General features: G+C 35.6%; 5 protein-coding genes across 8 annotated transcripts; 1 reads left to right on the plus strand and 4 right to left on the minus strand.

The window, feature by feature from the left end:
- Nucleotides 1-6,667: 6,667 nt before the first annotated feature.
- LOC141659296 (dephospho-CoA kinase-like) lies at nt 6,668-11,094 on the minus strand. 3 transcript variants are annotated; one of them, XM_074466100.1, is made up of 4 exons: nt 10,968-11,094; nt 8,600-8,762; nt 7,899-8,044; nt 6,668-7,215 (listed from the first exon to the last, which is right to left on the minus strand). In XM_074466100.1, the coding sequence occupies exons 2-4, from the start codon at nt 8,705-8,707 to the stop codon at nt 6,780-6,782; spliced, it is 690 nt and encodes a 229-aa protein (XP_074322201.1). In that variant the 5' UTR covers nt 8,708-8,762; nt 10,968-11,094; the 3' UTR covers nt 6,668-6,779. The 3 variants fall into 3 exon arrangements, with proteins under 3 accessions (XP_074322201.1, XP_074322203.1, XP_074322202.1); XM_074466102.1 differs by having other exon boundaries at nt 8,600-8,753; nt 10,968-11,089; XM_074466101.1 differs by lacking the exon at nt 10,968-11,094 and adding an exon at nt 10,671-10,899.
- A 9,293-nt stretch (nt 11,095-20,387) lies between these two features.
- Nucleotides 20,388-21,197, minus strand: LOC141661142 (protein FAR1-RELATED SEQUENCE 5-like). Its single transcript, XM_074468127.1, has one exon. The coding sequence runs from the start codon at nt 21,195-21,197 to the stop codon at nt 20,388-20,390; it is 810 nt and encodes a 269-aa protein (XP_074324228.1).
- Nucleotides 21,198-40,698: 19,501 nt separating this feature from the next.
- On the minus strand, nt 40,699-41,217 carry LOC141661143 (PRA1 family protein D-like). The gene has a single exon (XM_074468128.1). It carries the CDS (start codon nt 41,215-41,217, stop codon nt 40,699-40,701), a length of 519 nt encoding a protein of 172 aa, XP_074324229.1.
- Nucleotides 41,218-42,818: 1,601 nt separating this feature from the next.
- On the plus strand, nt 42,819-44,832 carry LOC141659297 (protein ACCELERATED CELL DEATH 6-like). Its single transcript, XM_074466103.1, has 3 exons — nt 42,819-43,485; nt 43,636-44,186; nt 44,296-44,832. The coding sequence occupies exons 1-3, from the start codon at nt 42,885-42,887 to the stop codon at nt 44,539-44,541; spliced, it is 1,398 nt and encodes a 465-aa protein (XP_074322204.1). The 5' UTR covers nt 42,819-42,884; the 3' UTR covers nt 44,542-44,832.
- A 129-nt stretch (nt 44,833-44,961) lies between these two features.
- Nucleotides 44,962-47,879, minus strand: LOC141659299 (DNA-directed RNA polymerase V subunit 7-like). Of its 2 annotated transcripts, none has more exons than XM_074466105.1 (2): nt 47,717-47,879; nt 44,962-45,696 (listed from the first exon to the last, which is right to left on the minus strand). In XM_074466105.1, exon 2 carries the CDS (start codon nt 45,681-45,683, stop codon nt 45,153-45,155), a length of 531 nt encoding a protein of 176 aa, XP_074322206.1. In that variant the 5' UTR covers nt 45,684-45,696; nt 47,717-47,879; the 3' UTR covers nt 44,962-45,152. The 2 variants fall into 2 exon arrangements, with proteins under 2 accessions (XP_074322206.1, XP_074322205.1); XM_074466104.1 differs by lacking the exon at nt 47,717-47,879 and adding an exon at nt 46,063-46,262.
- Between the last annotated feature and the right edge of the window lie 24,210 nt (nt 47,880-72,089).

Consider the following 72,089-nt stretch of genomic DNA (forward strand, 5'->3'; position numbering starts at 1 on the left):
GAGCTAATTGGGAAGGACCGTACAGAATAAAGTCTATCCTGTGGAAGGGGACTTATCACCTTGAAGACATGGACGGGAAGCTGATTCCGCGAGCTTGGAATGCGGAACATCTCCGAAAGTATTACCAGTAAGGCGTGGCTTTGGCCCCTTGCATATTTCTTTTATTATTTTGGTTTATGCCCAGTTTATAGGCTAGAATTAAATAAATTCCTCCTAGCCTAGGGGGGTAGTGCATGTACTACTTACCTTGGGACTAGTTGAAGGGTCAATTTTTAGAAATAATTTTCCCACAAAGCATAGTAGCCGTGGGACTGGTGCACTTTTGACACCAGAGCGTATTATAAATAAAATTTTGAAACTTTCCCAAAAGATATTTGCTCAATTTGTTTGATCTCATGACGCGTCCTAAGTATAGGGCGCGCCCTAAGCTAGGGTTTTGTATAAAGGAAACTCAAGAAAAATACTGTTTTAAAGGACGCGCCCAAGTTATTTTGGTTGATGCTCCTTTAGACTAGATGTTACTATGAAAAAGAAAAAGTACTTGTCAAAGACGCGTCCAGCGGGAAGGGTGATGTATTTTGTATTTCCAAGGACGCGCCCAAGTAATATTGGTTGATGCTCATAATTTAAAAGCAAAAGCAAGTCCCTACCAAGGACGCGTCCTCCCTGAGAGGAAATATTTCTAAGAGAACATTAAGGCATGTCAAACAGTTAGGACGCGCCCCGTCGTGCCTTGTGCATTGGTTAAACACACAAGTACAGTGTAGTGCCGTGCTCATGCACTTTCCAAAACAAACAAAGACGCGTCCAACTAGAGAGGACGCGCCCATAATGGATATTTGCTTATTGGGAGAAAATAATAACAAATTAATCAAAGGCGACGCGCCCTAAACACAAGGCGCGCCCATGTGAATGATTGAGGAAAAAAAAGAGAGTGCAAGTGAATGAAGTTCAAAAATAGTCTTTACAATTTGCAAGGCTTCAAAGGGCCTGCGCCTTTAAAGATAGTTTAGGAAAAATATATAGAAAACATAGGACGCGTCCTAGGCAGGAGGCGCGTCCAGGGTTTTGTCTTGATCATTTGCGGGAGGAGGTTGAGTTTGGAGAGGAGCAGGGGACGCGTCCTCCTCCTCTAAGCCCAGGAAAATCCTCTTGTTTTTGATGGAGTCTGCGGCCCTTACCCTGAAGTCGTTTACCCATATCTGGGTATCTGCATCAAACTTTGAGAATGTATACTCTGGGTCGTTGGCAATAAACCCAGAGCACCATTCTTCAAACCCAGCCTGGAAACCATGCTGGTAAACTAGCTTTTTCTCCTCTGTCCACCCATGCAGCCTATCATCATTCAGGATGTCGAGCTCCAGCTGCATGGTGGAGTTCAGGGCGATGACGCTGTCCACTTGCTTTTCCATTGCAGAGACATTGCCTTCCAAAACAGCTTTCTCTGTTTCTAGACGCGTCCTCTCCCCCTCCAGGCGTCTGATTTCAGCATCTTTTTCTTGGGTGAGCAGGGCAATGTGTTTTTCCAGAGATTTGACTTTGTCTTCGGCCTGGCACTTTGCAGTATCAGTAACTGCAAGACGCGCCCTGAGCCTTGCCGCCATGTTGGCACTCTGTCTGGCATGAAGGTGAAGCTCGGCTGCGGCCTTCACCATGGCTTTTTCTGTTTGTTGCTCTGTTCTGAAAGTCCAGCCTCTGACTTCATCCTCTGAAAAATCCCCAACAGAGGACGCGCCCAGGTATCTAAGAACGAAGGACTGATCGTCAGGAATGATCTTTTGGCGTTTGGAGGGCGCGTCCTCCCCCTCAGGAATTTCAAACGCGGGAGTCTCTATTATCTTTGGAGGAGGAGAAGGAGTTGCAGCAGGAGGTGGGGTTTTTGCCTTTGAATCAACCTTTATGGGAGCCTGCTTCCTTGCCCTTAGTTTTTTGGAAGCCCCAATTGCAAACCCTTTGGGGAGTGAGGCCATATCTGCAATATAAATATTGAAAGGAATTAGTTAGGTACAAGGAGACGCGTCCTAAAAGTAGGATGCGCCCATTTAATGATATAAAGGTCTATGTGCATGTCAGATATAAATGAACATAAAGATGAATAAATGTGTGGTAATGGCGCGTCCTAACGGTATGACGTTTTCTATAATGAGACATGCCCGGGGGGTAGGGCGCGTCCAAAGTGATAGTGCATATATGAAGTAACTCTTATAAATTACGCTAAAATTAAAGAAAAAAAAAGTGAGCATAAATACGACGCGTCCTAACGCCGTGACGCGTCGTACGTACAATGATTTCTTACCCTGCTTTAAATCCACCTTCTTGGTGATGTCTGGCTGAATAATTTCTGTGGCTTGGAGCCCTTTGGACTTTTCAGAAGCGGTAAGGATAGGTTTCCCATTGTGGAAATCTCGAAATTTGCAGAGAGAACCCACTCGTGGGGACAAAGCTCCTATTTTCTTCAAGTTCTCCTCGGTGATCATGTCCTTGAGGTTGAAATGTTTTTCAGCATACTGTAACACCTTTTCTGCCCTCTTCTTCTTCTTTCCTGCAAGCTCTTTCTGGGTCCTTTTATCTAAGAGAAGGGAGGATAGGTTACAACAAAGAAGACAAAGAAAGGGGTATAAAAGAAAAGGCGCGCCCTGATAAAGGGGACGCGTCCTGAATGTTGGACTCACTTGGTTCCAGGTTGAAGCGAACGCGTGTCCTTTTGACATCATAAATATAGAAGAATGGCTCCTTCCAGTCTCTTTCGTGGCTAATTTTACCTTCATTGAATCCCTTGTTGTTCAACCATTTGTTGACTACCAGGAAGTGGTACCCGGGAATTGATTTCCTGATGCTGTAAAAGAAGCTGAATTCTTTCATTGAGGGCGCGCCCAGCCTTAAGTTATGGTACATGATGAACAGAGCCCAAGCTAGTTTGTATGAATTTGGTGATAGTTGGACTGGAGCTACGTCGTACCATTTTAAGATTTTCTTAATGTATGGATGCAAAGGCGCGCCCACACCCAAGGAAATTAACTTTAGAGTAAGCACCATTCTGGGGATCCTTTGGTTCCCGACATTGAAAATGTGTGGCCTCATGGTTCGAAGAGGGCGCGCCCAGATTCCCTCCATGTCATAGTACTTCATGTGCCATTGAATTTCCCAATCGGTTGCCGTCGAGTCAAGAGCTACGCATGCCAGCTTGCCCTCTCTTTTTCTTCTAGCATTCTTCTCTGCCTCAGTTAGAGTGTCAAGCTTGGTCCAGTCACAGTCCACTTCAACATCTGAAGGATTCCAATGTTCCAGAGGGGAGTCTGATTTCTGAGGGGATACTGGATATGTTTCGGGGTCAGGAATCCTCCTTTCAAATTCATTCACGCTGAGAGGTGACGCGTCCTGAGAGGGAGCCGAGCCTTGGGAATTTGACGCGTCCTGGGAATAGGACGCGTCCTCTCCTGAAATGGCTATTTTTTGGGGTTTTTGGCTTGTGGTTAAAACAATTTCGTCGTCTGTCCAATCTTCAATGGCAGCCCTAGTATTGAGAACCGGAGTTCTTTGCCTTTTGACTCCCTTCTTCTCCATTCTTGAAAGTATGGGAACATGATCCATGGAGTCAGAACTGGAATTGGACATTATTGAGGGTTTTGATTTAAGGGAACAGAAGGCGCGTCTTTCTGCTCTTAGGAAGGAATTCGTCCTGTGGATGTTGGGAAAGTCGGGTTTAAAAGAGATCAGGTGTGGGGAGTAGGTTCCGATACGCTTGTTGAATGCTTTAAACGGGTGAAATGGTGAAGAAGAAGACGCGTCCTCCAGCTGCAAAAGAATAAATAACAATTTGAGGACGCGTCCATTTTAAAAAAAAAAAAAGGGAGAGAAGAAAAGGAAAAGAAAGATGGAAGGAGGATATTGGGGGGGCGCGTCCTGAGAATCTACCGCAGGGGGGTGTGCTACAATGATGCGTCCTAATAAACCTTTGGTCCTATATTACCTTTGTTTGGGACAACTTGAACATGTCTTAAATTAGGAGGTACAGGACGCGCCCTAACAGGAAGACGCGTCCTACATAATTATAATAGCGGAATGTTAATCGACCGTTAACTATTTGGGGGAAATATGATGAAATCCTGGAAACATGTAATTGGGAGATCAGGGAAGCAAAATATGTTATAGCTACAGATATATACGCATATACATACAAGGAGAGCAAGGAATGGTGTATGGAACTCGAAGTATATGAACGGGTTTTTTGTTTATTAAACTCAATTTGCTTAATTAAATAGGAAAGTAATGGAAGATTTGCATACCTTGTGAGTTGGCGGTTGGATTCAGCTAAAGAAATAGGGAAATGGCTGGATAGATCACCGGAATTTGGACCTCGAAACTCCTGTTTGAAAAGGTGGCAATGGCGGTTGTATGAGAGAGAAAAAGAGATGGTAGTGGTGGTGTGGTACAACTAGGGTATTTATAGAAGAAGGACGACCCTAAGGATGACAGCTGCACCCTAAGACGCGTCTTCCTGTCATGACGCGTCTACATATTTTGAGCCAAATTTCGCTTGAAGAGAAATTCCAATTTTGTTTTTAAACTGCAAATGGAATTTGGGGGGTAGTTGTTATAGCCAAAATTTGGTACTGGATCGTCTCGGGTCAAGTACGGGTTAATTGGAATTGAATTGGGACAAAAGGATGAAGGATTAGGTTTTAGGCCGCAACACATGAGGGGAGGACGCGTCCTAGTCTTAAGACGCGTCCATGATTGTGTAGATTGTATCTTGGGTTGTGTTAAGAGATGGGGAGGAAGATATTGAAAGGAGAAGCCGCGCCCATGAGCTTGGGACGCGCCCACTTGTTGTGGAAATGTTTTTAAAGACTAATTTTTGTGGAAAGGAGGTTTAGAGGTACCTACCTAGTGTAGAGCGCGTCAAAGGATGCAGGACGCGTCCATATTTGGCAATTGTAGTCGCTAGGCTAATAAAGGTTGGAGCGCGTGCCTAGAGGGTGAGGACGCGCCCAATGTCTTAGGACGCGTCCTCTGTGTGGTAAATGTATTCTCAAGGATGAGCTCAGGACAAAGCACGCATGGAAAGGAGCAATGAAGAGGTATTTTTACTAACATATTTGTTGCAGGTATTCTTTGAAGAATTCCCTCCTTGAGACGGTCAAGGAGGGGGATGTCCGTGAAAAGCTTGAAGGCCTCCAGGGGTGTACCTGATGATTGAAGGCCTCCTCCTGTATTCAACGGGTGTCCTCGTTGGGGATGTGGGGTTTACTTTGGTGTGTGCTTTGGGAGCTCTGTTCTTGTATTCAACGGGTGTCCTCGTTGGAGAACTTTGGAGTCATCCTGCACTTTGCACCCAAGAGCTTGGGATCACCTGTCCTGTTATCTGGTGGGTTATCCTCATTCGGGGGACAGGGACGCGTCTGGCACTTGGGGTGAACCGCGGCTATACCTGCGTTCGTAAATCAAGGGAGATAGCTGTAGCGGAGTGTTATCCTTGCGCAGGGAGATGCACTATCCGTGAAGTCCTACGATTACGGACGAGCCTTGGGCCTTTGCGGTTGGGCCTCATAGTTGGACATTCCTAAAGCTAGCGGAAGATGGATATCGGATGGGCTTCTACTGGGCTTAGGAGTAAGAAGTCTCAACGCGTTAGACTTCTTGTTCTACGAGAACTACGTCAGGCTTGATCCCTATATAAAGGGTACGTAGGCACATTGAGAGGGTAAGAAGTTGAGAGCTGATAAGAGAGCCACCACTTACTCTGATCAATCTCAGCCTAAAACAACCACAATCAACCATACACCGCTTAAGTTTCCGGCAAAGAACCACCGTCACAGATCTTAATTCCGGCGAGAAACCTCAATCTTTGTTGATACCAAATTCCTCCGTCAACAGTAAGCAAAGCCTAGAGGCCTCTTTAATCAGAGTGAATTTTTGAACTATATGTAGTCTTATACTGGGTTGGTATAATACAACAGAGAACTTTTAGCCAATTTCCCTTACAGTTCTGGCATGTGTACAACACAGTAGTACTACATGTCTTAAAAATTACCTTTGACTGATCCACATTTTTTTAAAAAAAAAATTATTTTATTTTTTGTGACAACAAGTTAAATTCGTGCCAGATTGTGCACGTGTGGTAACAGACCTTAAATTTCTCCGCACCTTTGTGAAAGCGTGCACAGCTAAGAGGTAGTGAACATCCTTAGTGAGAGCCAACTAGCACATTAATTTATCCTTAGCTATTCATTCCATGCCTTTGTAACAGCGTTTGTGACTAAGAGGAATTGAGCCTCCACCTCAGCTAGAGCCAACCCATTCCCTTTCCTCTTTTGTGTTTGTTCTTAAAAGAAACTACTGTCCTAGGTGCCCAAAAAAAGATCAATAAATAGTTATGAAACATATTCTGTCACTGAATCATATACTGAAACTTCTATGGTTAGCGTAGAAAAAATCAACACACTCAGCACTATATAGTTGGCTACATTTGGCTAGATATAATTTTATTACCTGAAACTATGACTTTAAATTGAATGGTTTTTTCTGTTAAGGTTTGTTAGTTTCCATGGCAATTTTTTGTTTCAATAGCAATAGTTTCTGTGTTCAGGTTTCATAACAAATTTATTAATCAACTTCATAAATGAAGATGGTGTATGCTACCAAAATATAGTGTAAAAACTAGAAATAATTTGTCAACATTTTCATTATACAATATAGGAAATAAGCTTCCGAGTTCCAAGTGCAGCACAATAATCACAACCACTATGAATTTCAGCTTTTGTAATAAGCCATTTCCTTTATAAAACTTTCCTACATACTACTACCCCAACAAAAATCAATCCAAAAGCTAGAAAAGCTCCTTGTCTAGAAAGCCAAAATTCAGTCCATGTCAAGGGCTTTGTGACCTGTTTCAGTACCTTCAGAAACTTCTCATTCAGCTCTTCAAAAGATCCAGTGTTGTCGATCACGATATCTGCCTTGGCCCTTTTTAAATCCAACGGCATCTGGGCATCTATCCTGTTTTTTGCATCTTCCATCGACGTACCATCTCTTTCCATAAGCCGTGTAAGCTGTGTTTCCGAATCAACCCATACAACAATGGTGGGACTTGTCCATTTGTCCATCTTAACCTCGAACAACAATGGGATATCAAGAACAATAACCTTGTAGCCTTTTAACCACAATTTCATAACTTCTTGAAAGATACCCTGTGATATATAAGGTGCAAGTAACCTACAAATATGTACTAAAATCCATTAGAAACATAGATCCATACTGAAAACCAGTGGCGGAGCCACGTTAAGACCCCTGAGTTCACGTGGCCCCACTGCTTTTATAAAAAAAATCATGTAGGACCCGTTAATGAAACAATATCAGCATGTAAATATTTGCACTTGTGCCCCCAGTTTACACCTCTTAAGTCTTTAAAATCGACAGGAGAAGTACCAGCATCTGTCCCTTTTACTTGGTAAGGAATGAATACATCCCACCAAACAAGTGTTAAAAAATATAATTTCTTAAACTAAATATGTGCTGCTTGTTACAAATATGACAAGGTATTACCATATTTTTAAAAATTGTTACATTAATTATATTATTGATCTAAAATTTATAACCCGATGCTTGTACGGTGCCCCCCGGGAGGTAAACCTCCTGGCCCCACCACTTCTGAAAACATGTTATTTTAAGCACCTCTTCATCAAGAAAAGCATAGAAGCTCATGCTATGCTATATTCAACGTTATTAAAAAAGGTAAATAGCAACAGTCCAGAAATTAAATTAATTTTTAAAATTCATCTTTAATCATTTTAAGTTTGCTCAAGGCTTACAGAAACCCAAAGAGAATCAATGAAATATGTTCCCAGGAAGAAGGCAAATCATTTGTTGACAATTAATTTGGCATATTTACAACTTACCTATTAAGAACCTGTCGTTTCCCGTTATCAGAAAACACAATTTGGCCTAGCTTTGGCCTATCAACCTCCCCAGTGGCCTGAAGTATGTCCTCGCCAAATGCTTCCACAACCTTTTTCCAACCACCAGTTCCCTTCTTCAAAACATCCTGTGAATTAAAATATGAAGCATGCTAACCATAAATCAAGTGAATGAGCAAATAATTGCTCATTTAGCTTTGCTAACTAGATTTCAAGAACATGAAGATGCATGGTATATTTGTACACTTAAAAAAATTGAGTACCTTTTAATATACAAGCTTGATAGGTATTGAAACGTATTTGCCAAAAAAAAAAAACCGACCATAAAATTTCTTTTTTATGTTGTTGTTGCTTTAGTTGTAAACCAAAATATGAAATCTATAACAAAAATATAAATAAAGAACACAAAATGCTTCACGAACAGACATGAAAAGAACTTTCTAATTCTAAACTTCTACCCAATGAAGAAACTGATTTAGGGCTTCAAAATTTCAACACAGAGTAATAGCATAAAAAATACACTAATACAGCTAAAGAGCAGAAGATCAAGTTATCAGATGTTAAGTAATTCCTTCATCAGTTGTACACATATTCACATAAAGCAGTAGCTGAAACAATAAAACTGAAGAGTGCATGCGTGCACAGAAACACACACACACACACACACGAGCATTAAAGCATACACGAGCTACAAGGTCTGCATCAACCACTGGGATGTCATGAGACTTGAAAAGATTAGAAACAGTACTCTTCCCCGATGCGATTCCTCCTGTCAATCCGACAATCCTCATAATTCTCTCTTTTCTTCTTGATCTCTAATTCTTCAGCCAATGAGTTCTGGAATCACTGATTATTACATAAATAAGATAACATTATAAGACCTTAAAACGGTAGGAAGAAAATTTGAATTATGGCCGACAAGAGTACAAACTAAGAACTTACTATGGAAATCAACAAATAACTTGATCAAATATGTACAGTGGAATTGTACACATATTCATACTAGGAATTTTAGTAAAGATTGAACTTATAATTCTGATGTAAAAAAAGAGTATATAGGAAAGGGCGCATTTAAGCTATGTTTGTTAGAAAGGACCAGAATTCCTGCTAATTTATACTCAAAACACTGTAATAATTCAAGTTTTGATTACTTTCTAGCTAATTGGGGGGGGGGGGGGGATTAAATATCACACTTTCTTTAAGCACTATAATACCACAAGGATGGACTAATAATTCAGTGAAACAAACATGGCCTATAAACCTACTGATGCACATATAAATATATTCGGAAAGTAAACAACTAACTTAAACCTGATTAGCATGATCAAAAGCAATCCAGTCAAAACAATATAAATTTCTTTGACACATTATGATGCAAAAAGCCAAAAATAAGAGTTAACCTCAAAATACATAAATAGGCTATATGCACAGGGTAAATTATGTTCATGTGCTCCAGTTCATTCAAGCTCATATATTGTAGGTGGATATCGAAAATACAAAAGACATCCTCGAAAACAAAAATTCAAAGTTTAGACTTAAAACCAAGATATTGATTGATTCACTACTACAATATCGAAATATGTCAATGTCAAGCTCCTTTTAAAAAAAACAGCTATTGCCAAAACATATGTACCTCAGTGATGCATTTCATCAAACACCTTGCTTACAATACAAACATTTACACAATTGCATAAGTATTGTCATTAAAGACGTGTCTACACTACATACACATATACAGAGACACGCAACTCACGTCGCACAAGAATGCACACTTACACAAAAAACGATCACCTTATATTCAAGAAAGCTACCAAAAGAAAGATGCTAAGGTGGGCTAAAAGAGAACCAAGTATTTTGGTTTACAATTATGCTGGTGTTAACAGGCCCATATTTTGAACCCAATAGGAATATTTTTGGGAGCCCATGTGTTAGGTGATAAAAAATATGCTCGTGATTTTAATTTTTTAATTAAAATTTCGCAAATAAATTTTACCATCTTATCTAAATGCCATGGTTATAGACGTCGGTCGATTTTCAAAAATCGCCGTTAAATTTGTCAAAAATATTTGGCATATTCAATAACCGCCGATAAATCACCCATAAATCATTTGGTTTTTCAAAAATTGTTGATAAATCACAAATCAATAACTCGACCGATTGGTTTCGATTTCAATGCTAAATACTACAACTAAATTTCTTGTTTTTATTTTTTTTTAAAACGGTACCCTTCCCCGATCCCATTCCTACTACTAATCCAACAATCCTCATAATTGTCTCTTTACTTCTTGACCTCTTATTTCTTCAGCCAACATTATAAGACCTCAAACCAGTTGGAAGAAAATTAGAATTCTGGCCGACATGAGTACAAACTAAGAACTTATTATGGAAATCATACAAGTAACATGATCAAATGTGCACAAATAATCATAATAGTAAGTTTAATAAGGGTTGAAATTATGACACCGATATAAAAAAGAGTCTATAGGAAAGCACGCATTCAAGCTAAGCTATGTTTGTTAGCAAGGACAATAATTCCTGCTAATGTATACTTAAAACAATGTAAATAATGCAAGTTTTGACTACCTTTCTAATTAATTTGGGGGGATAATTCAATATCAAACTTTGTTTAGGCAATACAATATAACAAGGATGGACTAATAATGTCGTGAAACAAACATGACCTATAAACCCTGCGGATGCACATACAATATGATCCGAAAGTAAAACCGACGAGTAAAAAAAACAAACTTAAACCTGATTAGTATGATCAAAAGCGATCTGGTCAAAACAATTTAAGTTGAGCTGCAATGTATAGGAATGTCATACAGTTGTTGCATTTTGGGGAGAAATTGGGAGAACTCTACATGATATGAAAAGCCATACAATCTAATTATTCAGTAGCAAATTCCTAATTTAAATTTTCCTCAAATTAAGCCCAAGACTTTTAAAGACGGGCAATGAATTGAACTATAGGAAGATGAGAAAATAAAACCAAAGTTATAATTGAGACCTATAAATATAATTGAAACTCATATGTAGATAATTACGTACCGTAATTGGATTTGTTCACCAAACCATATATTGAAGTATGAAGGCTTTTTTGCAAGCTCTCTGCAGACTCTCTGTAGTAGTAACTACTAACTACTTCTGAGTTCTAACTAAACCAGGCAAATCGGATAACCGGATTTATTTTGGATAGGTTCCACTTTCGGATTATGATATAACCGGAGGCCATTCGGTTCGGATCAGATCGGATGTGATTCGGTTCGGGTCTAATTCGGATCAAAAGCGGATGAAATTCGGATAAAAATTGGACAAAATTCAGTTCAAATTAAATTCGGTTCGGATATTTCGGATCATAACTTATTTATTTTTTCATGTTTTGAGACTTAAAAAAATAACTTTTTATTAAATGTAGTACTTTTAATATAATATAATGTACTTTTACATTAATTTATAATTAAATAATTAAGTTATTACGAATATAAGATACATTTAAGTATGAATTTTGCTTATTTCGGATTATATTCGGTTTGAATATTATCTGAATCGGTTTTGTTCGGTTCTAATTTATAATCGGATCTAGTATTTCGGATCATTTTCGGTTAAATTTTCGATTCGGTTAATTTTCGGATCGGTTTAATTTGGTTTTCGGATAATTATCGGATTATATAATTCGGATCACAGATCGGATCTCGGATCCATAGATTTCGGTTCGGTTCTTCGGATCCAGACCCATTTTGTCAGGTATAGTTCTAACCCAGTACAATTTTAACCGTGTTTAGAAATTTCTTTTATCCTAAAATACATATAATTTAAATTTGTTCATAATTAATTTATTTTTTACGATATAATGAAATATAAATGGTACAAGTAAATAAAACAGTTTCATTAAACACAAGAAGATGGTATTATCCAGCTTAATATTTCAATTTAATTCGCAACTACAAACATGTGTAAAATTACATTTGAATTTAAATTAATATTTTTCCTATATTCATTTTTTTCAAGATATCTTATAAATAATTTATATTTAAATAAAAAAAGTACATAAATTTCCGACATACAATACTAAGTAACTTGTTCTTAAAATTCTAGACTTATAAGAAGTGAAAGCCAAAAAGGCCTCAACTTAAAATCACAGGATGGGAAAATAAATTGATAAGTATCTGAACTATTACGGTTTTATATGATAGGACCTGAACAAAATATTCCGCAACCTGGGTCCTTTAACTTTCAAACTTTTTTGGATCACTTCCGTTAAAAAAATACTTTACGATATATATATATATAGGTCCCTTTCCCAACCATGGTTGGTTGGGGTTTTTTCAGAGCCAACCAACCCTTCCGCAATGAATAATTGCGGAAGGATATTAAATTACCTTTTTACCCTTGCTTCCGCATTAAATCATTACGGAAGGGCTTGCTTCCGCAATGAATCATTGCGGAAGGGTTGAAATTACCTTTTTGCCCTTAATATTTCCGCAATGATTCATTGCGGAAGTCGTTAACTGATAAACACAACTAGCCACTGTTAACAGTTTTCATTCGATTAAAAGACTAAAAACACACACAGCCACACCGATTTCAAGCCGATTTCAAGGAGATTTCAAGGCAATTTCAAGGTTATTTTCAGGCGATTCATTCTTCTTCTTCCTCCTTGATTTTCTGAGGCTTGTTTTTCTCTCCGTATACACACACACACTATGTGACTATAAACACATACACACACAAGATTGTTCTTGATTATACACACACATGATGTACTTGATTTTTTTTAAATTTGTTTCGAATTATATGTTGACTTGATGATTATTAGTTCGAATTTTGTGTTCTTGATTTTTTTGGTGATTTAATTTGAATTTAGGTTTATTTAACAATTAGGGTTATGATTAATTAGGAATAAAATGCATCATGAATTTTTATTTCGAATTAAATGTTGATGTTATGCTTTTTAGTTCGAATTATATGTTGATTTGATTTTTTTTAGTTCGAATTTTATGTTCTTCATTATTTGTGGTGATTTAATTCGAATTTAGGTTGAATTCTGGATTTTATAACAATTATGGTTAGGATTAATTAGGTTATTTTAATTTTTTAATTCAAATAAATTAGTTGAGAAATTAGTTCAGGTTCAATTTTGAGTTGTGAATTTCATTCGAACAATTAGGTTAATTATATACATATTAATTCGAATTATTAGATTAAATTTAGGATTAATGATAGATGATTTGGGATAATTATGGGTGATTAGGCATGCTTTTAGTATTTAAATATATGAGTTAGGCATACTTGTTTAATTGGGGCTAATTAGAATGACTAAATATGATTAGAATAATTAATTTGAATTTAGAGTAATAATTTGAAATAAGGATTAGGTCATTTTAATTTTTTAATTTTTTAATTTGAAATAAATTAGTTAAGAAATGAATTTAGGTTTAATTTTGAGTTGTGAATTTCATTCGAATAATTAGGTTAATATTTAAAATTAATGATAAATGGTTTGGAATAGTTATGAATAATTATTAGGTTAATTTGAATTAATAATTTGAATTAAGGATATTTCTTAGTATTTAAATATATATTTGTTTAAATACTTGTTTAATTGGGGCTAATGAAAATGACTAACTATGATTAGAATAATTAATTTGAATTTGAAATAAGGATATATTTAAAGATATTCTTGTTTACACTTATTTAATTACAAATTACTTGTTTAATTGTTAATTAATTGTTCATAATCTATCCTTGTTTAATTACTTGTTTATTTGCAGTTATTTGTTTAGTTGCTTATTATTCTGCCCTTATTTGTGCATTATAATATCAAACTGAAATAATTCTTGTTTTGAAAATTGCAGATAAAATGAATATGGAATGCGGGCCTATGGATCGATCATTGTTGACCATGCAGGATGATCACATTAGTACTTTTATATGGCATGGGGGTGAGAGGGAGACGCTCGATGTTAGACAGTTGACTGCTAACATGGGTAACTGGGTATTGGATGAGGAGCAGATACATATGCTTACAGGCTGGGGTTTCGGGGTGTTTGTTAACCCCTTGGTTGTTCCGCAGAATGATATTCGCTTAATCACTGCACTGGTGGAGAGGTGGAGGCCAGAGACTAACTCATTTCACTTCACATTCGGTGAGATGACCATTACACTGGAGGATGTTTACATGATCCTGGGGCTACCTATTACTGGTCGTGTTGTTACCCATACGGAGCTTGATAATCCGAAACCGTATTGGGAGACCAACTGGGAGGATTTGCGGATGACTCAGAAGGAGCGGGCTGATATGTATGGTCGAGGCGGGGTGACTCTTCACAAGTTACGCACGAGATATGGTTCTAGGCCAGAGGGGGAGCAGCGTCCAGAGTTTCTTCAGCAGGATCCTATAGTTTACACCCAGGCATATCTTCTGTTTCTGATTGGAGGTACATTATTTCCTACCTCATCTCGGGATGTGGTGTACCCCCGATATCTACAGCTTATACAAAACACTATCATATTATCGATTATGCTTGGGGTGCTGATGTTCAGAGCTACTTGTATAGATGCTTGTCGAAGGCTGTGCATAAGTCTTCAGACAGTCTGAACGGGTGTGCTATGTTGCTGATGTTGTGGGCTTGGGAGAGGGTATTTCCTGGCCGTCTGAAGATTGCACCGCGTACGAGGTTTGTGTTGCCGAGGGCTACAGCGTGGGCTAGACCGGTAGCTAACAGGAGGAGTAACCCTCACCATCACACAGGAGGTTATCAGGGAGATTTTGATAGCTTTCAGATAAGTTGGTTGACATGGCAGCCATATCGGAGGTTTTATAGGAGGATTGATTATAATGCCGATGATTATGATACTGACATGATGGATATGTTGCATACGGCACTCGGTCGCATATCGATGATTTATTTTGAGATGGTGGAGTATGTCATGCCGGACAGGGTTCTGAGACAGTTCGGTATGCTGCAACATATTCCTGAGGAGCCGGTGGATCACGGTTTTCTACGTGTGGAGAGGTTGTCCCGTATGCAACGGGATAACCATACTGTTTTGTTGAGTCAGTTTATATTGGAGTGGGATTCTTTTGTTGACACGGGTATGCCTATTGTTACAGAGGGGGCTTATGTACCGATGACAGAGTACATGTACTGGTATAGGAGGGTGAGTAAATTGAAGATAGCACCGTTTGTAGCTGAGCATGCCACTAAGATACGGCCTCGTGATTGGTATAACCAGCAGAATATGGTTGATGCAGTATATTTTATAACTCTTCCTTAATTCTTGCAATTTTACCCCTTAAATTGATTAAATCTTGCATTTTTAGGAATAAAATGCCTATTTATTTCATATTTAGGACTTAAAAAAGAATTGATACATTTTACCCCTTAAATTGATTAAATCTTGCATTTTTAGGAATAAAATACCTAATTATTTATCATTTTTTTTATATTTTATTTGGAGAGTGCTATGAGGTTGGCTCAGGGGGTACACAGTCATGATGTTGGAGACTGGTTTTATGAGGCGGTTCCTGATTTTTTGACTCGATATGATCGAGTCATGAACGAGTGGAGGGGTCATTTGGTTGATAGACCCTCCTTTAAAAGACCTGATCATGGCACTGTATCTCATAAACGTGCACGCGAGGTAGTATTATTTATTTGTCAGAAATTTCACGATAAACTTGTTTACAATTGATAATGTATTAAAATGTTGTAAATGTTACCACAGGCTGAGAATAATGATGCACAGTCTTCCGAGGACCCACTTCATGTCTCCCAGAAATGCTTACGCCAGGTACTCTTTGATAAACTTTTTAAATAATGCATTGATATGGTACCCTCTTCTTAAATAATGCATTGATATGTATTAACATGTTATTGTAGGGTGAGACTGTTGATGTTCATACTACCCATCCTGTCGGTAGTACATCACCTCCTCCCTCCCAGCAGATCCCTCATACATCGGCTCCCCCTCCCACATCTGTTCCACCTCCTACATCCGCTACCCCTCCTACATCTGTTCCACCTCCAACATCCTCTCCCATTTGTACCTCTGTTCCAGTCAGTGTTGAGGTAGTGTATTAATTTGGTTCTTTAAAACTGCATTTGTGCATTGTGTGCATTGTGTGTGATTATTATTTTTTATTATTTTAGGAGGTTGAGACTGGTACTCCTCCGACACAGCTGACCACTCTTGTCACTCATCCTCCCGGCGTTCAGGAACATGTGTTCATTGTTTTGACATATATTTGCAGATCGACAGAAGTGAAGACTTTTATAAAGATAAGGAGAGGCGTGGTGGTGAGGACGACGGGGTGATTTGACTAGGCCAATTAAGAATCGAAAGATCGACTGGATTTTTACACATTGGTGGGCTGGTGATCTGCCATATGTTTTTGAAAGGCACACAGATATTACCATGTTCCTTAGTAAGAAGCAAGTGCAGACCCTGGCACTCGGGAATGAATTGGAGGATGATTTTGGCAATGCTTATATGGAGTTGGTAAGGCTTCGAGAGAGGTATATGTGGCAAAACGGGGATCTACATTCGCCGACAAAGAGGTTTTTCATTGCTCCTAGTTTCCTCATGTACCAGTCAAAGAGATTAAGCACAAATCTGAATGTACTAACATCTAATACCTACCTCTCTTTAATTATAAATGTATATTATTTCTTGAATTGTGTTGTTACTGACGTCTATTTGACAGATGGATCCATACAAGAAGACAGGAGCGGAGCTTGCTGATCAGATTGACTTCTTTAAGACCTACCATAGGCAATTTCAAGGGGCAGATATCCAGTTATGTGATTATGCTTTATTTCCTACATGCACTGGAGGTCATTGGGTCTTGTTTATTATGGACCTGAACAAGATGAAAGTTCTATTAGTTGATCCACTTCGTGAGGATGGGCCCCTCAGTAATTTCAAGATACTTTACTCCGTCCAGTATTACTTCATGGTAACCTCTAATCTTTGCATATTTATACTTATAAAATGAGTTTATGCTTAATAAAGAGTTATGCAAATAATTCATGTCTTTTAGCCCTTATTTTGATTTATTATTTGCATATTTAGGATAAAATGCTTAATAAAGACTTATAGAAAAGAATTCATGTCTTTTAGCCCTGAATTTGATTTATTATTTGCATATTTAGGATATAATGCATAATAAAGACTTATAAAAAAAATTCATATCTTTTAGCCCTTAATTTGATTTATTATTTGCATATTTAGGATACAATGCTTAATAAAGACTTATAGAAAAGAATTCACGTCTTTTAGCCCTGAATTTGATTTATTATTTGCATATTTAGGATATAATGCATAATAAAGACTTATAAAAAATAATTCATGTCTTTAAGCCCTTAATTTGATTTATTATTAGCATATTTAGGATAAAATGCTTAATAAAGACTTATAAAAAAGAATTCATGTCTTTTAGCCCTAACTTTGATTTATTATTTGCATATTTAGGATAAAATGCATAATAAAGACTTATAAAAAGAATTTATATTTTTTAGCCCTTAATTTGATTTATTATTTGCATATTTAGGATAAAATACTTAATAAAGACTTATAAAAAAATAATTCATGTCTTTTAGCCCTAAATTTGATTTATTATTTGCATATTTAGGATAAAATGCTTAATAAAGACTTATAAAAAGAATTCATGCTTAATTATTTCATATTTGTTACTAATTATTTGAAATTGTAGGAGAAAGTCCTCCCTTGCTGGCTAAATTACTTGGACCCCCAGAGATTTTCAAAGAAATTCATGAAGATGGCTATAGTTACGGCTCGGCCGAAGCAAGATACTGGAGTTGACTGCGGTGTCTATGTATACAAGTATGTGGATGCCATTTAGAATGGGATTAGATTGGAGCACGCTGTCTAGCATCCATATGATGATGTAGAGACATTTCGTTATCGCATTACTTGGGAACTGCGTAGGGGGCGTGCTCGTCATCTTTCAGCATGGGGATTGACCCAAAGAAATTTGGGTTTATGATTTATTTCTTGAATTTGTATCAGAAAATTTATTGGACTTGTATTTGTATACTTATGTTGGTTCTTGTGGTAGTTTTTCGATTGTTCATGTTGGTATGAACTTATTTAGAATGGTTAAATTGTTCGTATGGATTTGGTTTGTATTTTTGATTTGGATTTGGTTTTTGGATTTTTGATTTGGTTAGCTTTTGAATGTTAGAATAAATGGTTAGAATGTTTATCATTTTCGATGAGGATTGGTGTTTGATTTGTTGGATTGGTTAATTTGGATTGGTGTTTGATTTGTTGGAATGGTTATGTCTTTTTATTGTTGAGTTTGTAGCGTAGAAACATGGACAGGAAAACTAGGAATTGCAGGAAACTGCAGGCTGCAGAAACAGCAAAACCTGCAGTCTGTAGGTTTCAGTACCCTTCCGCAATGAATCATTGCAGAAGCTTGAAACTTATGCAAAAATCACACTTTGATCATCTTGTTTCATTTTTTTATAATTTGGTCACTACATATGAATAAATTCGAATTAAATAATAAAAACTCTTACAATTATTGCAAAAAATGCCTGGAACACTGAAAATTTTAAAAAAATAGTTTCTGTATTTTTTTCACCATTTCTCATTTTTTTCCATTTTATTTTAATTTTTTCCGTGAATAATATGTAATAATTCGAATTAAAAATAAAGAAAAAATAAAAAAAATGGACTTTTCTTAAAAATTAATCAAAAATTAGAGGAGACACCGGAATTATCAAAAAATAGCGTCACTAATTTTTTTTCACCATTCCTAACTTTTTTCTTTTTTTTTGATTTTTTTCCTTTCATAATATGTATTAATTCGAATTAAAAATAAAGAAAAAAATAAAAAATAATGGACTTTTCTTAAAAATTAATCAAAAATTAGAGGAAACACTGAAATTATCAAAAAATAGTGTCACTAATTTTTTTTCACCATTTCTGACTTTTTTCCTTTTTTTGATTTTTTTCCTTTAATAATATGTATTAATTCGAATTAAAAATAAAGAAAAAAATAAAAAAAATGGACTTTTCTTAAATATTAATCAAATCTGCAATGAATCATTGCGGAAGCAAAATACTTCCGCAATGATTCATTGCGGAAGTGGGCCCTTGGACCAAGTTTTAGTAGTTTACTTTCTGCTGCTCCCCAGTTTTTTCCCTGTTCTTTTCAGCTTCGAATTTTTTAAAATTTGTACTTATAAAAAAAGTAAATAATAGCTCAAATACATACCAAATAATATTTAAAAGCCAAATTCAAATATTACATTCCAAATTCAAATATTACATTCCAAATTTAAATTTCTACATTCAAATAAATTGTGAATTAAATCATTTAAAATTTCTATTTAGGTTTTTTAGACAACGCCTCCTATCATGTCCGGCCACACCACAAAAGCCGCAATAACGGATTTTTTCAGTTGATGTCTCAATACCACTTTTAGACCTTCCCGAATTCTTCATTGTTGTTGACGTCTCAATGCCACTTTTATACCTTGCCGAATCCTTCTTTCTTCCCTTTGTTTGTGACATTGGAGGATTGAATATTGCATCATGTTCATCGTAAGCTTGGAACTCCTCCTCCATTCTTGAATTATTTTCTTCTTCACGAAACTTTTTAATCACGTAACACTTTCCTTTCTCAATCAAATCCATCACGTAATTGTATCGTGGTTTTGAACAACTTCCAAGAGCACCCAAACCTTGGAAAGATTTACACAAAGCACTATACCTTATCGTTGTTGAATCACCAACATCAAGAAGAACGGGAGGATTATAAGGCGAAAAACCATCAATTTTATTTGCGCTCGCCGTCCATCTTGATTTGATAAAAAAATTTGGTATCATAGTTTTTTGTTTCTTGTCAAGATAGCGTAGGATATGTTTTCAAAGCATCCCGGAATGTTTAAATTTTTTACATTCACAATCAATATTTCCTTCCAAAGAAACCATTACCCGATACCTTCTTCTAAGATTCTCCGGCACATTATACTTCTCAACTAAATACAACTTCCACATGTAATTGGAACCATCTTTGCAACTATTTACCACATAAGATGTGCTTTTTCTAAGCTCATTTTGAAATTACCTAAATATTTCTTTTGTGTAAATAGAAGAAGCATGATTTTCCAAGGCGGAATTAAATATCAATCTCCTTTCCTTATACTCGGTCTCGTAGTCGGCTTTAACCTCATTAAGAATTTGTGTTTCCAAAGCCTTTTGTGAATTCTCAATGAATTCTTTCAACCCGGTTGAAGCTTTCACATACTCGTCAAAAAATGAATTCATGGACTCGCTTCTTGAGGTGGTGGTCATACCGGCGGAGAAATGTTGTTTTGTGTAAGCACGAATCCATTTATCTTTTATGGCATACATATCGTTTAGCCAAACATGATCCTCGAGTCCATACTTATCAACCAAAACCTCCCACTTACCAACAAATTCTGTGGGTGACTACGACTTGTACAAACAATCATTAAAATCCCCTTTAAATTCTGGATATTGTGTGTACAAAGCCGACAATTTTTCGGGAAATTTATTACTTATGTGCCACAAACATAATATGTGCTTGGTATCCGGCAAAATCTCGGCAATAGCATTTCCTAATGCTATATCTTGATCCGTAATAATAGTGAGGGGAGGTTTGTTTCCGACGGCTTCCAACCATGTCTTCAAAACCCATTTATATGAAATCTCCGTCTCATCCCGCATGAGTGCAAACCCGAACAAGATATTTTGGTAATGGTGATTGACCCCGGTTATTGGTATAAACGGCATACAATACCTATTGGTCCTATATATATAGTCAAATGAAACAACATCTCCAAAATTCGTGTATGCGTTCAATGATTGATGATCAACCCAAACCAAACCTCTAACTCTATTTTCTTCATCCAAATCAATTCGATAGAAAAAGTTTCCAAAACTTTTTTCTTTCAATTGTCGTAGCAATGCCATCACTCTCTCCGCATCACCGGAATCGAACACCCGTCGTCGAATATCACGAATTACGTTACGAACATCTTGATTAGAAAATCCAAGTTTTTTCACACCACCCCATGTTTCACCAAGAAATCTCATCGCTTTAGCGATTTCAATGCCCGATTTATCAAATAACTCAAGCAATGCTCGGGTAACCAGATCTATTTTTTTGGACCTTTGCATGAATTGTACTTTATCTGAGGTTACCATATCATGATCATGCTCTAATTTAACCAAAGTTACTTCCCATTTATCATTTTTAACTCTATGAGTGACACACATTCGAGCACTACAATTTGTTCTCGGAATTACATTTCTAATCCTTCTTTTTTACTTTCTTTCATCATCAACATCCAATTTCGTACTAGAACCTAGTCTTCCACCCTTACGATAAATATACAAACGAGAGAAGATACCATTACCCCATGAATGTCTATGAGTACTCCTAATAATAATCTCAAATCCAACACTTCTACCATAATCTCTATAAAAAATTTCGGCTTCATCCAAAATGTTAAAAAAATATACCAACACAAGGCACAACACTATTCATATTTGATTTTGAAAAACCGTAACCTTTTTTGTCAAAACTCATATCATCATCATCATCAACATCATCATCACTTATATTCATTTTCTCTTCTCTACAAAAATCATCATCATTCATTTTTCTTTTTCCCTTACAATCTCCCTCTTCTTTTTTATAATATTTATCTTTTTCCATATACTCAATATCATCATCATCCATATTCTTTTTTTCCATATACTCAATATCATCATCATCCATATCCAATTTTTTCTTACATTTATAATTATCAACATCTATCAATTCATTAACATCATCGACAATAAGCTTACGATAATACGGATTTTTCCCAACGGGTGTAAAATAATCAAAATCGTCATGCTCACTAGATGAACTTGAATAATTAAATAAATGAGATGCCATTAAAAATAGTGAAGAAAAACTAACCTCTTTTTGGCTCCAAATTGAAAAATGATAGAGAAAAATGGTGAAATTGGGTTTACAAAGCAAAAAAACGAAGTTGGTAAGGCAAATTTAATGCACACTTCCGCAATGAATTATTGCGGAAGGTGTATTTAATGCTTCAACCAACCCACGCGCTAAAATGCGCAGAAACTGTCAAAACATTAATTCCTTCCGCAACGAATCATTGCGGAAGCAACAGCTTACGTTATGGTTCATTGCGGAAGCAGTTTGGATAATTGTTTATTTTTTGATTTTTTTTTTGTGAAGAAAATAATTAGTAAAAAAATTTTAAAATTCATAATAACATTCATGTTACTTGTCAATATTATATAAAATTTTATATCAAAATTTTAATTTTTTTTGTAATTATTATTGTATATTTTTCCTTTCTTTGATGAAAAAAATATATTAAATATTTAAAAAAATGTCAAAACATATAATACTTAATTTTAATTTATTTTTTATAATATATAGATATGTGAAAAAATAAATAAATATTATTTTGTTGAGAAAATATATTAAGCACTTGATAAGTATGAATGAAGTCCAATGTCTATAAGTAAGTTATATCATTTCATTTGAAATTTCTAATATTGAATGTTTAATGTTATCTTCAACACTTAAATCTTCATTATTAAATTTGATGATAAATAAATTTGAATTTATAGTCTTATGTTTGATTTTTATTTTTTTTGAATAAAGTACTTAATCAAATTTAAGAAAGAGATTTATATTGAATTAAATATTAAATAAAATTTAAAATAAAAAAAGAACCACTTCCCTTACTTACCATCATATTAGTTCGAGGTACCGGGTATACGTCCCTCGAACTAATATGATGGTAAGTAAGGGAATTGGTTCTTTTTATTTTATTTTAAATTTTATTCAATATTTAATTCAATATAAATATCTTTCTTAAATTTTATTAAGTACTTTATTTTTAAAAAATAACTTAATTATTCTAAATTATAAATATTATATTTGTTTTAAATTATAAATATATTTAAATCAAAAACACATTTAAAGCACATATTATTTAAATAAAAAATTAAAAAAAAAACAAAACGCTTCCGCATTGTATCAATGTGGCTTCCGCAATGTATCATAGCGGATGTCTTCCGCATTATTTCATTGCGGAAGCTTCCGCAATGTATCATAGCCGATGTCTTCCGCATTGTTTCATCGTAATATGTTGGCTCCTAGCCACGTGGAGCCAACCGTGGCTGTGGAACTTTTGCCTATATATATATATAAATATAATCAAATACAAACTAAAATTAAAATAAAAACTAGAAACTAATCTAAGCCATTAAATCAATCTAATTTAATGGTCCCCCTAAAGGCAGCACACCCAACTAATCTACACTCACACACACAATTTCAGCTTTTCCCCTCCGTTTTTTAATTTGATTTTTCCCGTCGAACGGTAAGTTTTTTTTTTAAATCCGATTTCACTGTATTTTTCTTCATCTCTCAACGATCGATTTGCATACCATATGTGATATATATCGAAGTAATGTTTTTAAAAAAATATTTGATTTCTAATTTATATTCTAAAATTGGTTTCTATTAGAGTAGCCCCATATATATATATATATATATATATATATATATATATATTTTAAAAATATCTTGTATCTTAAAATTTACTATTTTTAGAAATACATATTATTTTAATTTCATCCAAATTAAGTTTTTTTCTACATGTTAAAATATAAACGGTACGTGTTGACAAAACAGGTTTCTTTAATATTACAAATAAAAGAGCAAAAAACACATGAAATTAAGATCTCATATTTCTTAACACAGGAAAAATATAGAGATAAATCTGAAATTTAGTTCATATTCAGGTTTCAGATTAGATGTATAAATATCTAAATTTCAATATTTTTTTTTCAATTTATGCATTAATTCAAACCACAAGGAGATCTGTTTATCTAGCTTCATATTTAAATATAACTCACAAGTACTTAACAGGTGTGAAATTATATTTGAATTTAATTTTTTCCCCATATTCATTATATACTTAATCGTTTGTATATCTAACTTACAATTAAAACAATACATAGATTTCTGAGTTACAAGGAATGATAGCCAAAAAGGTCTTAACTTACGGCCTTATCTTAAAATCATTTTACAGAAAAATAGGTTTTGATTTTTTATATTTGTTCTAATAAAACAAATCTAGCCATAATTGAATTTAAGGAACGTCGAGAGATAATCTCTTACTACAAAATATATTTAGTGGCTTCTAAAATTACAAAAAAGTTCTTAATTTAAATCAGAATTCATAAAGATCCATATTTCCGAATGACTAAAAAATACGCATGGTGATGCTGTTAGAAAATGGAAAGTTTGAGGCATATTTTATATATGTTCTTGATATGATTTCCGGGAACTAACACTTGGAGTTTGTTCCTTGACACGAGGACTTAAACTTTCATATTTGGATCTAAGATATTTTCTTAGTGGAATCCATGAATATATTGAGACAAAGTTGCTTGTTTGAAATGGGTTATGGGGATTTTATCCCACATTGGTATTGTAAAAGAAAGATATTGAGTTTATATAGCATCTTGTGTTAGTGTTGTTTACAACTACTAGCATAAGTAGAATGCTTGTGTGGCCTAGTGCTAGTGGGAACTCTTATATTTTTCTTCTCTATTACAATTTTAATTATTTATATTGATTATTTAATTATTAATATAAAATATATTGAGTAAGGATTATTTTAATTATACTCTGAATATATTTTGTAATATTAATATTAATTAATCAGGATATAATATAAATAATAAGGAAAACCCATTTTATTCGCTTTTTCTGTTTTGTTACTTGGTGTACCACATCGAGTAAATAGAAGAAGAGCAACTTGAGATGCCTATATATTGAGAGGTATACTTGAGATTAAAATGACACAAGTCTCGGTGCCTACGTCACAAACATATATGAGTTGCATAGGTTTTTTGGGCAAACTGAGGTGCGAGTCGCCGTTGATCATTGTTGGTTCTGTGGCCAGATTGATCTGTTGTTGTTTTATCCTGGAAGCGATATTGTTGCATTCCATCACAGCTTAAGTGGGGGGCAATAATCTCTTCAAGAACAGTCAAGTCCTCTTGAAGGGTTTGGTGACTCAGCTGTCGTGTTCTTCTTCTTATCAGAATTTGGAAAGCGATAAGAGATAAGTTTTCTTTACTTTCTTTGTCAATTACAGTCTTTATAGTTTGTTATTGCCTTCGTGTTTTATTTTGTTAGTTGGTTATTTGCCATGTTCTTGTTATTATATATATAACTGCCCATTGTTGCTGTGTAGTTAGAATTATACCCAACAATCTTGAAGAGATTATAGTTATATATAGTTAATTAGCAAGATGGTTAACGAAACTGCTGATGTTCCTAAAATTGTTGAGACTAGTTCTGGTTCTGGTGGTACTACTACCATTGACTGGACCACGTATCGTTTCCCCAACCAATTGATTTATCGGGTATGCCTAATAAATTTTGTGGTGGAGCTTCTTTTTCTCTTTGGCAGAAAAAGACGAAGCTCTAGTTAACGGTTAAGGGTCTATTGTTAGTGGTACAGTATGATCCTCCTGGGTTGGATCAAGAGAAAGCTGAATCGGTTAAGGTTTATGCTTTATCGGCTGAGAAGGATGGGGTGGCTAGGGAAGCCAATTTTGGCATCCTTTGAGAACACCTTGTTCGATGTTTATTCATCAGATGCCTATAATGCTAAAGTCTTATGGGATAAGCTGGACCAAACCTATAATACTGATTCTCAAGGATTTGAGAAGTATTCTGTGGCTAGGTTTCTTGATTTTAAGCTAGTGGATGGAAAATCCATGACTGGACAGGTTCATGAGTTTGAGATGTTAGTTCATGATTTGGGTGAGTTCGGTATGGTCTTGCTTGAGAAGTTTCGAGTGATGTCTGTGATTGAAAAGCTCCCTTAATCTTGGGAAGAGTTTGCCCTCTCCCTGAAAAGACAGAAAGGAGAGATCACATGGACTAACTTGATGTTGGACATCTCAGTACGGGAGCAGCACAAGTCCAAATAGGGACATGTGTTGCCTGTGGAACATGGGAGCTCGAAGGTGAATGTAGTGACTGTAGGACAGAAAAGAAAGGTAGTCACTAAGAAGGCTAACACTAAACTTGACAGGAACAAGGCTAAGAAACCAAAGGCGAACAAACCATGTTGGTCTTGTGGACAGGTTGGTCAATGGAGCAAGGATGTCCAACTAAGAAAGCTAAGAAAGCTGAAGTGGTGGCTCAAGCAAATATTGTGCTTGGACTTGGAACCACGAGTGGGCCAGTAGCTAACATGGTCATTGGTGAGGTTGTTGCCTCTGGAATCGTTGACGGGTATGTTACTTATGTTGGATTTTTAAACGCAGCGGGGCGTGGAAAAACACTTTTACACACACAAAATTCAAATAAAAGCATATAAATCGTGAATAAAAATTCGAGGGATCGAATCTAACCTTTAAAAATAATTCGGAGACAACGATCAGAGATCCTTAGCAGTTGCTCCTCAAGTGTGAAGCACTCCACCGGTATCCACCAAGAAAACGACTTTTAGGAGGAGGAGGAGGTGGAGAGAATTTGGTTTTCTGAAACTTTTGGGTTTCTAGGGTTAGAATAAAATAGGGTCTATAATAGTGTATTTATAGGCAAAATTTTCAGCTGAAATTTTCCCATAAATAATATTATTATTATCCCATTTATTATTCTCATTAATAATTAAAAGACCTTTTAATTATTAATCTTTTTTCTAAACACTTTAGAAATAATTCTCTCTCTTGATTTAATTTCCAAAAATTAAATCCTTAATTAATAATATTAAGAACTTTTCTTAATTAATTTATAATCAATTAAATCTCATTTAATCAATTATTAAATTTGCCAATTAATTATTTATTTCACAAATAAATAATTATTAGCCATTATTAATTAATTCCTCCACCATAAAATCATTCTCTTTTTATGGTGTGACCCTGTAGGTTCAATATTAAGCCGGTAGTAGAAATAAATAATAATAAAACTATTTTATCATTATTTATATAAATTTTCTAATTTATTAAATATGATTAATTAATTAATCATATTTATTCTACATCATGAGTGATGCTTCTCAACATATCGCGACTATCCGGATAATATAAATTCACTGCTTAGAATACCAAGAACCTGTCAGTGAATAGTTACCGTACAATAAACTCCTTCTACCCTACAATGTCCCGATTAAATACAAGGCATGGATCTCGTGTCAAGCCTATCTAATTCAATCACTTGCTTACCATTTACTATGCGTAGTTCTATGCAAATTAGAAACTCCTTTCTAATTTCATTAACTCTGGCCAGAGATTCCTGAACTAGCATAAGTGGATCAGCCTTGAACATTCGCTTCCTTCACTGGAAGGGGTAGATCCTTTATTGATCATACACTATCTTCGTGTACAAATTCCTATACCCAGAAGAGCCCTAATAATTGTCCCTGGAGACTAAGAACTAAACCAAAGTATAGTTCAGTGTACACAAGATGACTATGATGACCTCAAGTCTAAGGATACTTGTACAACTATCACTAAGCGAACAACTGCTGACACGTGAGTGAACTCCATCAGTTGTTCAGCTGGGCGAGTCATGTTCAGTGAACTTATTCTATAATAAGCACCTACATACTAGCTATAGTGTCACCACACAAATGTCTATGAGAACAGACATCCTTCATAATGAAGCAAGCATAGTATGTACCGATCTTTGCGGATTATTAATTACCAGTTAGTAATCCTATGACCAGGAACTATTTAAGTTTAGAGTTATCATCTTTTTAGGTCTCACTATTATGATCTCATCATAATCCATAAAAAGCTTTACTCTAAACTATGGTATATCTTATTTAAACACTTAAATAGATAGAGCACGTAATAAAAACAAAACAAGTCTTTATTAATATCAATGAAATCAAAACAGATTACATAAAAGTTATTCCTAAATCCTAATACACGATTGGACTTAGGACATATTCCTTTCAATCTCCCACTTGTACTAAAGCCAATCACTCTGGTATCTAATACCCATCTTGACGATCAAAGTGACTTTCATAAAGTAGCTTTGTGAGTGGGTCTGCTATGTTGTTATGTGTGTCAACTCTATTTCAATACAATACAAGAAATGTTATCGCGCTCCCACTAACCCTTTTGTAGACGCATGGTTCATCCACGTTTTTGATAAAATCAAACTCTTTGATTGTCTCATCAAAACGGATGTTCCATCTACGAGAAGCTTGTTTTAAACCACATATGGTTCACAGCAGCTTACACACTAGGTTTTCATTTCCCTTGGAAAGAAAACCATCTGGCTATTTGCCAGATCTCATAGCCGTAGTAAGCAGCATTCGCAAGCAAAATCCGAACTGATTATAACAGGGCTACAGGTAAAAGGCTTCATCAAAGTCAATCTATTGCCTTTGTTTGAATTCTTTTGCCACAAGCCTGGCCTTATAGGTCTCCACCTGGCCATCTGCTATGATCTATCTTTTGTATACCGTATACATAGATTCCATTCTGGATTTCATGGCACTATGCCATTTCTCTGAGTCAACACTACTCATAGCCTCATTATAGGTCACAGGGTCGTCATCATCAAATGATTGACAACTCATTGTCATTCTCAATGACAAGGCCATATTACCTCTCAGGTTGGCGAGACACTCTCCCTGATCTATGAATGGGCTGTTCCACAAAAGGTTGTTCAGTCAGAACAGGTGTTTCCACTCGATCTGTAGTAGTTTGTGCTTCTTGAACTTCATTAAGTTCAATTTTGCTCCCACTGTTTCCTTCAAGGATAAACTCCTTTTCCAAGAAGGTAGCATGTCTGGAGACAAACACCCGATGATCGGTGCAAAAGTAATACCCTAAAGTCTCTTTAGGATATCCCACAATACTACATTTTCGGATCGATATTCCAGCTTGTCTGGGTCAACTTACTTGACATAAGCTGGACATCCCCAAATCTTAACGTGTTTAAGACTCGGTTTCCTTTCTTTCCATATCTCATACGAAGTTTGAGGAACAGATTTTGGAAAGCACCTTATTCAGTAAATATGCTGAGGTTTCCAATGCATAACCCCATAGGAATACTGGAAGATTTGCATAGCTCATCATGGACCGAACTATGTCTAACAAAGTTCGATTTCTCCTTTCAGATACCAATCTGGAGGAGTCCACTGGGAGACTATACCATTTACTTTGAGATAATCTAGAAACACTCCATTAAAGTATTCACCACCTCGATCTGATCGAAGAGTTATAATACTATGTTTGGTTGTTTCTCCACTTCATACTTATATTCTTTGAACCTTTCAAAGGCCTCAGACTTGTGTTTCATCAAACACATATCTGAATCCAGATCTATCATCTATGAAAGTAATGAAGTATGAAAATCCACCCATGGCTTGCTTAGACATTGGTCCACATACATCTGTGTGTACCATTCCTAGCAAATTTGCAGTCCTCTCTCCATGTCTACTAAATGGAGACTGTAGTGCCACAACGAAGTGAGATTTTCATCATCCCTTTTCTTTTATTAGTTTGTTCAATCTGAAGTAAATTATGTCACATATATACAGACCATTATTTAAAGCACCACGTCCATAAAGAATATTATCTCTAAGAATAGAACATTCATTATTCTCAATAATAAATGAAAATCCATCCAAGTCTAACTTGGGAATAATATTCCTCACAATCGAGGGAACAAAATAACAATTATTTCAAACAATAGTCTTGCCCGTAGGCCTATGTAAATGAAATGATTCTACATCTTCAGCAGCAACTCTTGCTCCATTTCCCATCAGTAGAATCACCTCCTCTTCCTCAAGAGTCCTACTTCTCCTTGGTCCCTGCAACAAATTGCAGATATGAGAACCACAGGCGGTATCTAATACCCAAGTAGAAATGACATATTCACTTCTATCATGAACATACCTGAATCAGAAGCGGTAGTCTCACTACCCTTCTTCTTCAATTCTGCAAGGTAAACCTTGCAGTTCCTCTTCCAGTGCCCCACCTTGTTACAGTGAAAGCAAACAACTTTGCTCTCGGGGTCTTCAGCTTTTGGTGGAACCGGCGTTTTCTCACCTACTTTCTTCTTCTTGGAAGAGTTCCTCTTCCTTTTCTTAGGATTGGAACCTTCATCAATTAGAAGAACATAACTCTTCTTAGGGGGAAAATTCGATTCTGCAGTCTTCAACATGTTGTGGAGTTCAGGCAGGCTGACATCCAACTTATTCATGTGAAAGTTCACAACAAACTGCGAGAACAAACTCGGAAGCGATTGCAAGACCAAGTCTTGGCTCAGCTCCCCATCCATGGCAAAACCAAGTTGTCCAAGACGTTCAATCAAATTGATCATCTTAAGTACATGGTCATTCACAGATGATCCCTCAGACATCCTACACCTGAACAGCTCCTTCGATATCTCATATCGAGCTGTCCTCCCTGCCACATCATACAACTCTTGTAGATGCATGAGGATAGTGTGAGCATCCATATGCTCATGTTGCTTCTGTAGCTCAATGTTCATGGAAGCTAGCATGATGAATTGAGCAACATTTGCATCATCTATCCACTTACGATACACAACATGTTCATCATTATGTGCATCACTAGCAGGTTCAGTAGGCTTAGGTGAGTCAATCACGTATTCCAGCTTCTCAATCCTGAGAACAATTCTCAAGTTTCGAAGCCATTCAGCATAATTAGGACCAGTCAATTTGTGAGCATCTAGTATGCTCCTGAGTGATAGTGCAGAAGACATAACATACAAAGTAAATCTGTAAATGATAAACACATAACAACACTTAGCAAATATTCGATTTCATTTCAAAACACTATATGAATCGGGTCTTTATTCATAAGTGGCTCCCACTAGTTTTCCTAATTTATTCAACCCCCTACGTGAAAAATTAAGCATTCATAATGCTAGTGGGAATAGGGATCCTACATTCCATTACACGACCCCGGCTGTAGCACGAACCGCCATGTAATGTTCAATAGGCAGACAACTCTTGTCAATTACATCTCATGATATTCCCTAATCAAACTTTAGCCTCTTGAATAATTGAGTCTCGGCTGTAGCACGACAAACTCAATATTCTAAGTCAAGTCTAACCCAACATTCCGTACAGTTGAATCAGTCCCCAAAGGCCCACGGCTGTAGCACGTACCGACCTTTAGATTCTTATTCAATGTACACATCTCTATGTAATAGACAAGTATTTCTTATTTCGAAATCAAAGCCCTCGGCTGTAGCACGAACCGACAATGATTCAAAAATAAGAACTACTTTTCTATCATGTTGGAAGGCTATGACCGACACAAGCCCGTTGTGTCATTGGCCAATTACTACTTGATATTATTTAATTTTAGAGGGATTATATTACGTTACAATCATAATCATATTATAAAGAAATTCTTCCTTTTAAATTAAATATTTCAAATCAATAATCAATAATCAGATGATTCCCAGATCGGGTGGAGCATTGTCAAGAGGCGTCACTTAATAACCCTTTCTTACAGATAGAAATATGTTGTTGACAGAATCATCCTTTCTCTCATATCGAAAATTCATATTCAATTACGTGTTTCACAAACACAAGAATCTCATGATTGTATTCATAATATTGTTATTAAGGTTATGAAACTATTTCACTATACTAGGTTGTCTAACAAGCGCCTTATGTTCATTTAAGTTCACCTAAATCTATCATCGCATGATAAACTAAGCATATATCACATATATAAACATGAATAAACATCAAGGTAGGCATGTTACATCATCTAGCACATAGAACTAAGCATTATACATCTCTATGTATCACATGAAGCATTTAAAAGCAATTAAAACAGTCAAAAACAACTTTAAAACACTTCATGGAAATATAAAAAGTTCAAAACTTTTATATAAACTAAAATTGATCACTCCATTAGATCCGTCTCGAAAAAATGAATCCAACGGTATATTGCACGCCTAAAACGGAGTTACGAAACTCTCAGAAAACCAATTTTAAAATGGACAGTCGGGCTGTAACGCATTACAAGAACGCGTTACAAGCCCTGTAACGCATTCTGGTGATGCGTTACAGCCTTTTAAGCCATTTAAAAGGTGTAATGCATTCCCTGAATGCGTTACAGGTGTGTAACGCATTCCCGGAATGCGTTACACCCCTATTTTTTTTTTATTTTCTCAGCCGCCGCCTGGTTTCTTGGAATCCGCGCCGCCTGACATCTGACCTTCTCTTTACAGCAGTAGACAGACAACAGATGCAGAATACAGCAGAACAGATATATACATACAAACAATTCATATATATATATATATAACTTTATTTAATTACGAATTTAATTGATACAACTTCAAAAATTCATAATAAAAAATCTATACATCATAAAATTATGAAAAAAATACCCAGACGATCTACAACACTTGTAGAACCCAGATCAACATTCAAAATTATTCTGAGAAACGATTTCTTATCAGGCAAAATTAATCCATAATATAACTTGTAAAAATCATAATTAATTCATACAAGCACATAAAATTCTGAAATTTTTGCCACAGATCTATATGCATACAACCTATGCTCTGATACCAATGTTGGATTTTTAAACGCAGCGGGGCGTGGAAAAACACTTTTACACACACAAAATCCAAATAAAAGCATATAAATCATGAATAAAAATTCGAGGGATCGAATCCAACCTTTAAAAATAATTCGGAGACAACGATCAGAGATCCTTAGCAGTTGCTCCTCAAGTGTGAAGCACTCCACCGGTATCCACCAAGAAAATGACTTTTAGGAGGAGGAGGAGGTGGAGAGAATTTGGTTTTCTGAAACTTTTGGGTTTCTGGGGTTAGAATAAAATAGGGTCTATAATAGTGTATTTATAGGCAAAATTTTCAGCTGAAATTTTCCCATAAATAATATTATTATTATCCCATTTATTATTCTCATTAATAATTAAAACACCTTTTAATTATTAATCTTTTTTCTAAACACTTTAGAAATAATTCCCTCTCTTGATTTAATTTCCAAAAATTAAATCCTTAATTAATAATATTAAGAACTTTTCTTAATTAATTTATAATCAATTAAATCTCATTTAATCAATTATTAAATTTACCAATTAATTATTTATTTCACAAATAAATAATTATTAGCCATTATTAATTAATTCCTCCACCATAAAATCATTCTCTTTTTATGGTGTGACCCTGTAGGTTCAATATTAAGCCGGTAGTAGAAATAAATAATAATAAAACTATTTTATCATTATTTATATAAATTCTCTAATTTATTAAATATGATTAATTAATTAATCATATTTATTTTACATCGTGAGTGATGCTTCTCAACATATCACGACTATCCGGATAATATGAATTCACTGCTTAGAATACCAAGAACCTGTCAGTGAATAGTTACCGTACAATAAACTCCTTCTACCCTACAATGTCCCGATTAAATACAAGGTATGGATCTCGTGTCAAGCCTATCTAATTCAATCACTTGCTTACCATTTACTATGCGTAGTTCTATGCAAATTAGAAACTCCTTTCTAATTTCATTCACTCTGGCCAGAGATTCCTGAACTAGCATAAGTGGATCAAGCCTTGAACATTCGCTTCCTTCACTGGAAGGGATAGATCCTTTATTGATCATACACTATCTTCGTGTACAAATTCCTATACCCAGAAGAGCCCTAATAATTGTCCCTGGAGACTAAGAACTAAACCAAAGCATAGTTCAGTGTACACAAGATGACTATGATGACCTCAAGTCTAAGGATACTTGTACAACTATCACTAAGCGAACAACTGCTGACACGTGAGTGAACTCCATCAGTTGTTCAGCTGGGCGAGTCATGTTCAGTGAACTTATTCTATAATAAGCACCTACATACTAGTTATAGTGTCACCACACAAATGTCTATGAGAACAGACATCCTTCATAATGAAGCAAGCATAGTATGTACCGATCTTTGCGGATTATTAATTACCAGTTAGTAATCCTATGACCAGGAACTATTTAAGTTTAGAGTTATCATCTTTTTAGGTCTCACTATTATGATCTCATCATAATCCATAAAAAGCTTTACTCAAACTATGGTATATCTTATTTAAACACTTAAATAGATAGAGCACGTAATAAAAACAAAACAAGTCTTTATTAATATCAATGAAATCAAAACAGTTTACATAAAAGTTATTCCTAAATCCTAATACACGATTGGACTTAGGACATATTCCTTTCAACTTACAACCCTGTACTACTTTCTACTTATTTGTCACATGAGTGGTTGATTGATACTAGAGCTAATGTACATATTTGTGCTGATATTAGCTTGTTTGTATCTTATCAACAGAGTCATGGAATGATAGTGACGATGGGGAATGCTAGTGTTGCACAAGTGCTTGGAATAGGAAACGTGGACTTGAAGTCTGCTTCTGGGCGAATTCTATCTCTCACTAGAGTGCATCATATTCCCTCTATTCGTAGAAATATTATAAGTGGAAGTTGTTTAGTTAAAAAAAGGCTTTGAACTTTCTTTTAAGTGTAATAAAATAGTTATTACTCATACTGGTACATTCTTTGGCAAGGGTTACTTGTCTGATGGTTTGTTTTTAATAAATGTTGAACCCGTTTTGGGTGGTTTTATTAATGATAGTGTTGCACCTTTTGTTAATTGTGTAGAATCATCTGATTTGTGGCACTTACGACTTGGTCATTTAAATCTTGGTGCTCTAAAGAATATGTTGAATTTAGAGTTGATTCCAAAGTACGCCATTGATAAGAAATCTAAGTGTCAAGTGTGTGTAACTGCTAAACAAACAAGAAAACCTTTTCATAATGTTGTTAGGGATTCAGACTTGTTAGATTTAGTGCACTCAGACATATGTGAATTTGGTGGTGTGTTGACTAAGGATCACTGTAGATATTTCATTAACTTTATAGATGATTGTAGTAGATATTGTTATGTTTATTTTTTTAAACATAAGAATGAAGCACTAGATAAATTCATTATGTATAAAAATGAAGCTGAAACACAAATTGGCAAAGTACTTAAACGTTTGTGGTCTGATAGAGGGAGGTGGTGAGTATACGAGTACCTTGTTTAATGAATTTTGCGCAAACAATAGTATAGTTAATGAGGTTACTCCACCATACACACCCGAGTCTAATGGGTGGCAGAACGAAAGAACAAAACTTTTAAAGACATGATTAACAGTATGCTAATTAATTCTGGGTTGCCTAAGTACATGTGGGGAGAGTCTCTGAATACGGCTTGCCATATTCTGAATAGAGTCCCTCTGAAACATATGAAAAAGACACCATATGAATTATGGAGAAAGCGTAGGACAAGTTTGAGTTATCTTGGTGTGTGGGGGTGCCTTGCTAAGGTGCTTTTCCGTGGACACAAGAGAAAGAAACCGGGTCCGAAAACTATTGATTGTATCTTTCTGGGCTATCTTGAAACCACAAAGGCTATGAGATTTTTTATTATCAAAATCTGACATAGATGGTATTGTGGCGAATACGATAGTTGAGTTTCGTGATGCAAATTTATTTGAGGATGTATTCCTTATGAAGACTGGTATACCTTTGGGTAGTTCTGAGGATGATCTCACTCACACATCGACTTCTATTCCTGATCATGTGGAAAAGATGATAAATGTGGGGGTGGATCCTGGTAGTAGCTCTACTCCTAACAAAGTAGAGAAACCTAGAAGGAGTAAGCGCGCAAAGGTAGTCAAGGACTTTGGAAGTGACTTTATCACTTACAATGTCGAGGATGAGCCTTTAACTTTCCGTCAAGCCAAGGATTCTTCGGAGTCAAGGCATTGGAAAGGCGCTTTAAAGAGTGAAATTGACTCAATTGTTTCAAACGGAACATGGGAGTTAGTTGATCTCCCTCCAGGGTGTTCTACTATTGGATGTAAATGGATCTTCAAGAGGAAGCTAAACCGTGATGGCTCAATAAATAAGTACAAGGCTAGGCTAGTTGCTAAGGGCTTTAGGCAAAGGGAAGGCATTGATTATTTTGATACATATTCTCCAGTTGCCCGAATGGCAACAATCAGAATGCTTATTGTATTGGCTTCTGTACATGGTCTTATCATCCGTCAAATGGATGTAAAGACAGCTTTTCTTCATGGTGACCTTGAATAAGAGATTTATATGGATTAGCCTAAGGGATTTGTTGCTTCTGGTAATGAGAGGAAAGTATGTAGACTAGTCAAGTCCATCTATGGCCTTAAACAAGCATCTATAGACTGGCATAAAAAGTTTGATGAAACTATTTTAGATTTCGAATTTTTTAGTTAATGAAAGTGACAAGTGTGTCTACTATAAGGTTAGAGGTAATGATTGTGTGATCGTGTGCTTGTATGTAGATGATATCTTGTTGTTTGGAACCAATATTGAGATTATTAACGAGACAAAGAGTTTCTTGAAGATGCACTTTGAGATCAAGGATATGGGTGAAGCTAGTGTGATTCTTGGGATCAAGTTGACTCAGTCAACTGATGGAATAACTTTGTCACAGTCTCATTATATAGAGAAATCTATACTTGAGAAGTATGGTTATTCAAATTGTAGAATCGCTAGTACACCATATGATTCAAAAGTTGCTTTAGTCAAGAATAATTCAGGAGTTCCTGTGTCTTGGTTAAGGTATTCTTAGATTATTGGGAGTTTGCAATATCTTGCTAATGTGACTAGGCCAGATATTTCTTATTCTATGTCTAAGTTGGCTAGATATACAAGCTGTCCAAACAAGACTCATTGGGAGGCAATGGATAGAGTTCTTAGATATTTAAAGGGAACTATTTCCCTTGGCTTGCATTACCGGAGATTTCCGGGGGTACTCGAGGGGTACAGTGATGCAAGTTGGATAGCTAAGAAATCTGGTTCCAATGGAGTGACTGGATATGTGTTTACCCTTGCGGGTGGAGCAGTGTCCTGAAAGTCTTCTAGACAGACTTTAATTACCCGGTCTACTTTTGAGGCTGAGTTGTGTGCACTTGATGCCACGGGGACGGAGGCTGAATGGTTACATGGACTCATGAGTATGTTACCTGTAGTAAGCAAGCCGCTTCCTGCCATTTCTGTTCATTGTGATAGCCGTACAACTATCGACAAAGTCAAAAGTGTAAAGTATAATGCTAAAACAAAGAGACACATCCAAGTTAGACTAAAGTCTATAAGGGGTCTTGTGTCTGATAGGATTATTGCTATAGAGTTCATAGGAACTCAGGATAATATAACTGATCCGCTGACTAAAGGGATTGAGCATGCTATAGTCCTTAAGTCGAGGTTGGGGATTAGACTGGTAACCCATCATAATTCATCAACAGCGGGAACCCAATACACCTGAGAGGAGATCCCTCGAAGTGTATTCAATGTGGTAATAACAAGTTGTAAGGATGAATTGGTAGTACCTCTACCATATACATTTAGATACTTATGCATCTGAGTCTATTCCCTATAAACCTTAAGAGGTACTTGAACTGCTGGTTAGCAAGAGTTATTTGAACTCTGAATGGGGTCAAGTCGTTTGACGAGATGATAGTAGTACATCTCTGGAGATGCCCAGCTAAGCGAATGTAATTGTGTGGTCGTAATTAGAGGAAAGGGTTATTCCTCGAAACATTCGACGAACAGGATCGAGACATGACCATTAACGTCTCAAAGCCGTAGATTGGCACCATAGCCTTTGACTTGTCGTCGTCTATGGAGTGTGGTTACACCCAACGGATAAAGATTCAAGGTGAAACATTCCATCTGTATCCGGTAGCCATCGAAGTAGAGGACTTAGGAGGGTTCAAACCCGGGAGGGTACCGACTCTGAAAAGCAAGTCATGATAAAATCTGGTATGCAATTTAATTATGGATTTGTGGGGGATTGTTAGAAAATGGAAAGTTTAAGGCATATTTTATATATGTTCTTGATATGATTTCCGGAAACTAACACTTGGAGGTTGTTCCTTGACATGAGAACTTAAACTTTCATATTTGGATCTAAGATATTTTCTTAGTGTAATCCATGAATATATTGAGACAAAGTTGCTTGTTTGAAATGGGTTATGGGGATTTTATCCCACATTAGTATTGTAAAAGAAAGATATTGAGTTTATACAGCATCTTGTGTTAGTGTTGTTTACAACTACTAGCATAAGTGGAATGCTTGTGTGGCCTAGTGCTAGTGGGAACTCTTATATTTTTCGTTTCTATTACAAGTTTAATTATTTATATTGATTATTTAATTATTAATATAAAATATATTGAGTAAGGATTATTTTAATCATACTCTGAATATATTTTATAATATTAATATTAATTAATCAGGATATAATATAAATAATAAGGAAAACCCATTTTGTTTACTTTTTCTGTTTTGTTACTTGGTGTATCACATCGAGTAAAATAGAAGAAGAGCAACTTGAGATGCCTATATATTGAGAGATATACTTGAGATTAAAATGACACAAGTCTCGGTACCTACGTCGCAAACATATATGAGTTGCATAGGTTTTTTGGGCAAACTGAGTTGCGAGTCGCCGTTGATCATTGTTGGTTCTGTGGCCAGATTGATCTGTTGTTGTTTTATCCTGGAAGCGATATTGCTGCATTCCATCACAGCTTAAGTAAGAGTCAAGTCTTCTTGAAGGATTTGGCGACTCAGCTATTGTGTTCTTCTTCTTATCAGAATTTGGAAAGCGATAAGAGATAAATTTTCTTTACTTTATTTGTCAATTACAGTCTTTATAGTTTGTTATTACCTTCGTATTTTATTTCGTTAGTTGGTTATTTGCCATGTTCTTATTATTATATATATAACTGCCCATTGTTACTGTGTAGTTAAAATTATACCCAACAGATGCGTTTCTGAACAAGCGATGTATATATAGGCAAGTACAACAGCCCGTCGCCTTGCTACAAAATACAAATTGTAGTCTCCGACGAACTTTGAACAAGTGCCTAACAGGCAAGGTCATTGTATACAATCTGAACAGCTCTTGATTTTGTTTATCAATGTAGCTGTGACCAGCATATATGCACAAATATACAAACATAATAACAAAATTCTTGAACAATGACCAATGTCTATGGTTCATCCGGATCCGGTGCATATCATACAGGTAAAGTTGAAATTTAAGAAAATTATATATATAAAAAACATGGAAGAAAGAGTTGGCACCAGTTTCATTTTTCAGCCATGCAGTGCAAATAGCTACTCCGAAATAATCGCCAACCACAATCTCACAACACAATGTAAATGATTCACCTAAAACTGTGCTAGATTATATTATAAACTGTTTCATAGAAGGATATAAGGGTAGCTGATATAACGAGGCAGTCACTTACTGATTTAATACTGGAACACCTAATATGATCCATTTGCAATATGGTAGTTTCAAAATCATCTCTATGTGCAGTTAGATCATACTTCCTTGACAACAAATGAACTAGTATTACCATCTGGGAGATCTAACATGCTAATATGAATGTTGGTGTTCCGGCAGTTTCAAAATCATCTCTAACTTAAGCTGGATAATACTTCACCAGCAATTGAACTTTTACTAAAATCTGGGATAACTTAAATACTAAACAACTGTGCTTGCAGAGCTATGAACTAACGAAAACCTCTTAGACAATTCAGTTGTCTAGGGTAAGGAGCTAGTTTGCCAATTCCTTAGCATTACAAGCTGACAGAGTACGGTTCTTCACTCTATAAAATAGTTTAAGCTAGTACTCACATGTAATATAGGCAGGTTTACATCTTATATCGCACACAATGCTACTATCTAGTTGTGCATAAGATATAATCAGATGACATATTAAAGGAATTCTACAATGAAAATGGCAATACATAAAAGCGAGCCATTACGAATTAACATAACTGTAGAACCATCTCTAATCTGACTCATCTTTACCATCAACAAGAGCATTAGATAGTCTATTGCCCTTTAGGAGAACATTTGATACTGTACCAGAGGAGGCCTGCTCAGGATTAGACCTAATACAGACTCACCGAAAAACCACTCTTATCAGAAGGTAGTTTATTAGTCTCGACAGGGTTTAAGATTAAACTATTGATTACACAAAAGCTGATGAAAGGTTAGGGTACCTTGTAGCACAATGGCACATCTCAGCTAACAACGTACAAGATTCAATTATACTATCCAACCAATCATACGCTGATGATAATTGGTAATTTGATATTAACAAGCTAGATTATAAGCTCCAAGTAAGATTCACTTAACTTAGGCCTCTCTAATCTCGAGAGCTCATCCCACCCAACAAAGGAGTAACATGTCTACAATAAATCGGCTTTCTACTTGTAAAAGCAGCCCCTTTCATATAAACCTAATCACTACCCTAACTGCTCAAACGATTATAAAAACCACAAACAACCACCAAACGACTCTAGTCACATTTACTAGGTGAAAAAGAACGTCACCACAAATGATAAGTACATTAACCTAATTACTACACTAAGCACTCAAACAATGGTAAAAACCACAAAGGACCACCAAACGAATATAGTCACATTAATTACGTGGAAAAGAACATCACATTCACCACATATCACAAGTACATTCTAAACATAATTATCGTTGAACTAGCACAAAACAATCACTACATAATCATCAATCAAAAACATCAATGAGTATAAAAAACACAAACAAGTATAACAATAACCCATCAACAAACAAAACTAACTAAACCGCATTATAACCCCCTCTAGGACTATCCACAACCGAAAGCAACGGGCCATACGGGGACTCCATATCATCCCCATCCTCAGGAGCTCTCAACGCGCCGTGAACACACGCCAAAACCCCACCAACCACCACCGCCACCGCCACATTCCACCAAACCCTAGTTAAAACCAACGCAACAAACGTAACAAAATACAAAAATATCAACACAACCCACTCATCAAAAACCCAATTAAACAGCAGCACGGGCTCGGCACGGAGCAGATAAAGATAAATCCAAGAAGTTATAATGATAATGAAGGTGATTATTGAAATGGGGTGGTAGATTAGGGAGAAAAAGAGGATTAGGAGGGTGATTAGGAGGTAATTGTAGCGGAAGTAATTGAGGTTTTTTTTGATACGGAAAGTTGATTCGGAGACGGAGAGGGGGAGGCTGAGGGCGGAGATTTCTAGGAAATCGTGCCAGGGGCGGAGGAGGGTGGTGATTGAGACGGTGGAGGTGGGAGATGGGGTTGACATGGTGGGTTGAGGGAGTGTTTTGGTCTTTTCAGTGTGGTTGTTTTGGGTTTTGCAGGATGAATTAATCAACGGAAAGCTTGAGCAGAGACTGTGTGTTTGTTTATACATTTTTTTATTTTTTTATGTATTTTTAGTTTAAGGAAGATGTTAGATGTTTCGAAGAAATTACCAAAAATTTTCTAAATTTATATTTTAAGTGATTAGATTTCCGCACTTCACATCAGTTCTCTAATATGATTATATATATAAACGAGGGTGTTATTTTTTTACAAAAACCAAATTTCTATTATATATTCATGAACAAATAATATCCACCGAAATTTATAATTTTAGTGTATATTGATTTTTTTTTTTTATAATAGTGGTACACCCCATTATTCAAATTAGCTTTAATAGTCAAACTATTCTAAAATGATAAATTTCTGTGCTTAACATCTATCCACGTGCATATAATTGAAAATTCATTAAAAAAATTATATACATTAATTTTCAGTTACAACAAGCAATATTTCCCTCTATTTTATATTTGAGATAGCATCCTAGTCTCGTATCGAGAATATTTGATATTTTTGTTCAGTTTATAAGTCAAAGTATTATTATTAAATGCACCAACAAATCATAATCAGGTTGGCGGCACCTGGTCCAGTAGGTTTCGACTTATTTTGTACTTGGAATCGGGACTTAATTCGATTTTGGAAAAGATTCGAAATTAGACCGGGATTGTTTCGAATAACTTTTCTGCATAAATTTCAAAGTGTTTTGACTGTATAGTTAAAATAATATATTTTTTTAATTTATACTAAAATTTATAAAAAAAAAATTAAAATAATTATTTTTATTATCCAGTCAAAATATTTTAAGGTATATATAAAAAAATCAGAATTGAATAATAAATATTAAAAATTTTAAAAAATAGAAGGAGTAATTAAAAGATGGGGAAATACGCTAGTAACACATTTATATGCATACAGAATTACAGATTAGTAATTATGTTATTTATGGGAGTTGTTGAAAGAACACATACAACTTGTTCAGGTAATGTTTAGCAAAAACGATCTGTTCAAGACAAAGTACAATATTTAACAAAGTCATTTTCAAGAAGAAATGAAAATTTTGGTACTCCATTTCACCAAAAAGGTCCTTTGGAGAAAAGCATATTCACACCCCCATAAGTCCTTTTATGCGAAAGCATCAGTCATAAGTTTCATTCTACTATTACCCAGTTTGCAAGCTAGATACATTTAATTTTTATATACATATTTGAACTGTTTCGAAAATCATGTAAAATTTCAAATATTTACGCACACGTGCCTTTGTCAAATTCCGTATATAAACAATGACAAATATATAACTGGAGTCTGGATCAAACAAATAAAAACATGAAAATTGAAACACATGCTTACCATTGTTCAATCTTTTTTATAAAATAAGAAAGAAGAAGAACAAAACAAAGATTGTGTAACATTAGTGGTAAACAAGAATACGTTAAGAATGAGTGAAATTTAAATGTCTTTTGCCTCTTTGAGGAACTGTATCTGACTTGGAAAGGGAGATAGGCACCAAAAGGTAGCTTTAGTTCTTTCACTTATATATAGCAACAATGCAGCATGCATAAGAGAGAGAAAGCTGCAAATAAACAGTCATTTATCTCTTATTAGAACAGAGAAATGGATTCTGAATTGTTTGCAGCTGCCATTTCAGGCAACAAAAATGTTCTTAAGATGAAACACAGCGTAACCGGAGTTGCAGATCAGCTAACACCAACCAAGAATACAGTTCTTCATCTCGCATCTGAATCGGGCCAAGCAGAATGTGTGGACCAGATTCTCAAAAATTATCAAGACATTTTGTGTAAAAAGAATTCAGAAGGTGAAACAGCACTTCATGTAGCTGTTCGAGGTGGACACTTGAATGTTGTTCGCCTGCTTCTTGACAAAGCTAAAGCATCATCCTCCGAGGGTTCAGAGAACAATGTTCATATGAAGCTTATTAGGATGCTGAATGATGAAAAAGAGTCGGCTCTGCACGAAGCTGTTCGACATGATTATGTGGACATTGTGAAATATTTGGTGGAAAAAGATCCAAATGATGAACATTCGCCAAATAAGCATCAAATGGCTCCGCTTTACTTGGCTACATTCAAAGGACATGTTGCCTCGGTTAAACTCATTTTCGCAAATTGCAAGAAACCGACTGGCATCAAGCCAACTGATAAGGGTCCTGATGGCAGAACACTTTTACATGCTGCTGTTATGAGCGGTTCTACAGGTACGTACGTCTTATAAAACAGAAAATACTTTCTGAGATTAGTTTTCGCATCTCAGATAAGTTTTCAGAGGTAATCTCAGGAACGTTATTCTCATACTACTTTCTAGTTATAATCGATATATGTATTGACATTTTTGTAATATTTTTCAGAGTGTGTAAGATGTATATTGAGCAAGAATTCGAATTTGACAACTGAAAAGGACAACAATGGATGGACAGCATTACATTATGCAGCTTATTTCAATTTCTCTGAAATTATAAAAGATATTACTGAACAAGAAAAATCTATAGCTTATGTAACAGACAAAACTGCTGATAGAACTGCTCTTCACATAGCAGCTAAACTTGGAAATCTTGCTGCAGTGAAACAACTTATAAAATATTGTCCCTATTCTTGTGACATGGTTGATAAAAAAGGTCGAAATATATTGCATCTCGCGGTGGAGTATAATCATAAGACTGTGATTGAATATATCTTACAACATTGTCCAATGATTCCCAGCATTCTGAATCAAAAAGATAAGTTGCTTATAGACGGAAAGTACAGCAACAACACACCTCTTCATTATGCCGCGATTCATGGCTGTTACGTGCCAGTGCTTATAAAACATAAGTTGGTACATAGAGATGCCTTAAACAAGGACAGTCTCACTCCCCTTGATCTATGCCGTCGCCATCATTCTGAAAGTGGAAGTGAACAGGTAAGAATGTAGTTTTTCCAATAGTATAAATTCAAACCTCTTTCAAAAACTATGTAGTTTGCAAAATAACTTGCCTAGTTTTTTTACTGTACATTCATTTTCTTGGCAGGAAAAAGTTGAGAATCTACTTGTACAAATAGGTGCTGCTCAGAACTTGAACCTCCATGACACACTTGATGAGTACACGCATTTGTCACGCCAAAATGCAACCGACGAGAGCCTTGAAATAACCAGGAAACTAACTAGGACACGTATGTTCATTGTTGCATTCATTGCGACAATAACATTAGCATTTGCAGCAAATTTAATCAACTTACCAGGCGGAAACATGTATCAAGATTCTCGAGTTATCTAAAATAATACCTGCATATATTCCAGTAGCTCGTAAACCTACCGGCTTCTGTCCAGCCACTTTTAATACTGACAACAAAAAGAAGGCACTTGGCGGTCCACCGGTGCTTAGTCATTGATTATGCTTTGATAATTTATTAAATGTAATGTTCAATGCAAGAGGATTTACAGAGCTTTAAAGCTGCAAATAAGGCACTTCTGATGATATTGAATGACACGTTTATAAAAGTAATTACATTCTTATTCTCTCATTCCAGTTTAAAAGATTTGGGTACAGTTCTACACAATGGCAAATGCTGCATCTGCAGTGAAGCAATTAGGAAAGCAGTCAAAGAAGTGTATGATAACCTGATTGCAACGAGCAGAGGAAGTGAAGAACAAATAGAATTAACACGGCTAAACATTTAAACTACAAAAGCTGCAATTTCAAATTAGAAGAGCTTCCATTCTAAAAGTTTTTTGTCCATAAAATGACATAACACTTAATTTAATTAAAATGCAGTAATAAAGTATTAACCCCAAATATACAGCTTAACAAGGAGATAGGAATCTACTTTCCATACATGAGTCTAGAAGTTAGATATTAAACATCCGGTGCAGGTTATATAGTAAAAACTACTCAATAGGCCCCAAGTAATCACCATCCAAGTTGGCAACGGCCTGGAATTCTCTTTCAGCCTCCATATACCTGACACCAATGACCATAACACGCAGCTTGACACCTTTCTCAATCTTTGCTGACTTCTCGCTCATAAAGATAGGATTCTCACCAGGAACGAAACTATAACCCTGCATCTTGAGATGCGAAAGATAAATGTGCTCAACTGGTCCACACCTCAGGAAAACGCCATGCTTCAGTATCTTATGGACCTCTCCTTCTAGAATTTCACCAGCAAAAGCTTTATAGGTGATGCATGAGAAGGTTACAGGAAAGAGTACGTCACCTGAGTGCTGTCTGACTTTTCCTTCTCCTATTTTGTCCAAAGTAGTGACTGCGAGAAAATAACCAAGAGTACTTGTAGCTTTCTTAGCAGAAAACTCATCCATAAGGCGGACTATTATTGCCTTCTGCAGCGCCAGTCCTTTAGCATCAAGATTCTCAGCAGGAATTATAACATTCCATTGCAACTGTGCCTTCAGAAACATTTCGGCAACAGACCTGCGACACCATGAACAATAATAATTATCATATTTATAATCATTATTATTAACATGAAAAGAGCATTTTACAAGTTGACAGCGGAGGCTAGGCAGCTAATCATGATATCTAAATTCTTCACTACACATTCTCATTTCATTAGAACCAATTTGGGCGACCGACTGTATAACACAGTATACACCAATCTGCAAGAGATTTTTGTGGCAATCATATGTTTACAATTGCATGTGAAAGACAAAAAAAAACCCTAAAAGATGATAACTGTAATGTTTATTCCTGCTAAAGATAGAGCTGATCTCAAAAGAGGGCACAATCAAAAAGTAGGGTAAAATCAGATCGTAGTGTTTGTATAGAAAGATAGATTACCCCATTTAATACAATTTAATCTATTTCACCATTCTCATTCCCACTTATAAAAGGTCAAAAGGGCGGAGGGTGCAATCTTCAGGCACCTGAAACGAGTAGATATTATAGGCAGAGTCAGAGATGGTCATAGCCAACCCTTTCCACTGCTAGTCCGCAACATATTAGATTCTTCATAGTATAGTGCTATCATGCTTATTCTTTGTTTGCAACTACAAAATGATTTTATACTTTTCTGCTTGATTACAAACAATATTTGCTCATATTTTGGAAGTTCCTTATAATTTATAACAAAGTTGACCGTGTCATCATAGATCCAACCTATAGTTGGACATCGCCATTTCACCACTTCATGATACATATCATAGTTACCGACATTACTTAAAAAATAAGACAACTTATGTAACTTTGCAGAACATAAAACATGACTGCAACATTAACCTTGGGCATATTAAGCAATTCGAGGACATTTGACTGCCTAGGGTAAAAATATTAAAAAATTTATATATGCAACTAAGCTGACATTTGAGTCAGCTTGAAACCCATAGTCTAGTTTAATAAAGAGGTTAATTACAAATACATGCTTCGACATGAAGATTGACAACTACTGAGCTACTCGACTGTCTATGACCCAACAACCTAGTTAACAACATCTAAAGCCCCAAATGTCCGAAAAATTCAACCTACTACGACAAATTAACCTTGGGCATATTAAGCAATTCGAGGACATTTGACTGCCTAGGGTATAAATATTAAAAAAATTATATATGCAACTAAGCTGACATTTGAGTCAGCTTGAAACCCACAGTCTAGTTTAATAAAGAGGTTAATTACAAATACATGCTTCAACATGAAGATTGACAACTACAGAGCTACTCGACTGTCTATGACCCAACAACCTAGTTAACAACATCTAAAGCCCCAAATGTCCGAAAAATTCAACCTACTACGACAAATTAACCTTGGGCATATTAAGCAATTCGAGGACATTTGACTGCCTAGGGTATAAATATTAAAAAAATTATATATGCAACTAAGCTGACATTTGAGTCAGCTTGAAACCCACAGTCTAGTTTAATAAAGAGGTTAATTACAAATACATGCTTCAACATGAAGATTGACAACTACAGAGCCACTCGACTGTCTATGACCCAACAACCTAGTTAACAACATCTAAAGCCCCAAATGTCCGAAAAATTTAACCTACTACGACAAATCAAACCCACTCATAATTTAGTAAAAATTTGGTCAAAGCTCAAAACCCTAAATTACAGCTAGCCAGTTACATAAATATGATAACAATTAGTACTAGCCTTTTGTCCGGAAACCCAAATTTTATTACAGCTCAAATTACACGAAACAGGTCTTATTTCGAAAAATGTAAACATTAGAGGGTTGAAGAGTAGCAAACAACAAAAAGGGGCAACCCAAAATCATAAAACATATCATTATAACAAGACATACCCACCAATAATAACACTATCAATTATCAAAATCTACTTTTTACATGCACAAATATAAAGGGCATTTACAAATAATTTTTAGGGCTAAATATAGCATGAAATCACAAGAAAAAAGAAAAGGAATTAAGGGTTTTGTAGCACGAAAAGTAAAATGGAGGTTTAGAAAAGAGAAGGTAGATACAAGAAATACTCACAGTATAGATACAGAGCCTAAATTGTGTTTGTGGGTCTCTTGCTGGAGAGCTTTGTCTTGCACAAATGGGAGCAAATCAGATGGCAAAAACACACACACTGTGTGTGTGTCACAATATTGCTAATTGCTACCTGATATTTGTTTGATATCCTGGAGCGTAAATCCGTAGACCCGAAATCCGATCCTATCCCCAAAAAAACACGAAAAACCTGATTCCAACAAAACCTCGGTTCGGTTCGGTTCGGTTCGGCCCGGCTCGCGGACATTAAATGAGCCTTTTTTCTCGAAAATCTGGCAGGCCCGAAACCTGAAAAATATGGATAAAAACCCGGATTTAACAAAGTCCGGATAAAAGTTTGGATCTAAAAAAGCCCGGTTCGACCGGGATAAAAACTCGTGTTTTTTGAAAAGCCAAATTAAAAACCAATTTTTTTATAAAAAATTTAAAAATATACAATACTTTTTATAATTTTTAAAAAATTATATTATAATATTAGAAGTAAATAACGTTAAAGTTTTCTGTTTTTTTTCATCAAATTAAAAGATATTAAAGATAATTACCACATGAATTGTAAAGTTGTAACTGTAACAGAATATTATTATTATAAATTACAAATGATGTCTTATTTAAATTTATAATTTTATATTATATAATACGTGACTATACAAAAAGTATGAATTAGGTATGTTAGTGAATCAAGAATACAAAGTGAATACAGAATAATAACAACTAACAAGTTTGTGTTTGATACTAAAACCTAGCTCACCATACCATATTTTGGACAATACAAATTGGTGTACATAATTATATAATTATAATTATTTATTATATTAAAAAATAATTATTCTTTCGGTATCTAAACTACTCTATCTGATATATTAAGATATTATTTTCTCCGGTATTTAAACTCCTCATAGTTCGAGTTATAATATAAAATTATATTTAATATATAAATAAAAAAATCTGGTTAAAGTCTGGTTCGGCCCGATCCGACCTGGCCCGCGGGCCTAAAACGTGTCTAATATTTCTTAAAAAGACCGGCCCCGCCCGATTTTTAAGAAAGCCCAGTTCAATTCATTTTCAAAAAAACCGGGTTTTTTAAAAGCCGTATAAAACCCGGCCCGATGGGCTTTTTGTGCATCTGTATAACCTTCTACTATTTTCTTCTCCACTATACTAAACATTTACGCTCACTGTTCTAAAAATTCCCAGTTCAACCGATTAATTCCCGATTAATCATTTTCAAAGTACCCGACCAATTCGATTTTTGAAATCTTATTAATCATTAAGAATTTTTCTTTTTTTGAGTATATATAATTATTTATTGAAATTAAAATAAATACTACATTAATAAATATATATTTGTTAATAAATAACTAATATAGTCATAATAATATATTAAATATAATTTACTATTATAATACATACGATTTTTACTCTGATTACTCCTTCCGATTAATCCCTGAATTTCAATTAATCTCAAATCGGTAGCTCGACATATCTTCTCCGATTATCGATTTTTACAACACCGCACTATACTAAAACAGAGTACAGTTAGACCCGGCAATTTTAGAGACGACACAAAACGATATGAAAATTTAGTGTTTGCGTTTGCCTTTGTAGTACACGACATGAAAATACACGAACACGAAAGTACATGACCGAGATATAGTGTCGGTTTTGTGTTTTTTCTGCAAGTACACGTGTAATATCCCGTAATTTTTAGAATTAAATTAATAAAAGAATAAAAAGTATTAAAATTAAATAAGGGCCGAGATTTAATATTGAATTAGACTAATTGGCCTAAAATTTGGATCAGATTTTATTACGGATAACTTGGTGGTTACAAAATAGATTTTGTATCGTTATAAATACATCTTATTCATCTTCATCGTTTTTAATATTAAAATTCGTTGGGTAAAAAATCGCAAAAATCAGCAATCTTGTAAAATTCGTAGAAAATTTATCGTAGGTCAGAATTCAATGATCCTGGACTTTTCGAAAATGTCTTTTCATTCTCTACAATTTTCGTGTTTTGTGTTTTTCAAGAAAACATCAGTTAGAGGGTCAAAAAGGTTATTATCAGATCTGATCAGATTTGAGGTAAGTTTTCGATCGATCTTACTAGTATTTTCAAAATTGTATGTCAAGCATATATATTTGATTATCAAAACTTGGGCTAAATGATGATATATTTGAAAGTAATATGTGTTATAGTATATGTATTGTTGTATATGTGTGGTGTCGAGACAATAATTTTGGATTTTTGATTTGTGCTATTATTTGTGAAAATATCGAATAAGAATTTAGGAACTTAGTCACTGAATGTAGTGACAGTTTTCTGAAAATTTTGGACCGTTATCACCAGGTTGTAGTGGTCGTGGCATGGATTATTGATTTTGAATTATTGTTGTTTATGTGCTATGTATATCGTATGTATCGAATAAGAATAAGAATGCGTATCGAAAGTGTTTGTTTCATATATCATATCGTATAGATCATCGTATTTTGTTATATGTGGACATGTTACTTGGCCAACTAGTTGGATCGATTGTTTTCTTGCTGGTTGCGTTGCTCATTACTTACAATTTCAGATTTCACCTAAAATTCGAGTTGGATAACATTGGAGTTTCGAGCACTTAGAATTTGAGTAGATAGACTTTTGGACTTCTGCTTTTAGCTACGCGTTTTGTAATAACAACCTTTGTTATAGAATTTCGGATTAATGATTGTAATTTACTTTAGTTTCGATTTAGAGTTAATTGTCCGAAAGTGCGGGCTATTACAACACGACACGACACGAAGTATACGACATAAATAAATATGATAATTAAATAATAATATTTATAATAAATATATGTATATTTATAATATATATATATATGCATATTTATTTTTAAAATAATTACTTAATTTTATATGTATATAAAGTGATCTAAATATATATTCTTAATATATTTCGTAAAAGTTTTACCTAAAAATCCTATTTATATATTTATTATTTTTTAAATATTAATTAAAAATAATATTCAATTTTACGCGAAAAATACGACACGAAACGAAAGTACACGAACACAAAATTATACAAACCCTAAACAAGTAGTCGGTTTTGTGTTTGACCTTTAAGTACATGAAATACGAAAAAACCCGACACGAAAGTATACGACACGAACGAATTGCTAGGTCTAAGGCTCTGTTTGTGTTATTCCCAAACAATGCAACAAGAATTACAGAAGGGGGGTTGAATGTAATTCTGGTTCCTTTTTCTGATTTTATAACTGTTCTTCCTTAATAATATAACTGTGCAGATTTTTCTATGTTGCGGAATGATAAAGATATGAAAATCAAACATAAAGAAATAAAACACAAGGCTTTAAAACTTTCTGGTGAATTTGAACTTATCCACCAGAGATATATATAGTAAGATGAGAACTCTGTGATGCTTGAATAACACACAGCTGCTTACAAGTGAACTTGAAGAATTACAAAGAGATGCTTAACAGATACAACCTTTTCTATCTCTCTGTAAATAATGCTTACTTTCTTAGTCATTTGTTCTACGTGCTATACTTGGTTTATATACTACTAAGTTACATGATAAAAAGACAAACAAGTAAAATAAAAATTGTTTCTAGTCTAATTTCATGCTACTTCATTACACTATCCAGCATGTTTGAATATCTTCATAATTGCATGGAAATAGTAATGCTTCTTTGTTCTCTAAATCCTGCAATTAGGCTACCACATTCCATTTGCAAACACTCGACGCATGTGACTGTTTTGTCACAGTCAACTGCACTTTTGAATATGATCATTCGTCGGGACTATGTTGGTCATCCGTCAGAATCCTTGTTGATTATATGTCGGGAGCCTTTGTAGATCATCCGTCGGGAGCCTTTCTTCCACTTGACTCTATTTCACTTATACAGAATTATAAGACATCTTATATTTACAATTAGCCAACCTATTCTCCATATCAATCTAGTAGTCAACGTGACTTAAAAGAATCCTACAATATCTACTCAATTAATACATTATTGTTTACAAACATGTGCTAAGACTTATTATTATATAAACTACACTCTCGATGGATGTTCAGTAGTCATCCTTCAGGACTATAAAGTTCATCCGTCGGGACTATTGCAGAACATCCGTCGAGAGCTACAAAACACTAAGTTAAATCTACTAAGGTATTTTGTTCAACTTATCATCAAGTTCACAACATATTCCTAACAATCTCCTCCAATTTATGTCTACTAGAATTGTAGCCACAAATTAAGAGAAACTTGATGATAACAAAACACCCTAAATGTACAGATTGAATTATGGTAGATAAAACTAGTAAGTGCTACAGTTTATTTGAAAATTGAACAAAGTAAAGTGTACAAAAAGTTCTCACAATCATTTTCAAGGTGCTCCTCTAGTCTGAGTAGATGTGATATATTTCCTTGATTGTCTTGATTTCTTCCCAAGCTTCCTGTTGTTTTCTTCTATTTGATTTTGGAGTTGTCTGTGAAATTCACGTTCTTCAGCATTTGATAGATCCAGCTTTTCTTTCATTTCCAATAGAGTCTCATTGCTTGAGATGCTCAATTGGTCATCCAGTGTGAAGAATCTCCTCACACCTTTTTCATCCATGAATTCCATCAGCCAGTAAGGCCTCAAGTGCACTCTATCTCCTGTGAAGGGAATTGATAGAGTCCTTGGGAGTGCATCTGAGGCTTTTCTGCTCCTTAGTTCTTCTATCTTCTTTAGAATTATTCTCTTGGCAGTCACATTAAATCCAAAATTTTTCTTGAAAGATGAGAAGATCTTTATCAAAATAGAACAGCTCTCTTGAAGAATCCTGTGAAGGGGCCATATGATCTCTTTCCCACCCTTGTATTTGAACACCAGTCTTTCGGGGAGATTTCTGTGAGCATCAATTGCTCTTACTTCTTCTAGCTCATCCATGTAGAGATTTATATATGAAAATTCCTTGATGTCACTGATATATAGAATATCTCCCTTGTTGACAGTTGGTTGAGTTTTGGTTAGGATTTTGGTTTTGAGACTCACAGGCTTGACCTTCTTGATTGCTCTTATCGTTGTCTTCTTTAACTTGTTGAAGATTGATAAATTGAGCTCAGAAAGAGGCAAGCTATCCCAGTCTACTGGCTCATCTTTGGGAACTATTGGCTCATCATGATAATTCCTTGTGGGATCCACCTTAAATTCCTCCTGCACAACTGAGGGCTTGGATGTTTGAGTTGTAGATGTAGACTGGTTGGGAATGTAATCCTCCATCTCATCATCACTGAAGTCTAATCTTCTTTTGACCCTGACTTTGTATCTTGGTTTCTTTGTCTATTGAGGTTCCTTGTGCATTTTCCGATCCTTAGCTTCAGCTATCACAGGTTGCTTCTTAGACATCTCAGTTGCAGTTTTCACAGCTTGAAACTTGGCTACTATAGCAGCTTGCTTTTTCTTCTGTTTGAGCTTCTTAGCTTCTAAAGCAGCTTGCTTCTTTTCTTATTTGATTCTCTCTTTTTCATCCTTTTTAGCTTTTGCAAACTGAGGGAGTCCAGCCACCACACATATTTCTTTCCCATTCCCGTAGATCTTAGAAATTCTTATCTTTAGTACAGAGTTAGTTGGATCCTTGAAGAATACAATGGACCTTGCCAACAACTTCTTTTCATCTGGTCGTGGAGTCTCAAATATAAGATCCAAGGGGTTTTTGTCAGATGACTTTGGATAATTTCTTTTGGGCTTCAAGACCAAGTTGGCTTTTGGAGACTTTATACATGAATGTTGGCCCTTTTCCATATTACCCAGACTCATTTCATTCACTGAGATTTGCTTGACTTGAGATAGGTGATGAAAAATCTTATCTGGTTTCTCTATTTGACCGAATTTATGCTCAATCTTCTTGTCAAACTCCTCCCATATTTCATTCAGTTCAGCTTTCTTGATATTGATCAAATCTATACTGTCCATCACTAGTGGCTTAGTGAAGGTGATTTCTGGAACAATTACCTTGCTGACATTTATCTTCAGCAATGTCTCCCCCTCACTTGCAGCACCTTGACTAACTGAGGTAATTGAGCATTTCTCCCCCTTTTTGTTAGCATCAAGTTGAGAAGTTTTAGGTTTGGTATGTGCAGCCACCAGCTGTTGAAGAAGCATAGTTTGATGAGCTTGATTGAGTCTGATTTTAGTGAGCTCACTCTCTAAGTTAATCACCCTTCTGCTAACAGCTTTAATTTTGGAGTTTATTTCAGACTCCCTCATGAGTCTTTGATGTAGATCTCTCATTATAGCTTCAGGAAGCTTAGACTCCAGTCTGTCAGATACATCCCATTTGATATCAGCTATGGAGGCTTTGAGTGCATCTACCTCCAGAGTCTGTTTGAGATTTGATATTTGATGTAATTGAAAGGAGTTGAGATGAACTTGTAGCCGACTTTTGGTGTTGGCATCTGTGGAGGCTTGAAGAGATGTATTGGTCTGTTTGATGAGAGAGATCAGGGTTGACTTGAAATGATGCTCACTGCATTCTTTGCTAAACATCCATGATGGAGTGTTTGCATTCCTGCTTGAACCAACTTCTCCCCCTAAATCCATTGGCTCCTCTTCATCATCTCCACCACTGTCTCCAAATTCACCACTGAGAGAATCAGAATCTACACTAGTTGTGATAGGCAAGGCATTGACTACATCCTTGGCACTTTGCATAGAAGCAGTTGTGTGCACCAGATTCAAAGTTCTCTCAGCTGCCTCATTGCCCTGTTCAGCTAGAAGTTGATAAGCTGTAATAGGATGGGTAAATGCCTCAACATCAAAAGAAACAGAATTTAAGACAGCTTGATAATCTTGATGTAATAGCTATTTCCTGTCAGCTTCATTGACATCCATTAACTCACTAACAATAAGCTCTTCCCAAACTTCAGTACTTGCATTTCTCTCATATTCTCTATATTCTTGCATCAAGGGCTCCCCTTGGCCCACCACCCTCACACCCTCACCTTTACCTTCTAAGGTGGAACTCCCCTCACTCACTTTTTCCAGGCTGGAAGAAATAGCCTGCATATGTTCTCTCTTTTCCTCTCCTTTTGCCTGAGAGCAACTCAGCCTCTCACTCTGTTCACTCCCTTCCCTCAATCCTAGGAGTGATTGTACAACTACTAGCTCATCTACACTTATAATAATTATTGAAAATTCAGCTTGTGTAGTGAGTACCGATGGATGAGGAGCATCCATCGGGGTAGTAGTTAGGATAGTCGACGGATGACTGCTGTTAGGCACATCCGTCAGGATACAATCAGTGGCCGATGGATGAAGAATATCCATCGGAGTAGAGGAAATGATAGAGTTTGAAGTAGAAACTATTATGGACTATGTGCATATTGATGATAATTTAGGCACAGAAGTCTCAATAGTTCCTGAAAGAATTAGCAAGTGAGCCAACAGATCATCTAGAAGATGATGCTCACTTGCACTGAATTTTGGCTTCTCCAACAGAGTTAAGGAGGGATAATCATGAATTGATGTATGAATCATATCAACATCCATAGAATTGATGGGAGAGTTTTGTGTATCTAGTGTGTGTGAGATATTTATAGTTAGGGATTTTGGTTGTGACTCCACATTTATTGGAGCCACATCAAACTGAGTTCGAGAAGGTGCAATGAATGAGCCTTTAGCTGCAGTTTGCACTGTGTGTGATCCCTATGCATCCCCAAGTTTTCTAAACTTTTTCTTTCTTATATAAGTCTGGGGTGAGTCTGTGTCCCTACCCTTTTGGCCTGTGCTCCTGGTTGGGAGCTTGTTTCAATAGTAGCATTCTTTTGGGAGGATGAAACTAGAAATATGCTAATTTCCTTATTAAGCAGCACAGTTTGTTGGGAAACTATGGTGTGGCTAGGTTTGGGTACACTCACCTCACATCCTTATTCTTAGGGCTTCTTTGATGTTCACCCTGTCCCTCACCAATCTCACCCCATTTCACACTCCCCTCTTTGTTTTTGGTAGATTTTGAAACTGACATCTTTTGAGAGACACCGGAGTGTGGTTTCTTTGATTTAGATTTTGAAGGTTTGGATTTTGTGGCTTGGGTAGGCATCTATTGGGTCATTGACACAGATGCCATAGCCACAGTCAAGGGCAAAGAAACTTGAGAGGTAGAAGGAGTAGGGACATAAGTATTTACCTCACTTACCTGAGGGCCCTCCATGATAAACAAATAAACAAGGGGCACCTCCTTGTGATGATCAACTCTGTTTAAATATGAAATTATTCTTCTTTCTTGAACCCAACAATCCAGTTTTTTGGTTGGGTTCTCAATCACAAGATCCTCACAAATATGGTTAGCAATAATCATAAAGAATCTAGCATAATAAACTTGCCTAGATCTCTTTTTAATCTCCCCTAACTTGTAGCCTACCTCAAACATGATAGCATCACTAAAATTATAGTAATTATCAGTAAGCATCATGTAGAGCATATTAAGCATAACAGTATAGATAGAATCAAAGTTACTACATCGCACAGAAAGCTCCACTCTTTCCTAAGACCTAGCCTCCTAATTTCACTTAATTTAGTGGTCGGAAGTGCGTAGCCAATAGAATTAAGAAAGTTAACTAAATCAGCATCTGTGTGTGGTTTAGTGTTTTTAGGAATTTTAAAGCATGCTTGGATAGTATCATTGTTAATGCAAAATTCCTTACCTTTAATGGAGAGAGTTATGGTTTTGTCAGTTTCCTGATGTTGGGTTTTGAGCACATAAACGCAATGTAAATAGTAATTAAAACGTGAAAAATTAGAGTTTTCGAAACCCACCACATGATCCATTCAAAAAAATAGATATTTAAATCATAGATCAGATTGTTTACCTTAAGAATCTTTACGATTATGGTTGTCAAAAGGAGATCTTAGCTTTAACCGAAAACCACGTATCTCGCCTTAACGATCTACGCCGTGGAGGTATCCACATGAAAACTGGTACGGAGGAGGCGTGTACTAGCACGAAGAACGGACATGTTTTCCCCTCTCACTCTCTCACCTTTAGCTGCTAGGGTTTTATGTCTTTATCTCATAAAAACGTAACTCTAATTTTAGCCTTAAGGATGTTTATATAGAGAGGCCAAAAACCGTCCTAACCCTAATCCAAGTTAGATTTTATTAAAATCCGAAATTCTATTTATTTAATAATTAAGTTTAACTCAATCACTAAATAAAAACTGAATTTCAGATTTAATAATATACAAATTCGAAATTTATTCATCCCATTAATTAAGTCCAACTTAATTAATAATAAATAATTCAAATTTCCTTTTTTTTAATTCAAATCCGAACTTGAATTAAATATTCCTCCATGCTTTCTTTGTGCGACCCTATAGGTTATTATTACGTTGACAATAATTTAAATATCTTATATTTAAATTATAAATAATGAGTGGCATCTAGTAATACATCATTGCTACCCAAGTAATAATAATTAAATCGGTGATCGATTAAACCTTTCGTGAATAATGTACAATGTAATATAATCCCTTTAACCAAATATTATAGATTAAACTAGAGGCATGTAATGTGTCATCCTCATCATAGTTTAATCCAAGTTTCCTTGATCAATGAGTAGACTATCATATCAAATCAATATTTGAGCGTGGCCACGCATTTCATAGTCTAGCTCACACAAGAGGCCAATAATATCACTCCTAAAATAGGAGGGGTTAAATCCCATCTATATCATTCATATTTCTCATACGATTCATAATATACCCAATTACCTGGTCAAGGATAACTTTTAATGGAATCAATGTATATTAATTCTCGTATAAAAATATAATGACTTCAGGTCTAAGGACCATTACATCATTATCACTGTGAGAATTACTTATGACACAACAGACATGTAGAATCTCACATTGGGTCTGTCCAGCACCATGTACATATACATTTGCCTGTGTTTTTTACTTTAGTATCACTATACATATGATGAATGAGATGTGATCATCAGTCAACAAACACACCAATCTTAATGCATTATTATTGTCCCTTAATAATAATACCCGGCTAGGGACCTTTAGGAATATTGATACTATTCTCATAATCTCATTTCTAAGTCATATACTTAGAGAGGCTTTTGCTCAAATGAGAACTTTTTAAAATGAGAACTATGAGAACCGGTAATTTTTATAGTCCAATTTGGTGATTTTATAAAATTTAAAATTTTTGTTTTGCACAAAATCACTAATTTACCATATTCGAAATTTCAACTTTTCAAAAAATCACCAATTTTAACTACATAAATCACCAGTTCTCACGGTTCTCATTTTAAGAAGTTCTCAATGGAGCGCGACCCTACTTAGAGATATAGAATTGCATATCATATTCCAAGAACATTTATTAATCTAACATTTATATCGCAGTAAATTAAGAATTAATAAACTATAAAGGGAATAATCGATAGAACATAAACATTAATAATCCTTATTTCTTAAACTAAAACATCATAGTGTTGTCTCTAGGGCACAAACACTAATAATCTCCCACTTGCACTAGAGCCAATCACCCATGTATCTAATACTCATGGAACTAGTATGACCGTCGTGCTTATGCTGCGACAAAGCCTTAGTCAGTGGGTCTGCAACCCTATCATTACTATGCACTTTACATTTATATCTCCTTGATCATTAATCTCATTAATAAGGTAATATCGCTTAAGGACATGCCTAAACAGTCTCCTTGGCTGTTTCAAATCAATATATCCGGCTTCCATAGAATCATCAATGTTCTTGTTGTGAGCTATTCAAGCTAACATCAATTATATTTAGACAAAACACAAACCAGGCATAGACAAATAATTACCCTTGTCTATCCATAAATTAGGTTAAGAAACTAGTATCAGTATAACCCTTTACAACTAGTTCCCTATCTTCTCCTTATACCAAAAATAAATCTTTAGTCCTCTTTAAGTACTTAAGAATATTCTTGACAACTATCCAGTGACCCTCACCTGGATTAGACTGGTATCTGTTCGTCATGCTCAAAGCATACGAAATATCAGGACAAGTACATATCATTGCATACATTATATATCAAATTGTCGAAGCATATGGAGCTTTTCTAAGATGACCCTTATCATCTAATGATTTAGGGCAGTTATCCTATGAGATCACTATCTCATGAGACATCGAAACATATCCTTTCTTTGTCTCTTACATTATAAAATACTTTATCAATGTATGTACTCCGACTAGGTTGATTAATCTCTTCGATCTATCTCTATAGATCTTGATTCCTAATATATAGGTAGCATCGCTTAAGTTTTTCATCGAGAAACTATTTCTCAACCAAGTCTTAACAGCCTGTAGAGATGGTATGTCATTCCATATCTGTTATATGTCATCTACATATAATACTAGGAATGTCATTTGGCTCCCACTAACCTTCTTGCAAACACATCCTTTTGCCAAATCTCATAGTCAAATCAAGCAACTATTGCTAACAAAATTATGATGGACTTGACCATATCAACTGGTGAAAAAGTCTCATCATAGTATATACCATGAATTTGTTTGAAACCTTTTGCCACTAGTCGCACCTTATAGGTTTGTACTTTACCATCCATGTCAGTTTTCTTCTTGAAAATCCACTTGCACCCTATAGGTTTTACCCCTTCGAGTGGATCAACTAAAGTCAATAAAAATATCAAGTCGGTCACTTGTTTCGTCCAAATATATCAAGTATATCATTACTTTCCAGTTTGACTCAATTTGATCATTAATTTGAAATTTTGTATCAAATAAAGCATCTTCCGATGACTAAATCAATACAAAATTTTAACTTTTAAATAACTAAATTGATATAAAATTTCAAACTGGTAACCAAATTGAGTCAAACTGGAAAGTAATGACCTATTTGATACATTTGGATGAAATGAGTGATCAGTTTGATATTTTTTCCCTTTATTTTGATACATGGATTCCATCTCGGATATCTTGGCCTCCAGCCATCTCTCGGAATTTGGACTGTTCGTAGCATCTTGGTAGGTGAGAGGCTTATCATTATCCGTAAGCATCACATCACCATCTTGAGTCAAAAGAAATCCATAATTTCTCCTGAGCTCATGGTGAATCCAACTAGATCTACGAATAACCTGTTTTTCTTGAACATGATTACTTTCAACATTTTGATATACATCCTGATCTTATTCCAACTCTGGTTCAATGTTATCATGTGGTTCTCGATCTTCATCGAGATGTATTATCCTCCCACTGATTTTCTTAGAAAGTAGTTCTCCCTCAAGAAATAGAGCGGCCCGAGCAACAAACATTTTGTTCTCGTAAGGATTATGAAAACTATATCCTAGTCTCACTTGGGTATCCCACAAAATAGCATCTATCTAATTTCGGTCCAATCTTGTCAGAGGCTAAACATTTTACAAACGCTTCACGTCCCCAAATTTTCATAAATGACATGCTATGACATTTATCAGTCCATATCTCATACGAAGTATTTTGAACCGCTTTAGTCGGAACTTTATTAAGTGTATATGTAGCCGTTTCTGGAGCATAACCCCAGAAACCGAGTGAAAAATCAGCTTGACTCATCATCGATCGCACTATGTCCAACAAGGTACGATTTCTCCTCTCAGAATCCCTATTCCATTGAGGTGTTCCAGAAGGAGTAAGTTATTATATACTATCACAATCCTTCAAGAAACTCTTGAAATTGAGGCTTAAGTATTCTCCTCCACGATCTGATCGTAGAACTTTTATACTTTCCTTTGTTTGCTTTTCTACTTCGACCTTATATTCTTTGAACACTTTAAAAGAATCAGATTTGTTCTTCATAAGGCATACATATATATATATATATATATATATATCTACTTAAGTCATTAGTAAACATTATGAAGTAGTATAAGCCACCCCTTGCCATCATACGCATTCGACCACATACATCATTATGTATAAGTCCTAATAGTTCGGTGGCCCTTTCAACTGATCAGGTAAAAGAAGCTTTAGTCATTTTGCCAATGAGACAAAATTCGCCTCTTCCGTATGATTCAAAATCAAACTTATCCAAGTATTTATCTATATGTAACTCTAAAAAGCATTTCTCATTAATATGGCTTAACGACAATGCTAGAGGTAATGTTGATTTGAGTTAACTTAAAACATATAAATTGTTAACTAATTGTGCAACATAATAAGTCTTATCATTGAAATAGAATAAACAACTATTGTTTATTTAATTAAAATGAAAACCTTTCTTGTCCTGACAAGAAATTGACTTAATGTATCCGCTAAAGGCAGGCATGTAATAACAATTTATCAATTTCTCAATCTCGCCTTATGGGCAAAATTAGGTATCGAGTTCCTTCAACTAGTGCAACAACTTTTGCTCCAATTATAACCCAATACCTGAAGCTTGACCATTGCTAGTATTCTCCTTTAGATCTTCTAAATAAACTCGACAATTTAACTTCCATTCATCCAGTTATTTCCACAGAAATGACAATCATCTCCTTTAGCAACACCACTATTAGGCTTCAAAAGCCCTTTGGGATTGGACTTTGGTTTGGCACCGAATAAGATCAAACCTTCACCTTGCCTGTCCACTTTCCTTTCCCATTTGCATTCCATGCGTACATCATCAATATGAACGTAATTCATGCATTTATCGTGTTATTTTCAGCAGTTCTAAACATGCTTAACAACTCAGTGAGTGTTCTGTCTATCTTATTCCTTTTGTTCTTAACAAACTGAGAATAAAAGTTGTTCAAAGATCGTTTGATCAAATCAAGCTGAGTCTCTAGACCATTCTTGAAACCCAAAATATCAAGGTACATATGCCTATCACCTTTAGAACATGTGGTCCAACCAGATATGATTCCCCCATTAATGCAAAAGTATGGTGCCTTATTATTGTCAAATCTTTTTGACGAGCCTATCCTTCAAACATCCTTTGACAGTGCTCAATCATATTATAAGCATCATTATGCTATTATTGCTTCTAAAGCTCAGCACTCATAATTACAAGCATGAGACATGAAACATCAGTTGCATAATCAATTTGCTTCTGGTAAGCATTTTGTTCAACACATGTTTCATTCTCAGCTAGAAGAAATAAGGGAGGGGTTTGAGTGGCATCCTTGAACCTGAGGATAATCCTCAAGTTCCCATGTCAATTGAGGAAATTATTTCATATCAGCTTGTCCTTCTCAGGGACTATTACATAGAGATGTTATTTATGTTATTTGTCATTTGATATCTACAATATTGAAGTGCATAAAATGACTTAATATACAAATGATCATTAAATTATGTTCAAGTGATTATTCATATATATATATATATACACAATATATATCTCCCACTATTTTTATCAAATCAATAGCCCTAACTATTAATTCGGAAAGAATATCTTCTATATCCTTTCTAGTGAGCCAAGATCCATATTTCACTATGCGTTAGGTCAACTCCGTCTTTTCTCCTAAAACATGATTATTTAGGTAGACAACATTTGTCAATTATATCAACTATATAACTCTTGGATAGTTTGGTAGAATAACATCTGTTCATATTTATCTAATACATCTCGCCAAACTCTATGGCTCAAAGTTCACAATCCTATTGTTAGGAATATGTGTATTAGTTTGATGATAAGTTAAACAAAACACTTAAGTAGAAATCTAGTATTTGTAACCTCAACGGATAAGACCATTTTGGCTATCCGTTGAATGAGTAGCTTTACTTAAAAATAAGTTTATTATTGTAGCACATTTCATTCTCTGTATTTAAGTTGTAATTCTTAGATGTTGTGGGAAATTATCAGTCATGTTGACTAATAGTGGATATGCAAATAGGAGGGATAATTATAAATATTTCATGCCTTGTAATTTTGTATAAGTGAAGTAGTATCAACTGATATTAAAGGCCTTCAACGGATGAGAAACAAAGCTTCAACGGATGTCTCTAAAGCTTCAACGGATAACATCCATCAACGGATGAGTGCTTTAACGGATAAAGCTTCAACTGCTAATGCATCAACGGATAAAGCTTCAATGGATAAAATCATCAACGGATGAAAGCTTCAACGGATGCTTAGTTCAATAGCAGTTGATAGTGACAATTCATAAGCTGACAGAGGCACATGGGTTGACAGAGACAAACTGGAATGTGGCAGCCTCTAGGAGGAATCAAGAAAATGCAGCATTTCCATTCTGGTGCAAACAAGGAAGTATTCAAAGATTCACAGCTAAACCTAAATTGCATTGGATAGAGAAATGAAGAAGAAACATGTGAAGAATCTTTTAATTGTATTTTACAGTTTTGTCTTCACTTGTAAACTTGGTAATATATAAACCAAGTAGCAGCTAGTAATTAGATGGTGAATTTTCCAGAGCTGTTTAGAAAAATCCCGAGAGAAAATCATCTAGTTTGTACTAGGACGCAGCTGTGAATTAATTCTTTAAATCACATATTTTCTGAAATAACACATCTCTGGTGGAACAACAAATCCACCAGAAAAGTTTTTAAGTTCTTTGTGTTCTTTACATTTGTGTTTGAATATATATATATATATATATATATATATATCTGTCTGTATTAGCTTCAAGCAATTCACACACATTTGTTCATTTAAACACTTAGCCTTAGAAACTACTCAAAACTTGAAAAAGTTTTGAGATTTACATTCAACCCCCCTTCTGTAAATCTCATTGTTAGTCCACTGGGAATAACAATTGGTATCAGAGCAAGCTCTTAACTTACAAAGAGTTTAAAGATCTATTCTACTAACATCATTAGTCAGAAGAATCCTCCTGCTACCATCATAAGTAGGAAGGATATTGGTATAAAGATTCCAGTCCTGGAAAAAGATAACTATCATCACTGGAAAGTGAAGATGCATTTACATCTACTCTCTCACGATGAAAGCTACATCAACTGCATTGAAAATGGCCCTCATATCCCTCACAAGGTGGCTACAGCTGCTACTGTAACAGTTGATGTTGGACAGTCCATTCCCAAGCCAAAAGCAGAATGGACTATTGAAGATATTGAAGAGATTCGCAAGGACAAGAAAGCCATGAACATTCTGTTTAATGGCTTAGATCAAGATATGTTTGACAATGTCATTAATAGCCAAACTGTAAAGAAAGTTTGGGATACTGTGCAAATCATCTGTGAAGGTACTGAGCAGGTTAGAGAGAACAAAATGCAGCTTCTCATTCAACAGTATGAATATTTTTATTTTGAAGAAGGAGAATCATTAAATGATACCTTCAACAGATTTCAGAAACTGTTAAATGGATTGAAGCTGTATGGTAGAGTGTACCAAGTTAAGAACTCCAACTTAAAATTTCTGAGGTCTCTACCAAATGAATGGAAGCCTATGACTGTTTCTCTAAGAAATTCTCAAGATTATAAGAACTTCACACTTGAAAGATTATATGGAATTTTGAAGACTTATGAACTTGAGATGGAGCAAGATGAGCTGTTGGAAAAGGGAAAGAGAAAAGGAGGATCAGTTGCACTTGTAGCTGACAATGAGAAGATTGAAGCCAGGAATGAGGAAAAGACAATGCCAAGTCTCAAAATTGGCACAAGCAAATTAGAATCAAGCAAGGGAAAGGAGCAAGTAGCTGAGGATGAAGACAATTCCAGTCAAGATGACTCTGATGATGTTGATGAACATCTGGCTTTTCTGTCCAGGAGGTTTGCAAAGATGAAATTCAGGAAAAATGCAAAATTCACTAAGTCAAACAAGAACATGGTAGACAAATCTAAGTTCAAATGTTTTAACTGTGGCTTAAGTGGACACTTTGCAAATGAGTGCAGAAAGCCATCCTCTGATAAGAAGAAATTTGAGCAAGTTGATTATAAAAAGAAATATTTCGATTTGCTCAAACAAAAGGAAAGAGCTTTTCTGACTCAAGATGATTGGGCAGCAGATGGAGCCAATGAAGATGATGATATGGAATATGTCAACCTAGCCCTGATGGCTAATTCTGATGAAAATGAAACTAGTTCATCAAGCAACCAGGTAATTACTACTGATCTCTCTCAGCTTTCTAAGATTGAATGCAATGAAGCCATAAATGATATGTCCAATGAATTATATCATTTGCGTGTTTCCCTTAAATCACTAGCTAAAGAAAACACAAGAATCAAAGAGAATAACTTGTTTTTAAGTGATAGGAATGCTGTGTTAGAGGATCAGGTAATTGAGCTTGAAAAGATTAAAATTAAATGCTTGACTGTTGAGAGTGAACTGGAAGAAGCTGTTAAGAAAGTAGAAATTCTTTCTAAACAGTTAGAAAGTGAGCAAGAGGTAATCAAGGCTTGGAAAACATCTAGGGATGTTAGTGCTCAGATTGTCAAGGTTCAGGGAATTGAATCATTCTGTGAGAGTGCCTGGAAGAAAAACAAAAAGGAGTTAGAATTAATTGATGGATTGTCAACGGATGTGGAATCAACGGATGATGAAAGTTATCCGTTGAAGGAAGAAAAAGAGCATCTGTTGAAGGCTCATCAATTAAAACAGGCAAGTGATTCTAAAAAGAAAAATCTCAATAAGAAGGTTGGTTCAACTTTCAAGAACTTTGTCAAAGAAGGAGCTAGCACATCCAAAGATGCCAGTAAGGTGAATATAGGACACATGACTTTAGATCAGTTGAAAAATAGGCTTAAGTTGGTTGAGGATAAAAAGGAAACTAAAAGAAAATCTAATAGAAATGGGAAGGTAGGGATTAACAAACACAACAATTACACACCTGATAAGTATGCTCCTAGAAAAAGCTGTGTGCATTATAAAAGTGTTAATCATCTATCTGATAACTGCAAATCTGTTAAGAATGCTCCCATGCCTTTAACTCCCTCCATGCCTAACATGTCTATGTCACCTCTGCATGCTATGCCTGTTATGTCTCATCAGAATCCTCATGCATATTTTGCAAACATGCCATATGTTAATAATCCTTATTTTACTGTATTCAGTATGCCTCAGATGCCATACAACATGCCTATGTGGAATAATATGTTTGCACAATCCATGCCTTATAAAATTCAACCAAATGTGCTAAATGATTCTGTGACTAACCCTACACTTCAACCAACTACATCTGAGACCAAGGTTGACCCAAAGTTACCTAAGTCAAAAGATGCAGGAGGAATGAAGTCTAGGAAAAAGACTAACAAGGCTGGACCCAAGGAAACTTGGGTACCAAAATCAACTTGATTGATTTTGTTGTGTGCAGGGAAAAAGAAGGAATCTATGGTACTTGGACAGTGGTTGTTCAAGACACATGACAGGAGATTTCACCCTGCTCACAGAGTTCAAGGAGAAAGCTGGCCCTAGCATAACCTTTGGAGATGACAGCAAAGGGTTCACTATGGGATATGGCTTGATTTCAAAAGAAAATGTCATCATTGATGAAGTTGCATTAGTTGATGGTCTCAAACACAATCTATTGAGCATCAGTCAACTATGTGACAGAGGGAATACTGTTTCCTTCAATTCTGAAGCCTGTGTTGTCACAAGTAAGAAGGACAACAAAGTGGTTCTAACTGGAGTTAGAAAAGGGAATGTGTACTTAGCTGACTTCAACTCTACAGATTCAGAATCAATTACTTGTCTTCTCAGCAAAGCAAGTCCAGATGAAAGTTGGCTATGGCACAAGAAGCTGTCCCATTTGAATTTCAAGATAATGAATGATCTAGTCAAAAAGGACTTAGTTAGAGGAATCCCTCTAGTGGAATTCACAAGGGATGGACTGTGTGATGCTTGTCAGAAAGGAAAGCAAAAGAAAGCATCATTCAGTAAGAAGCTTGAATCAGTAATTGATGAACCATTACAACTGCTACACATGGATCTTTTTGGACCAGTCAATGTATTGTCAATTTCAAGGAAAAGATATTGCGTAGTGATTGTAGATGATTTCTCAAAGTTTTCATGGGCTTATTTCCTTGGATCAAAGGATGAAGCTAGTGAAATCATTATCAATCATATCAAGCAAGTCAACAATCATCCAGATTTCAAAGTAAGGAATATCAGGAGTGACAATGGAACTGAGTTCAAGAATACAACCATGAAGTTGTTCTGTGAAGAAAATGGGATCATGCATGAGTTCTCAGCTCCAAGGACTCCACAACAAAATGGTGTGGTGGAAAGGAAGAACATATCACTAATTGAAGCTGCAAGAACAATGCTTGAAGAGTCAAAACTCCCAACATACTTTTGGGCTGAGGCTTTTAACTGTGCAGGTTACACTCAGAATATTTCTCTAATTAATCAGGCAAAAGGCATGACTCCCTATCAATTGTTCAAGAGAAGAAAACCAACTTTAAACTTTCTGCTTGTTTTGGTTGCAAATGCTACATTCTAAGGAATCAACCTGATCACAAAGGGAAGTTTGATGCAAAGGCTGATGAAGGAATATTTGTTGGTTATTCTGCTGGAAAATCATATAGAGTCTACAATCTAAGAACCAACATTGTCAAGGAATCTGTGCATGTTGTGTTTGATGATAAAAAGATTGATGGACTAACAGATGAGGGACATCATGAAGGACTCAAATTTGACAACATTGAGATTTATTGTGATGATAGTGAAGATGAGAATGATGGAGAAGGCACCTCGAAAAGAATTCAAAATCTGCCTTTGGATAATGCACAGAATGCTACATCCGTTGAAAGTCATAATTCAGCTTCCGTTGATAGAAGCAATGCAGCATCCGTTGAAAGACAAAGTGCATCATCCATTGAAGTTCATAATGAAGCATCCGTTGATCACAGTCTGTCAACGGATAATCATTTCACTTCATCAGTTGATAGAACTCCCAATTCCTTTCAAAGGATCAGCAACTCAGGGGGAGTTTCAACCAATCAACATTCTATCTCACATCATGACAATACTGAGGCAACCTCATCTAGAGCTAATCTACCACCTCAAAGGAAATGGACCAAGAATCACCCTTTTGAACTGATAATTGGTGATGCTACATCTAAAGTACAAACTAGACGGGCTACTCAAGATGAATGTCTGTATAGTAGCTTTCTATCACAGGAGGAACCTAAGAGAGTGGAAGAAGCTCTATTGGATCCAGATTGGATTTTAGCAATACAAGAGGAGCTAAACCAATTTGAAAGGAACAAAGTATAGAAGCTGGTACCCAAGCCAAAGAACAAGAGTTCTATTGACACAAAATGGGTATTCAGAAACAAGATGGATGAAAATGGCATTGTCATAAGGAATAAAGCCAGATTGGTTGCTAAAGGCCATTCTCAACAAGAGGGAATAGATTTTGATGAGACATTTGCTCCAGTTGCCAGACTTGAAGCCATCAGAATCTTTCTAGACTATGCAGCCCATGCCAATTTCAAGGTCTATCAAATGGATGTTAAGAGTGCATTTCTGAATAGGGAATTGGAGGAAGAAGTTTATGTAAGCCAACCTCCAGGATTTGAAGATCCAAATTTTCCAGACTATGTGTATTATCTGTTGAAAGCACTCTATGGACTAAAGCAAGCACTTAGAGCCTGGTATGAGACTTTGTCAAAATTTCTTCTAGATAATCACTTCACAAGAGGTACTGTTGACAAAACTCTTTTCTTTAGAAATGTTAATGGCTCTACAATACTTGTTCAAATTTATGTAGATGATATTATATTTGGTTCTACAGATGATAAGCTTTGTAAAAAGTTTGCTAAGTTAATGCAAAGTAAATATGAAATGAGCATGATGAGAGAGCTAATTTATTTTCTTGGTTCACAAGTTAAACAAGTTAGTGGTGGAATTTTCATTAGTCAAACTAAATATATTTATGATCTTTTAAAGAAGTTTGACTTAATGGATTGTTCATCTGCAAAAAACTCTCATGGCTACTTCCACCAAGCTTGAATTAAACAAGGCTGAAAAATCTGTAGACATTTCAAGTTATAGAGGCATGGTTGGCTCACTCTTATATTTAACTGCTAATAGACCTGATATAATATTTTCTACATGTCTCTGTGCTAGATTTCAAGCTGACCCTAAAGAGTCTCACTTAGTGGCTATTAAAAGGATTTTCAGATATCTCAAAGGGACTCCAAATCTAGGAATTTGGTACCCTAGAGAGTCTGGTTTTGATCTAATTAGCTACTCAGATGCAGATTATGCAGGTTGCAAAATAGACAGGAAAAGTACAACTGACACCTGTCAATTTCTAGGGAATAAGCTTGTGTCATGGTTCAGCAAGAAGCAAAATTCTGTTTCTACATCAACAGCTGAAGCCGAATACATTGCTGCTGGTAGTTGCTGTGCACAAATACTATGGATGAGGAATCAACTATTTGACTATGGACTAACTGTTGACAAAATTCCTATATTCTGTGATAACACAAGTGCCATTGCTGAAAATCCAGTGCAGCATTCAAGAACCAAGCAATTGACATCAAGTACCACTTCATAAGGGAACATGTGATAAAAGGTACAGTGAAACTTTATTTTGTTCCAAGTGAAAAGCAGATTGCAGACATATTTACCAAGCCACTTGATGAATCAACATTCACAAGATTAGTAAGTGAGCTAGGTATGCTTAATTATTCATAAATTCATGTCCTCATTATAATCTGCTTTGAAGCCTGAAATGAATTTGTGGCAAGAACAAAGTTGGCTTTAAGTAAAATTTATTTTATCAATGGATATTCCCTATCCGTTGAAAGCCAAAATTGTTCTATCAACGGATGTTCATTATCCGTTGAAAGACAAATACGTTTCTGGTAATTTTATCCTTCAACGGATAAAAACAGTGTTAATCTTCAACGAATAACTATTTACCTCATCCGTTGAAGTGTCACATCAGTTACTTTAAGTGAGTCACAGCCGTTGATTCGTTTACTTAACCGTTGATACATATATACACAGTTGTATGTATTTATATTAAAGACAGTTTTCATAATTTCTACAGTTTTCTTTATTCTCAAACGGTTGTAATTTACTTAAAAGTATTATTTAATCATTCTATTTATGTTTTAATTCGAGAAAGTATAAAAGCCCACTGAATTCTTATTTTCACTTTACGCTTTCTTGTAATTTTTACTCTCTTTCTCTCCCAAAACTCTCAATCTTTTCTCTGCAACCTCTACTCACAACAATGGCACCAGTAGTCAAGATTATGTCCCATTCTGGATTTGTTTATAAAAAGAACAATTTCGTAGCTTTGGTGGAAAAGAATGAAGCCCACTCAGATTATCACAAGATGATGGATTTCATCAAGAACTGCAAACTAAGCTATGCAATGCAGGAAGCCCCAACTATCTATTGTGAGGTAATTGAAGAGATTTGGACAACTGCAGAGTTCAACTCCAAAGATATGACCATTGCTTTCTCTCTCAAAGGTTTGGTCATAACTAATGAGAGCAATAAACTCAAATGCTGGGCACAAGAGAAAAGGGTCCTTGCAGACCTTTTAAGAATTAACCTCAACAGCCAGGTGCCATTGGTATATTTACCAATAATGAATGCACCTCAGGTAAGTGAGGTAAATACTTCTGCAACTCCTACCTCTTCCAACCCCATTGTTTCTTTGCCTTCTAGTGTGGCAATGGAATCTGTGTCTTTGTCCCAACAGATTCCTACCAAAGCCACCAAAACTAAAATTCCAAAACATAAGTCAAAGAAAACCACCTCTGTTGTTTCTCAAAAGACAACAGTTGTAACAACTACCATAAACCCTGAAGGGAGTGAACAGGGTGTGAGTGGTGAGGGGAGGGGTGAACATCAAGAAACCCCCCAGGATAAGGTGGGAGAGGTGAGTGGTACCCTAGCCAGCCAAGCCACAGTTTCTCAAAAGACTGTGGTGGTTCAAAAGGAGTCAAACACATCCCTAGTTGCATCCTCCCAAAAGGATGCAGCTATTGAAAATAGTCCCCAACCAGGGACACAGAACAAAAGAGGGAGGGACACTGAAGCCACACATTAACATATCAAAGCCTTTTCAAGAAGAAAGAAGGCTAAAACCCTAGTTTCAACACAGGGGGCACACACTGCACAGATACATCCACCTGTATCTTTGCCTTCTCAAATTCAGCTTGATGTGGCTCCAGCAAATGTGGAGTCACAGCCCCATTCTCTCATAATAGACACACATCAATCACCAAATTCTCCATCACCATCTCTGGATGTGGATATGATATTCACATCAATTCCTGATTCTCCCTCTTTAAAACTCAAGGAGGAGCCCCACTCAAATCCTGGTGATCATCATCTTTTAGATGATTTGTTGGATCATCAGCAAATTCTTTTAGACTTAGTTGAAGAATCTGTGTCACCTCACTTAAAATCAATTCACACAGATTCAACAATCATGTCACTTTCAATATCTACATCTTTTCCTTCTTCAACGGATATCTCTCATCCGTTGACAAGTGGTTGTTCTTCGACGAATAAGCTTAACAACAGTTATCCGTTGATATCATCAGTTCCTACTTCAACGGATACTCCCTATCCGTTGATGGTCTCTACACATATAACTGAATCTATTCCAAGTGTAGAAGACATGGTTACTGTACAATCACTTCTAGGATTGAGGGAAGGGAGTGATAATTTGAATGAGAGGATGGGTTTCTCCCAGGCAAAAGGAGAGGTTGAGAGTCAAAATATGCATGTTATTTCTTCCAGCATGGCAAAAGTGAGTGAGAGGAGTGCCACCTTAGTAGGTGAGGGGGAGGGTGTGAGGGTGTGTGTGAGCCAAGGGGAGCCCCTGATGCAAGAATATAGAGAAAATGAGAGAAAAACAGGTACAGAAGCTATAAGGGTGGATCCAGCCATTGCTAGTGAGTCAATGATTGTGGATGATGCTGAAAAGGGAAGACAATTTCAGCAACATTACAAAGCTGAAATTGATAACATTTCCTTGGATGCTGACACTTTTACTCATCCTGTTTCAGCCTATCAACTGTTGGCTGCTCAGGGCAATGTGGAGGCAGAGCAGACTTTGAACATAGTGCACACTTCAGAATCTCTTCAAAGAGATAAAGCTGCTGTTAATAGGATGCCTTCTCAAGCTGGTGAGCCATCTGAAGAATTTGAAGTAAATTCTAATGATGATGACTCTATTTCTTTAGATGGAAGCATGAACTTAGGGGGAGATGCAGGCGCAAGTTCTGTTCCAAATCTACCTGAATGGGCATGGACAAAGAAATCTACACCAGGACAATTTGGTGTAGCTTTGGTCAAGCAGGTTATGGCTATTCAAAAGGCCCTTCAGGACACTTCAGATGTTGGTACCAAGGCTATTCTTCAAGCTCATCTAGACTCTCTGCATCTCTTGTAGTTGCAGCACATCAGACATAATTTGAGAGTGGATGAACTCAAAAAGGATATTGCTGATCTGAAA

The sequence above is a fragment of the Apium graveolens genome, chromosome 5 (assembly GCF_009905375.1).
Source record: "Apium graveolens cultivar Ventura chromosome 5, ASM990537v1, whole genome shotgun sequence".
NCBI classification, from domain to species: Eukaryota; Viridiplantae; Streptophyta; class Magnoliopsida; order Apiales; family Apiaceae; genus Apium; species Apium graveolens.

Coding starts and splice junctions, on each gene's coding strand:
- LOC141659297 (XM_074466103.1), top strand. CDS start 42,885: ATGGATTCTGAATTGTTTGCAGCTGCCATTTCAGGCAACAAAAATGTT. Junction 43,486..43,635: donor TGTTATGAGCGGTTCTACAG/GTACGTACGTCT, acceptor AATATTTTTCAG/AGTGTGTAAGATGTATATTG. Junction 44,187..44,295: donor CTGAAAGTGGAAGTGAACAG/GTAAGAATGTAG, acceptor TTTTCTTGGCAG/GAAAAAGTTGAGAATCTACT.
- LOC141661143 (XM_074468128.1), bottom strand. CDS start 41,217: ATGTCAACCCCATCTCCCACCTCCACCGTCTCAATCACCACCCTCCTC.
- LOC141661142 (XM_074468127.1), bottom strand. CDS start 21,197: ATGTGTGTCACTCATAGAGTTAAAAATGATAAATGGGAAGTAACTTTG.
- LOC141659296 (XM_074466100.1), bottom strand. CDS start 8,707: ATGAGGATTGTCGGATTGACAGGAGGAATCGCATCGGGGAAGAGTACT. Junction 8,045..8,599: donor ATGCAGACCTTGTAGCTCGT/GTATGCTTTAAT, acceptor TTTAATTCACAG/GATGTTTTGAAGAAGGGAAC. Junction 7,216..7,898: donor AAACGACAGGTTCTTAATAG/GTAAGTTGTAAA, acceptor ACATATTTGTAG/GTTACTTGCACCTTATATAT.